This window comes from Musca vetustissima, unplaced genomic scaffold (assembly GCF_032173495.1).
Source record: "Musca vetustissima isolate MV318-11 ecotype Yass unplaced genomic scaffold, APGP_CSIRO_Mvet_v1 utg137057, whole genome shotgun sequence".
Taxonomy (NCBI): Eukaryota; Metazoa; Arthropoda; class Insecta; order Diptera; family Muscidae; genus Musca; species Musca vetustissima.
This window is the reverse complement of record NW_026887007.1, coordinates 17,618-83,169: the sequence shown is the minus strand read 5'-3', so window position 1 is coordinate 83,169 and position 65,552 is coordinate 17,618. Positions and strand designations below refer to the sequence as shown.

General features: G+C 33.8%; 3 protein-coding genes and 1 pseudogene across 29 annotated transcripts; 1 reads left to right on the top strand and 3 right to left on the bottom strand.

Annotated features, from left to right (window-relative positions):
• Positions 1–13: 13 nt before the first annotated feature.
• On the bottom strand, positions 14–2,668 carry LOC133334491 (cytochrome b5-related protein-like; annotated as a pseudogene).
• Positions 2,669–7,145: 4,477 nt separating this feature from the next.
• Positions 7,146–8,606, bottom strand: LOC133334489 (cytochrome b5-related protein-like). The gene is made up of 4 exons (XM_061542782.1): positions 8,539–8,606; positions 8,144–8,474; positions 7,700–8,082; positions 7,146–7,644 (listed from the first exon to the last, which is right to left on the bottom strand). The coding sequence occupies exons 1-4, from the start codon at positions 8,604–8,606 to the stop codon at positions 7,146–7,148; spliced, it is 1,281 nt and encodes a 426-aa protein (XP_061398766.1).
• Positions 8,607–13,442: 4,836 nt separating this feature from the next.
• On the top strand, positions 13,443–17,414 carry LOC133334495 (cytochrome b5-related protein-like). The gene is made up of 4 exons (XM_061542812.1): positions 13,443–13,525; positions 13,604–13,934; positions 16,457–16,839; positions 16,910–17,414. The coding sequence occupies exons 1-4, from the start codon at positions 13,443–13,445 to the stop codon at positions 17,412–17,414; spliced, it is 1,302 nt and encodes a 433-aa protein (XP_061398796.1).
• Positions 17,415–23,025: 5,611 nt separating this feature from the next.
• On the bottom strand, positions 23,026–50,435 carry LOC133334492 (myosin heavy chain, muscle). Of its 27 annotated transcripts, XM_061542810.1 has the most exons (18): positions 50,102–50,435; positions 49,351–49,494; positions 47,973–48,353; positions 47,829–47,892; positions 46,833–46,931; positions 44,400–44,503; positions 42,294–42,701; positions 41,326–41,496; positions 37,716–38,305; positions 37,443–37,560; positions 31,463–31,726; positions 29,421–29,630; positions 27,720–28,606; positions 27,076–27,154; positions 25,542–26,717; positions 24,538–25,443; positions 23,826–23,901; positions 23,026–23,198 (listed from the first exon to the last, which is right to left on the bottom strand). In XM_061542810.1, the coding sequence occupies exons 1-17, from the start codon at positions 50,303–50,305 to the stop codon at positions 23,854–23,856; spliced, it is 5,853 nt and encodes a 1,950-aa protein (XP_061398794.1). In that variant the 5' UTR covers positions 50,306–50,435; the 3' UTR covers positions 23,026–23,198; positions 23,826–23,853. The 27 variants fall into 27 exon arrangements, with proteins under 27 accessions (XP_061398794.1, XP_061398789.1, XP_061398787.1 ...); XM_061542805.1 differs by lacking the exons at positions 23,826–23,901; positions 27,076–27,154; positions 37,443–37,560; positions 44,400–44,503; positions 49,351–49,494 and adding exons at positions 27,444–27,522; positions 35,455–35,572; positions 46,187–46,290; positions 49,744–49,887; XM_061542803.1 differs by lacking the exons at positions 23,826–23,901; positions 37,443–37,560; positions 41,326–41,496; positions 44,400–44,503; positions 49,351–49,494 and adding exons at positions 35,945–36,062; positions 40,679–40,849; positions 46,187–46,290; positions 49,744–49,887.
• Positions 50,436–65,552: the final 15,117 nt, after the last annotated feature.

Below are 65,552 nucleotides of genomic sequence, written 5' to 3'. Positions count from 1 at the left end.
ATTCTTCAAGGGTTTTCAAAAATACTTCATTCAACTGTGGCAATATACCATGATCCAGAGTTGGGAATAAATGATGCAGACTATGTTCACCGAAATGTGTTAAGCACATAAATTGTGAACTTTTAATATCACCACGATCAATAATGGTATCCAATTGATAAAGGCCCCAGTCACGATTTTCACGCAAGGCATCACCATCATGGACGATTTCCGGGGTATGATGGGAGGCATTCAAACCAATTAAACCGAAAATAAAACTGGAGATGGCCAGAATGCGCAACCATTGAATCAGGACAGTTAAGGGTGATGCCTGGGAGACTACATGGGAAGGGAGGGAGATGGAAGGAAATTAGAAAAATATTATTGGAATATCCCAATCTAGTTTTACTTACCTCAAGATAAAATGAAATGGAAATATCATAGCATAGAACACGGGTTGTATTATAACCGATATAATACGCCGGCCCATTGAAGCAATGTGTGGATTTGGAATCCAACATAAAAATGGTTCGAACAGGGACATTTCCAAATCATGTAACGAATTGGTGTAGACATGATGTGACAGGGCATGTGAAATCCGCCATTCATTAAAATTCATCAGGGTCAAGTTGAAGGTATACATTTGCCAATTATCCCGTTGATGAAAGTAATTGTGGGCCGATATACTAACCCATGCCAAGGAGAGGGCTGCCGCCACCTCAAATACAATATTTGGTAAGAGGGCCGAGAGTACAATGAATACCAAGGTGGAGGAGAGAAGAATTAAATGGTAGAGCTGAAAACAAAAGACAGGCAGATTAATAAAGGGACAGACAGATTATGAAGGGAGCCTTTATAGACGAGATAAAGCGAGTCTGAAGGTAGTCTTTATAGACGAGCTGAAGGGAGTCTTTATAGACGAGCTGAAGCAGGGAGTCTTTATAGACGAGCTGAAGCAGGGAGTCTTTATAGACGAGCTGAAGGCCAGGGAGTCTTTATAGACGAGCTGAAGGCCAGGGAGTCTTTATAGACGAGCTGAAGGCCAGGGAGTCTTTATAGACGAGCTGAAGGCCAGGGAGTCTTTATAGACGAGCTGAAGGCCAGGGAGTCTTTATAGACGAGCTGAAGGCCAGGGAGTCTTTATAGACGAGCTGAAGGCCAGGGAGTCTTTATAGACGAGCTGAAGGCCAGGGAGTCTTTATAGACGAGCTGAAGGCCAGGGAGTCTTTATAGACGAGCTGAAGGCCAGGGAGTCTTTATAGACGAACTACAAAGGCCAAGGTGAAGCCACAAGAGCCTTTTATAGACGAGCTGAAGGCCAGGGAGTCTTTATAGACGAGCTGAAGGCCAGGGAGTCTTTATAGACGAGCTGAAGGCCAGGGAGTCTTTATAGACGAGCTGAAGGCCAGGGAGTCTTTATAGACGAGCTGAAGGCCAGGGAGTCTTTATAGACGAGCTGAAGCAGGGAGTCTTTATAGACGAGCTGAAGCAGGGAGTCTTTATAGACGAGCTGAAGCAGGGAGTCTTTATAGACGAGCTGAAGCAGGGAGTCTTTATAGACGAGCTGAAGCAGGTAGTCTTTATAGACGAGCTGAAGCAGGGAGTCTTTATAGACGAGCTGAAGCAGGGAGTCTTTATAGACGAGCTGAAGCAGGGAGTCTTTATAGACGAGCTGAAGCAGGGAGTCTTTATAGACGAGCTGAAGCAGGGAGTCTTTATAGACGAGCTGAAGCAGGGAGTCTTTATAGACGAGCTGAAGCAGGGAGTCTTTCTAGACGAGCTGAAGCAGGGAGTCTTTATAGACGAGCTGAAGCAGGGAGTCTTTCTAGACGAGCTGAAGCAGGGAGTCTTTATAGACGAGCTGAAGCAGGGAGTCTTTATAGACGAGCTGAAGCAGGGAGTCTTTATAGACTTGAGGGGAGTCTTTATAGACCAGGTGAGGGGAGTCTTTATAGACCAGCTGAGGGGAGTCTATATGGACGAGCTGAACGGGGACGAGATGAAGGGAGTCTATATATATGAGCTAAAGGTAGTCTTTATAGATAGAGACTTTAGAAGACTACCTCCAGCTATAAAGACTCCCCTCAACCTGTGTATATACAGGTCGCCTCTCATCCCGCCTATAATAGCCTTTCATTTTCTCTGTTTGTCATATTTGTTTTGTTTGCTTATTTGGAACTCACCCTTGTCTTTTCCTTTGGACTCTGATCAATATGTTTCATTTCTGCAGCAACGCGTTTCTTCAGCGTGCGATAAAAACCATTTTCGTGCAGGGTCAATGTATAATTTCTCGGCGCTTTGGCTTTACGTATAAAATATTTTTCCAATATAGCCTGGGGTACACCCTTTATATGATGAGTTTCAAATGATTCGGTAATATCCGTACCCCTAGTTTTTTCCAACCAAAAACTGCCACCCGGATGCTTCGATATGAAATCCGTAAAATCATATAAATTATCATAGATACGCCAAAGGCCTTCGGCATTATCATCATGCTGTTTACCCTTTAGCCAGCTATAATCGAAATTAAATTACATACATTTTAATATATATTTTTTCAGTGGTAACTAATTTTAGCTAGACAAAAAACTCACCTTTGATTGGTGACCAAAGGTTTATTCCGATAGCTGGGTGGTTTAACAGATATTGTAGAATTTTTCCATGATGCGAGTACTTTGGTAGCGGGCATTGTTTTTTGGTTGTTTATTTTTCTATATTTATTTAATCTCAAGACAGTCGATGCAGATTTTCGGCATTCGCCTAACTATTACAAAATAACACCCAAAACTATTGATGGTATATTTTTTGGTTTTTGAGCTTGATTATGTTTTTGAGGTCATAAAACAAGACTACGATTAAATTTAATCACACAACGCTGAGAGAAGCGTGTTGACCGGTTCGATATCTTTTAGTTTCCGTTCCGTATGTGTTTCTTCTTTGTTTACACTCGGGACACTGAGAGTTTCTTATTAAGCGACTAAGACAAACCCCCTGAAGTCTTAGTCGCTAATACTGAGCCAGAGTCAACTGAGCAGTCGGCGTCTCTGCGGAAAATAATATCGACCAGAGAGCTGTATAGAGCTATCGCAGAAAACCAGTTAAACTTAGACGGAGTTGTATAAAGAACATTTTTTATATTCTCAACAAATAATTGAAACTATTCGAAATCGCTTATGCCATGCACGATCATAAAATAATTAAATATTTTTATAATAGTTTTTCATTGATAACCTACCCCAGTGCCGGACGGCACGCTATCTTGTCTTCTCCTAGTACCGACTATGGCATACATTTTTATCTCTGTCGACATTGACGTGTGCGCCGACGTCTTTGTAAGCGTCAACTGATAAAAATTGTGTTTTGTTTTTAAACTGACTGTTGTTGTTGTTTTTATGTAGATTAATTTATAATCATCGAAATGTATACAGTAAGGGAGAAAAGTTAGTATACAATTAGTATAAGCCTTAGAAAATATTCTTTAAAAAATCCACGCCTCTTGAGAAGACCTTAGAAAATATTGGTTAAAAAATTCACGCCTCTGAGAAGACCTTAGAAAATATTCTTTAAAAAATCCACGCCTCTTGAGAAGACCATAGAAAATATTCTTTAAAAAATCAACGCCTCTTGAGAAGACCTTAGAAAATATTCTTTAAAAAATCCACGCCTCTTGAGAAGACCTTAGAAAATATTCTTTAAAAAATCCACGCCTCTTGAGAAGACCTTAGAAAATATTCCTTAAAAAATCCACGCCTCTTGAGAAGACCTTAGAAAATATTGTTTAAAAAATCCACACCTCTTGAGAAGACCTTAGAGAACTATTCTTTATAAAATCCACGCCTCTTGAGAAGACCTTAGAAAATATTGTTTAAAAAATCCACACCTCTTGAGAAGACCTTAGAAAATATTGTTTAAAAAATCCACACCTCTTGAGAAGACCTTAGAAAATATTCTTTAAAAAATCCACGCCTCTTGAGAAGACCTTAGAAAATATTCTTTAAAAAATCCACGCCTCTTGAGAAGACCTTAGAAAATATTCTTTAAAAAATCCACGCCTCTTGAGAAGACCTTAGAAAATATTCTTTAAAAAATCCACGCCTCTTGAGAAGACCTTAGAAAATATTCTTTAAAAAATCCACGCCTCTTGAGAAGACCTTAGAAAATATTCTTTAAAAAATCCACGCCTCTTGAGAAGACCTTAGAAAATATTCTTTAAAAAATCCACGCCTCTTGAGAAGACCTTAGAAAATATTCTTTAAAAAATCCACGCCTCTTGAGAAGGCCTTAGAAAATATTCTTTAAAAAATCCACGCCTGAAACAAGACCCTAGAAAATATTCTTTAAAAATCCACGCCTCTTGAGAAGACCTTAGAAAATATTCTTTAAAAAATCCACGCCTGAAACAAGACCCTAGAAAATATTCTTTAAAAATCCACGCCTCTTGAGAAGACCTTAGAAAATATTCTTTAAAAAATCCACGCCTGAAACAAGACCCTAGAAAATATTCTTTAAAAATCCACGCCTCTTGAGAAGACCTTAGAAAATATTCTTTAAAAAATCCACGCCTCTTGAGAAGACCTTAGAAAATATTCTTTAAAATAAACCACGCCTCTTGAGAAGACCTTAGAAAATATTCTTCTAAAAAATCCACGCCTCTTGAGAAGACCTTAGAAAATATTTTTTACAAAATCCACGCCTCTTGAGAAGACCTTAGAAAATATTCTTCTAAAAAATCCACGCCTCTTGAGAAGACCTTAGAAAATATTCTTTAAAAAATCCACGCCTCTTGAGAAGACCTTAGAAAATATTCTTTAAAAAATCCACGCCTGAAACAAGACCCTAGAAAATATTCTTTAAAAATCCACGCCTCTTGAGAAGACCTTAGAAAATATTCTTTAAAAAATCCACGCCTGAAACAAGACCCTAGAAAATATTCTTTAAAATTCCACGCCTCTTGAGAAGACCTTAGAAGATATTCTTTAAAAAATCCACGCCTCTTGAGAAGACCTTAGAAAATATTCTTTAAAATAAACCACGCCTCTTGAGAAGACCTTAGAAAATATTCTTCTAAAAAATCCACGCCTCTTGAGAAGACCTTAGAAAATATTTTTTACAAAATCCACGCCTCTTGAGAAGACCTTAGAAAATATTCTTCTAAAAAATCCACGCCTCTTGAGAAGACCTTAGAAAATATTCTTTAAACAATCCACGCCTGAAACAAGACCCTAGAAAATATTCTTTAAAAAATCCACGCCTCTTGAGAAGACCTTAGAAAATATTCTTTAAAAATCCACGCCTCTTGAGAAGACCTTAGAAAATATTCTTTAAAAAATCCACGCCTCTTGAGAAGACCTTAGAAAATATTCTTTAAAAAATCCACGCCTCTTGAGAAGACCTTAGAAAATATTCTTTAAAAAATCCACGCCTCTTGAGAAGACCTTAGAAAATATTCTTTAAAAAATCCACGCCTCTTGAGAAGACCTTAGAAAATATTCTTCTAAAAAATCCACGCCTCTTGAGAAGACCTTAGAAAATATTCTTTAAACAATCCACGCCTGAAACAAGACCCTAGAAAATATTCTTTAAAAATCCACGCCTCTTGAGAAGACCTTAGAAAATATTCTTTAAAAAATCCACGCCTCTTGAGAAGACCTTAGAAAATATTCTTTAAAAAATCCACGCCTCTTGAGAAGACCTTAGAAAATATTCTTCTAAAAAATCCACGCCTCTTGAGAAGACCTTAGAAAATATTCTTTAAACAATCCACGCCTGAAACAAGACCCTAGAAAATATTCTTCTAAAAAATCCACGCCTGAAACAAGACCCTAGAAAATATTCTTCTAAAAAATCCACGCCTCTTGAGAAGACCTTAGAAAATATTCTTTAAACAATCCACGCCTGAAACAAGACCCTAGAAAATATTCTTTAAAAATCCACGCCTCTTGAGAAGACCTTAGAAAATATTCTTTAAAAAATCCACGCCTCTTGAGAAGACCTTAGAAAATATTCTTTAAAAAATCCACGCCTCTTGAGAAGACCTTAGAAAATATTCTTCTAAAAAATCCACGCCTCTTGAGAAGACCTTAGAAAATATTCTTCTAAAAAATCCACGCCTCTTGAGAAGACCTTAGAAAATATTCTTTAAAAAATCCACGCCTCTTGAGAAGACCTTAGAAAATATTCTTTAAAAAATCCACGCCTCTTGAGAAGACCTTAGAAAATATTCTTTAAAATAAACCACGCCTCTTGAGAAGACCTTAGAAAATATTCTTCTAAAAAATCCACGCCTCTTGAGAAGACCTTAGAAAATATTCTTTAAAAAATCCACGCCTCTTGAGAAGACCTTAGAAAATATTCTTCTAAAAAATCCACGCCTCTTGAGAAGACCTTAGAAAATATTGCTTAAAATAAACCACGCCTCTTGAGAAGACCTTAGAAAATATTCTTCTAAAAAATCCACGCCTCTTGAGAAGACCTTAGAAAATATTCTTCTAAAAAATCCACGCCTCTTGAGAAGACCTTAGAAAATATTGCTTAAAATAAACCACGCCTCTTGAGAAGACCTTAGAAAATATTCTTTAAAAAATCCACGCCTCTTGAGAAGACCTTAGAAAATATTCTTCTAAAAAAATCCACGCCTCTTGAGAAGACCTTAGAGAACTATTCTTTAAAATAAACCACGCCTCTTGAGAAGACCTTAGAGAACTATTCTTTAAATAATCCACGCCTCTTGAGAAGACCTTAGAAAATATTCTTCTAAAAAAATCCACGCCTCTTGAGAAGACCTTAGAGAACTATTCTTTAAAATAAACCACGCCTCTTGAGAAGACCTTAGAAAATATTCTTCTAAAAAAATCCACGCCTCTTGAGAAGACCTTAGAAAATACTCTTTAAAATAAACCACGCCTCTTGAGAAGACCTTAAAAATATTCTTTAAAATAAACCACGCCTCTTGAGAAGACCTTAGAGAACTATTCTTTAAAATAAACCACGCCTCTTGAGAAGACCTTAGAGAACTATTCTTTAAAATAAACCACGCCTCTTGAGAAGACCTTAGTAAAATTTTCTTTAAAAAATCCACGCCTCTTGAGAAGTCTTAGAGAACTATTCTTTAAAAATTACTTTTATTTGGCCCTTGAAAAATTGTTTTATTTTCTAATGTCCAGTTTTCAAAATGTCCTCGCTTCCATTCTCAACAGCTGCCGATTCTGTTCCACTATATGTTTCAAAAATGAAAGTTCCCTTAGCTCACCTCCACTTCCTTTAAACTCCTCCAGAGTTTTCTCCAAAATTGGATACAATTGCGGTAGCATACCATGATCCAGTGTGGGAAAGAAGTGATGTAAAATATGATCCCCAAAATGGGTGAGGGTCCAAAAATGATTCCCCTTAATATCACTACGATCTGTGATCGTTTGCAATTGAAAAATGCCCCAATCCCGATCCGAACGCAATGCATCACCATCATGAAAATGACTAGGAATATGATGTGCTCCATTAAAACTTATGGAACTGAATATAAAACTTGCAAACATGATTATGCGTGACCACTTGAGTAGGACCTCGGCTGGAGATAATGCGGAGCATAACCACATTAGAGCTGGTAAGTTAAAACCAATAATGTCATGCCAATAGAGTTCATTTGTTGTTACTATGGATCGTACCGCTCTGAAATAGGGATTTTTGAAATATTTATTTTTCTATTTTTTTTTTCGTTCCCTACCTTTGTGCGAAGCTGGCAAAGAATAGTAAAGCATAGACCAAGGGTTGTAGCAGCAAGGATAAGAGGCGTCGTGGTTTTGATGCCACTTCCCTACTGGGTATCCAACAGAGAAATGGTTCGGGCAGAGCCATCTCCAAATCGTATAAAGAATTCGTATAGATGTGGTGTGACATGGCATGCGAAATACGCCAATCGGCAAAATTCATAAGCGTCAAATTAAAGCTATACATTTGCCAATTATCCCGCTGATGAAAATAATTATGGGCTGCCACTGCCTGCCACACTAAAAACAGACCGGTTAATACTTCCACCACAATATAATCCAAACGAGTAGAGATCAGGGCCAATAATAGACTAAACATCAACAGGGTTAGGTGGTAGAACTGAAAAAAATGATTTTTTAAAGAAGGCCGAGAGAGGGTGGGTGTTAAAAATCATCCTTACAGAAGTCCTTTTTCGTGGACCATAATCCATATCTTTCAAATGCTCCCCAACCCGGCCTTTCAACGTACGATAAAATCCATTTTCATCGAATGTCAAAACGTAATTCCGAGGCTTTGAAGCCTGGCGTATAAAATACTTCTTCAGCAAAGCTTCGGGAACACCCCTAATGTGATGAATTTCAAAAGCTTCGGTGATATCTAAACCCCGGGTTTGTTCCAACCAAAATCTACCGCCTGGATGGCGATCCATAAAATTGTGGAGATCATATAAATTATCATAAATACGCCATAGACCTTCGGCTTCATCATCCTGTCGCTTGCCTTCAAGCCATCTGGAAAGAACGTGAGAGGGGTTTATTTCAAATATTTAGAAATTCAATTTAAAATCCACACTACCTTGGTATGGTTGAGAAAATCCACTGACGATATGTTGGACTTTTGCGAGCTATTGCGGATTTTTGCATTCTTGATTTCATTTGTTGGTGGCTACGTTGTTATTTACACTTTGCAAGCTCTCATAGTAATGTCTGCTCGATGAAATATCCATAGCTGAACTCAAAATAATGTTTATGTAAATTATATGAATGTAATAATGACCTGGGTATGAGGGCACATGGTCGCATATTAACAGCAAACAGTAAAAACTTGCAAAAAGCACCGATTTATGGAGGGGTGGATTTTTATTTTCCAAGGATTTTTAAAAGAATTTTCTTAGAGCCTACTTTGAGGCGTGGATTTTTAAAAGAATTTTCTTAGAGCCTACTTTGAGGCGTGGATTTTTAAAAGGATTTTCTTAGGGCCTACTTTGAGCCGTGGATTTTTAAAAGAATTTTCTTAGGGCGTGGATTTGTAACCACTTTGAGGCGTGGATTTTTAAAAGAATTTTCTTAGGGCCTACTTTGAGGCGTGGATTTTTAAAAGGATTTTCTTAGGGCCTACTTTGAGGAGTGGATTTAAAAAAAAAAAAATTCTTAGGGCCTACTTTGAGGCGTGGATTTTTAAAAAAAAATTTCTTAGGGCCTACTTTGAGGCGTGGATTTTTAAAATAATTTTCTTAGGGCCTACTTTGAGGCATGGATTTTAAAAAGGATTTTCTAAGGGCCTACTTTGAGGCATGGATTTTTAAAATAATTTTCTTGGGGTCTACTTTGAGGCGTGGATTTTTAAAAGAATTTTCTTAAGGCCTACTTTGAGGCGTGGATTTTTAAAAGAATTTTGTTAAGGCCTACTTTCAGGCGTGGATTTTTAAAAAAAATTTGTTAAGGCCTACTTTCAGGCGTGGATTTTTAAAAGAATTTTCTTAGGGCCTACTTTGAGGCGTGGATTTTTAAAAGAATTTTCTTAGGGCCTACTTTGAGGCGTGGATTTTTAAAAGAATTTTCTTAGGGCCTACTTTGAGGCGTGGATTTTTAAAAGAATTTTCTTAGGGACTACTTTGAGGCGTGGATTTTTAAAAGTATTTTCTTAGGGCCTACTTTGAGGCGTGGATTTTTAAAAGAAGTTTCTTAGGGCCTACTTTGAGGCGTGGATTTTTAAAAGAAGTTTCTTAGGGCCTACTTTGAGGCGTGGATTTTTAAAAGAAGTTTCTTAGGGCCTACTTTGAGGCGTGGATTTTTAAAAGAAGTTTCTTAGGGCCTACTTTGAGGCGTGGATTTTTAAAAGAAGTTTCTTAGGGCCTACTTTGAGGCGTGGATTTTTAAAAGAAGTTTCTTAGGGCCTACTTTGAGGCGTGGATTTTTAAAAGAAGTTTCTTAGGGCCTACTTTGAGGCGTGGATTTTTAAAAGAAGTTTCTTAGGGCCTACTTTGAGGCGTGGATTTTTAAAAGAAGTTTCTTAGGGCCTACTTTGAGGCGTGGATTTTTAAAAGAAGTTTCTTAGGGCCTACTTTGAGGCGTGGATTTTTAAAAGAAGTTTCTTAGGGCCTACTTTGAGGCGTGGATTTTTAAAAGAAGTTTCTTAGGGCCTACTTTGAGGCGTGGATTTTTAAAAGAAGTTTCTTAGGGCCTACTTTGAGGCGTGGATTTTTAAAAGAATTCTCAAAGAAGGCCCCAACTTTGAGTATTTTAAAAAAATATTTTTAATGCCTACTTTGAGGCGTGGATTTTTAAAATAAGTTTCTTAGGGCCTACTTTGAGGCGTGGATTTTTAAAATAAGTTTCTTAGGGCCTACTTTGAGGCGTGGATTTTTAAAATAAGTTTCTTAGGGCCTACTTTGAGGCGTGGATTTTTAAAAGAATTCTCAAAGAAGGCCCCAACTTTGAGTATTTTAAAAAAATATTTTTAATGCCTACTTTGAGGCGTGGATTTTTAAAATAAGTTTCTTAGGGCCTACTTTGAGGCGTGGATTTTTAAAAGAATTCTCAAAGAAGGCCCCAACTTTGAGTATTTTAAAAAAATATTTTTAATGCCTACTTTGAGGCGTGGATTTTTAAAAGAATTTTCTTAGGGCCTACTTTGAGCCGTGGATTTTTAAAAGAATTTTCTTAGGGCCTACTTTGAGGCGTGGATTTTTAAAAGAATTTTCTTAGGGCCTACTTTGAGCCGTGGATTTTTAAAAGAATTTTCTTAGGGCCTACTTTGAGGCGTGGATTTTTAAAAGAATTTTCTTAGGGACTACTTTGAGGCGTGGATTTTTAAAAGTATTTTCTTAGGGCCTACTTTGAGGCGTGGATTTTTAAAAGAAGTTTCTTAGGGCCTACTTTGAGGCGTGGATTTTTAAAAGAAGTTTCTTAGGGCCTACTTTGAGGCGTGGATTTTTAAAAGAAGTTTCTTAGGGCCTACTTTGAGGCGTGGATTTTTAAAAGAAGTTTCTTAGGGCCTACTTTGAGGCGTGGATTTTTAAAAGAAGTTTCTTAGGGCCTACTTTGAGGCGTGGATTTTTAAAAGAAGTTTCTTAGGGCCTACTTTGAGGCGTGGATTTTTAAAAGAAGTTTCTTAGGGCCTACTTTGAGGCGTGGATTTTTAAAAGAATTCTCAAAGAAGGCCCCAACTTTGAGTATTTTAAAAAAATATTTTTAATGCCTACTTTGAGGCGTGGATTTTTAAAATAAGTTTCTTAGGGCCTACTTTGAGGCGTGGATTTTTAAAATAAGTTTCTTAGGGCCTACTTTGAGGCGTAGATTTTTAAAAGAATTCTCAAAGAAGGCCCCAACTTTGAGTATTTTAAAAAAATATTTTTAATGCCTACTTTGAGGCGTGGATTTTTAAAATAAGTTTCTTAGGGCCTACTTTGAGGCGTGGATTTTTAAAAGAATTCTCAAAGAAGGCCCCAACTTTGAGTATTTTAAAAAAATATTTTTGATGCCTACTTTGAGGCGTGGATTTTTAAAATAAGTTTCTTAGGGCCTACTTTGAGGCGTGGATTTTTAAAAGAATTCTCAAAGAAGGCCCCAACTTTGAGTATTTTAAAAAAATATTTTTAATGCCTACTTTGAGGCATGTATTTTTAAAAGAATATTTTTAAGGTAAACCTTTAGGCGTGGATTTTTTAAAGAATATTTTTAAGGTAAACCTTTAGGCGTGGATTTTTTAAAGAATATTTTCTAAGGTCTACTTTCAAGCGTGGATTTTTAAAAGAATAATTTTTAATGCCTACTTTGAGGCATGTATTTTTAAAAGAATATTTTTAAGGGAAACCTTTAGGCGTGGATTTTTTGAAGCATATTTTCTAAGGTCTACTTTCAGGCGTGGATTTTTAAAAGAATATTTTTAAGGGAAATCTTTAGGCGTGGATTTTTTAAAGCATATTTTCTAAGGTCTACTTTCAGGCGTGAATTTTTAAAAGAATAAATTTTATGCCTACTTTGAGGCATGTATTTTTAAAAGAATATTTTTAAGGTAAACCTTTAGGCGTGGATTTTTTAAAGAATATTTTCTAAGGTCTACTTTCAGGCATGGATTTTTTAAAGAATATTTTCTAAGGTCTACTTTCAGGCGTGGATTTTTTAAAGAATAATTTTTAATGCCTACTTTGAGGCATGTATTTTCAAAAGAATATTTTTAAGGTAAACCTTTAGGCGCGGATTTTTTAAAGAATATTTTCAAAGGTCTACTTTCAGGCGTGGATTTTTAAACGAATAATTTTTAAGGTCTACTTTGAGGCTTGGGTTTTTTATAGAATATTTTCTAGGGTCTTCTCAAGAGGCGTGGATTGTTTAAAGAATATTTTCTAAGGTTTTCTCAAGAGGCGTGGATTTTTTAAACAATATTTTCTAAGGTCTTCTCAAGAGGCGTGGATTTTTTAAAGAATATTTTCTAAGGTCTTCTCAAGAGGCGTGGATTTTTTAAAGAATATTTTCTAGGGTCTTCTTTCAAATGTGGATTTTTTCTAGAATATTTTCTAGGGTCTTCTTTCAGGCGTGGATTTTTTAAAGAATATTTTCTAGGGTCTTCTTTCAGGCGTGGATTTTTTAAAGAATATTTTCTAGGGTCTTCTTTCAAATGTGGATTTTTTCTAGAATATTTTCTAGGGTCTTCTTTCAGGCGTGGATTTTTTAAAGAATATTTTCTAGGGTCTTCTTTCAGGCGTGGATTTTTTAAAGAATATTTTCTAGGGTCTTCTTTCAGGCGTGGATTTTTTAAAGAATATTTTCTAGGGTCTTCTTTCAGGCGTGTGGTATATTGGTGAGTATAGCGTACCGCTTAGGGTGGTTCTGCCAGCATATTAACAAGTATTATTTACTTTTTAAGCCTATAATAATCATGTAAACAATTGCAATGTGGGCGATTCGAATACATTTTGAATTGTATTTTAAATGTTTTAATATTTATAGAAAACAAAAACCACAGTACACTCCAGATAATTGCAACACTTTTTTCAAAATTTATTTATTAGAAAAATATTCTTTAAAAAATCAACGTCTCTGGAGAAGCCTTATACAAATATTCTAAAAAAAAACATTATAAAATACCTATTTTTCATATTACATATATTCAGACCGTACTGTGTCATAAAATATATTGCGTTTTGTAACTGCATCTCTCCTTGTTAGAAGAATAACTATCGACTCTGTGGGTTTGATTGACATGTATTCTATTGCATGTATGTCGATTTATAGTCGAATGCATGTATTCTCTGTCGACATATAGACATACATATTTTTAAGTACGAGCCTTATTTGTTAGCAAAGTTAAATGTCAGCGAACAGATAAGATAATGCCCCCAAAGAAAAGATGAATTTCTATTATAAATAACATTTTTCAAGTTCACTGACAGTTTAGTTCAATATTCATAAGCGTTCGGAATAAGTCGGAATTAAAAACGGATTATTCGATATTCCATATTTGCAAAAACAAAAGAAATGGTGATTGAGGAATGGAAAAAATGTGGCATTGCCACAAAATTTCCCACCTATCGGAATTCGAAATTTGTCACCGTGGATAGGTATGGCAGGATGCTGAAAGTATAAATAAAAAGGACGCAGATTTTGAGTAGTGTGTCCTTTTTTGATTTTTCTTCCAGTTGGTTGAATGGCAAACGCCAAGACGATGAGGCCGAAGGTCTGTGGCGCATCAATGATGTTATTTATGATTTTACCGATTTCATTGATAAACATCCGGGTGGTTCATTTTGGATAAGAGAAACTCGTGGTACGGATATAACCGAAGCATTTGAGGCACATCATTTGACCACAGCTCCCAGTAAAATGATTGAAAAATATAAAGTTCGTGATGCTAACAAGCCGAGGATTTATACTCTGACAATGCATGAGAATGGGTTTTATAAAACCCTCAAACGGCGGGTCATGGAGAAATTGAAAACCATTGATAATACGCCGAAGGAGAGGAGTGATGTAAGTTTTTAAAATCTTTAAAAGAAAAAATGTAAAAAAGATAGACTGAGACCTCTTAAAGAATATCATGGCGGAGCATGAATTTTTGTAAAAAAAAATTAGGGATTTTTTAAATAATATTTTTCTAACGCTTTTCAAGAGGCCTATAAGTGGCGTGGATTTTTTAAAGAATATTTTATAGGGTCTTCTACAAGGCGTAGATTTTTTAAATAATATTTTTCAAAGGCTTCTCAAGAGGCGTGGATTTTTTAAACAATATTTTCTAAGGTCTTCTCTAGAGGCGTGGATTATTTTAAGAATATTTTCTAAGGGGTTCTCAAGAGGCTTGGATTTTTTAAAGAATATTTTCTAAGGTCTTCTCAAGAGGCGTGGATTTTTTAAAGAATATTTTTCTAAGGCTTCTCAATAGGCGTTGGTGTTTTAAAGAATATTTTTTAAGGTCTTCCCAGAGGCTTGGATTTTTTAAAGAATATTTTCTAAGGTCTTCTCAAGAGGCGTGGACTTTTTAAAGAATATTCTCTAAAGTCTTCTCAAGAAGCGTGGATTTTTTAAAGAATATTTTCTAAGGTCTTCTCAAGAGGCGTGGATTTTTTAAACAATATTTTCTAAGGTCTTCTCAAGAGGTGTGGATTTTTTAAAGAATATTTTCTAAGGTCTTCTCAAGAGGCGTGGATTTTTTAAACAATATTTTCTAAGGTCTTCTCGAGAGGCGTGGATTTTTTAAAGAATATTTTCTAAGGTCTTCTCAAGAGGCGCGGATTTTTTAAAGAATATTTTCTAAGGTCTTCTCAAGAGGCGTGGATTTTTTTAAAGAATATTTTTCTAAGGCTTCTCAGGAGGCGTGGATTTTTTTAAAGAATATTTTTCTAGAGAATATTTTCTAAGGTCTTCTCAGGTGGCGTGGATTTTTTAAAGAATATTTTTCTAAGGCTTCTCAGGAGGCGTGGATTTTTTAAAAAATATTTTTCTAAGGCTTCTCAGGAGGCGTGGATTTTTTAAAGAATATTTTTCTAAGGCTTCTCAGGAGGCGTGGATTTTTTAAAGAATATTTTTCTAAGGCTTCTCAAGAGGGGTGGATTTTTTAAAGAATATTTTTCTAAGGCTTCTCAGGAGGCGTGGATTTTTTAAAGAATATTTTCTAAGGTCTTCTCAAGAGGCGTGGATTTTTTAAAGAATATTTTCTAAGGTCTTCTCAAGAGGCGTGGATTTTTTTAAAGAATATTTTTCTAGAGAATATTTTCTAAGGTCTTCTCAGGTGGCGTGGATTTTTTAAAGAATATTTTTCTAAGGCTTCTCAGGAGGCGTGGATTTTTTAAAAAATATTTTTCTAAGGCTTCTCAGGAGGCGTGGATTTTTTAAAGAATATTTTTCTAAGGCTTCTCAGGAGGCGTGGATTTTTTAAAGAATATTTTCTAAGGTCTTCTCAAGAGGCGTGGCTTTTTTAAAGAATATTTTCTAAGGTCTTCTCAAGAGGCGTGGTTTATTTTAAAGAATATTTTTCTAAGGCTTCTCAGGAGGCGTGAATTTTTTAAAGAATATTTTTCTAAGGCTTCTCAGGAGGCGTGAATTTTTTAAAGAATATTTTCTAAGGTCTTCTCAAGAGGCGTGGTTTATTTTAAAAAATATTTTTCTAAGGCTTCTCAGGAGGCGTGAATTTTTTAAAGAATATTTTTCTAAGGCTTCTCAGGAGGCGTGAATTTTTTAAAGAATATTTTCTAAGGTCTTCTCAAGAGGCGTGGTTTATTTTAAAAAATATTTTTCTAAGGCTTCTCAGGAGGCGTGAATTTTTTAAAGAATATTTTATAGGGTCATATAAGAGGCGTAAATTTTTTAAAGAATATTTTTCAAAGGCTTTTCCAGAGGCGTGGATTTTTTTTATGGTCTTTTCAAGAGTCGTGGATTTTTTAAAGAATATTTTCTAAGGTCTTCCCAGAGGCGTGGATTTTTAAAAGAAAATTTTTCTAAAGTCCCCTCAAGAGGTGTGAATTTTTAATAATATTTTTCTAATGTCCTCTCAGAGGTGTGAATTTTGAAATAATATTTTTTCCTAACTTCTAAACCACCTGTTTAAAAATTTATTTGCTTTCGATCAATTGTACAAATTCCGTTCGGAAGCTTAAAGCGATTATCACCAGTACATAAATCTAGAATAGACATTTAATTTATTATTAACAAAAAAATAAATTTTACTATTATGGATCGCTGATAAGACTAGAGGTCTTCATAGAGGTTAATTTTAATTTTTTTTAGAAAGTAAACAAACAGATCTAATTATGGAAAATTGACATGCATTTGTCATGTGATTTAGAACGGGATTCAATATCTAGAGGGTTTTCCGATTTTATATATTTACGATTTCGGAAAAAAATTGAAGACTTCGTATTCAAATTTGCTATCCTTTAGATTGTGCTATACAATCTTAGGCGCATATTTGAAATATTGGTATAGCTTGGCGGGTGTCAAGAGAATATTGGAACTATTCTGTCATCAGAATGAATCAAAAATTGTTATTTTTCTTGCAGCTCATTCACTTGGGTTTACTTGTGTCGATTTTCATATTTGCCATTGCCAGTGCTCGACTTAATTCCTTATTGTGTTTAGCCCTGGCCGGCACCGCCCTGGTATGGACCATCATTACGGCACATAACTACTTTCATCGTCGTGATAATTGGCGTATGTACACCTTCAATTTGTGTATGCTGAACTTCTGTTCGTGGCGTGTATCGCATGCCATGTCACATCACATCTATCCGAATTCATATATGGACTTGGAGCTATCAATGTTCGAGCCCCTACTATGTTGGATACCAAATCCGCACATAAAAAGTTTACTAATGCGTTATGTATCCTGGATAACAGAACCATTTGCCTATACGATAGCTTTCTTTTTGCAAATGCTCACAAGGTGGGTAAAAATAAACTCATCGATTTTGAAAAAATTAAATAATTTTTTTTTTTTTTTAAATATCTTTCAGAATTGTTTATTCCCTGCGGAATACAAACATCATGTATTGGCATGATTTGATACCTTTGACAATACCCCTTACCATTTATTTGGGTTCAGATTGGCCCCTGTGGATGTGTCTGCGCCAATGGTTGTATATGACAGCAATTGCCAGTTTTGCTTTTTGTGTCATTGGGTTAAATGCTGCCCATCATGATCCGGAAATTTATCATGAAGGTGATACCAATCGTGAAGATCGTGATTGGGGCCTGTTTCAGGTGGATACGATTATTGATCGTGGTGATTTGAAGAAATCACAATTTTTAGTTTTAACCCATTTTGGTGATCATGCCCTGCATCATTTATTCCCCACTTTGGATCATGGTATATTGCCACAGTTGTATCCAATTTTATATCAAACGCTAGATGAGTTTAAGGGCGAGCTACGGGAGTGTAATCATATTGAACATATAATTGGTCAACATAAACAGTTGCTGAGAATTAAACCGAATTTGAAGGCACCAGGATCGAAGTAGATATGTGTAAATATTTTTTGTAAATTCATCTCATTTTATTTGTATATAAACAATTTAAGTGTAAATGGTTATGATTAATAATAATAAAAAATAATTAAAAAAATTGGACCTAAATAATATTAGAAGGCCTACGAAAATATTCTTTAAAAAATCCTCAGCTCAATGAAGGCCTACGAAAATATTCTTTAAAAAACCCTCAGCTCAATGAAGGCTTACGAAAATATTCTTTAAAAAAATTCACGCCTCTTGAGAAGGCCTTAGAAAATAATCTTTAAAAAATCCACGCCACTTGAGAAGACCTTAGAAAATATTCTTTAAAATAAACCACGCCTCTTGAGAAGACCTTAGAAAATATTCTTTAAAAAATCCACGACCTTAAAAAATATTCTTTAATAAAACCAACCACGCCTCTTGAGAAGGCCTTAAAAAATATTCTTTAATAAAACCAACCACGCCTCTTGAGAAGGCCTTAAAAAATATTCTTTAATAAAACCAACCACGCCTCTTGAGAAGGCCTTAAAAAATATTCTTTAATAAAACCAACCACGCCTCTTGAGAAGGCCTTAAAAAATATTCTTTAATAAAACCAACCACGCCTCTTGAGAAGGCCTTAAAAAATATTCTTTAATAAAACCAACCACGCCTCTTGAGAAGGCCTTAAAAAATATTCTTTAATAAAACCAACCACGCCTCTTGAGAAGGCCTTAAAAAATATTCTTTAATAAAACCAACCACGCCTCTTGAGAAGGCCTTAAAAAATATTCTTTAATAAAACCAACCACGCCTCTTGAGAAGGCCTTAAAAAATATTCTTTAATAAAACCAACCACGCCTCTTGAGAAGGCCTTAAAAAATATTCTTTAATAAAACCAACCACGCCTCTTGAGAAGGCCTTAAAAAATATTCTTTAATAAAACCAACCACGCCTCTTGAGAAGGCCTTAAAAAATATTCTTTAATAAAACCAACCACGCCTCTTGAGAAGGCCTTAAAAAATATTCTTTAATAAAACCAACCACGCCTCTTGAGAAGGCCTTAAAAAATATTCTTTAATAAAACCAACCACGCCTCTTGAGAAGGCCTTAAAAAATATTCTTTAATAAAACCAACCACGCCTCTTGAGAAGGCCTTAAAAAATATTCTTTAATAAAACCAACCACGCTTCTTGAGAAGGCCTTAAAAAATATTCTTTAATAAAACCAACCACGCCTCTTGAGAAGGCCTTAAAAAATATTCTTTAAAAAATCCACGCCTCTTGAGAAGGCCTTAGAAAATATTCTTTAAAATAAAACACGCCTCTTGAGAAGACCTTAGAAAATATTCTTTACAAAATCCATGCCTCTTGAGAAGACCTTAGAAAATATTCTTTACAAAATCCATGCCTCTTGAGAAGACCTTAGAAAATATTCTTTAAAAAATCCACGCCTCTTGAGAAGACCTTAGAAAATATTCTTTAAAAAATCCACGCCCCTTGAGAAGGCCTTAGAAACTATTCTTTAAAAAATACACGCCTCTTGAGACGAGCTTAGAAAATATTCTTTAAAAAGTCCACGCCTCCGGGAAGACATTAGAAAATATTCTTTAAAAAATCCACGCATCTTGAGAAGACCTTAGAAAATATTCTTTAAAAAATCCACGCCTCTTGAGAAGACCTTAGAAAATATTCTTTAAAAAATCCACGCCTCTTGGGAAGCCTTTGAGAAATATTCTTTAAAAAATCCACGCCTCTTGAGAAGACCTTAGAAAATATTCTTTAAAAAATCCACGCCTCTTGAGAAGACCTTTAAAAATTCTACGCCTCTTGGGAAGCCTTTGAGAAATATTCTTTAAAAAATCCACGCCTCTTGAGAAGACCTAGAAAAATATTCTTTGAAAAATCCACGCCTCATGAGCAGACCTTAAAAAATATTCTTTAAAAAATCCACGCCTCTTGAGAATACCTTCGAAAATATTATTTAAAATAAACCACACCTCTTGAGAAGACCTTCGAAAATATTCTTTAAAAAATCCACGCCTCTTGAGAAGACCTTCGAAAATATTCTTTAAAAAATCCACGCCTCTTGAGAAGCCTTAGAAAAATATTCTTTAAAAAATCCACGCCTCTGGGAAGACCTTAGACAATATTGTTTAAAAAATCCACGCCTCTGGAGAAGCCTAAGAAAAATATTTTTTAAAAAATCCACCCCTCTGGGAAGACCTTAGAAACATATTCTTTAAAAAATCCACGCCTCTTGAGAAGCCTTAGAAAAATATTCTCTAAAGAATCCACGCCTCATGAGAAGGCCTACGAAAATATTCTTTAAAAAATCCACGCCTCTTGAGATGGCCTACGAAAACATTCTTAAAAAAATCCACGCCTCTTGAGATGGCCTACGAAAATATTCTTTAAAAAATCCACGCCTCTTGAGATGGCCTACGAAAATATTCTTTAAAAAATCCACGCCTCTTGAGAAGCCTTAGAAAAATATTCTCTAAACAATCCACGCGTAATGAGAAGGCCTACGAAAATATTTTTTAAAAAATCCACGCCTCTTGAGATGGCCTTAGAAAATATTCTTTAAAAAATCTACGCCTCTTTGGAAGCCTTTGAGAAATATTCTTTAAAAAATCCACGCCTCTGGGAAGACCTTAGAAAATATTGTTTAAAAAATCCACGCCTCTGGGAAGACCTTAGAAAATATTGTTTAAAAAATCCACGCCTCCGGGAAGACCTTAGAAAATATTCTTTACAAAATCCACGCCTCTTGAGACGAGCTTAGAAAATATTCTTTAAAAAATCCACGTCTCTGGGAAGATCTTAGAAAAAAATGATTTAAAAAATCGAAGGCTCACGTAGGCCAAAGGAAAATTAATTTAAAAACTCCACGCCTCACGTACTTACTTAGCTGGCTTGTTACAGAACGGTTGTTCCATAAGCCGAGCTTAAAAAAGATTTCCAAGCGCGTCGGTCTTGTGCGCATCTATACCAGTTTGAAATACCATGTTCCAAGATGTTTTTTCTACTTGGTCTTTCGATCTAATTCGTGGGCTTCCCCTTCTACGGGAACCATCAGTAGGCTCACTTTTATATGCCTTTTGAGCTGGGACATTCTCATTCATTCGCACAACATGACCTAGCCACCGTAGTCACTGCAGCTAAATACGACTGACTATGTCGATGTCCGCGTATAAATTGTAAAGCTCGTGGTTCATTTGACGCCGATATTCACCGTCGACGCAGATTGGCCCGTATATCTTTCGGAGAATTTTTCTTTCAAACACCCCAAGAGCTGCCTCATCTGCTTGCGCAAGTACCCATGCTTCAGATCCATATAATAGCACGGGTTGTATCAGCGTCTTGTAAAGTGTGAGTTTGGTCTGGCGGTAGGTGGCCTTGATTCTAAACTGCTTACTTCGACCATAGTAGCATCTGTTGGCCATCACAATGCTTCTCCGAATTTCAAAACTGATGTTATTCGTTTAATTTATGGCTGTACCAAGGTATATAAAATCTTTAACTACCTCGAAGCAGTAGTTCTCAAGTTCCACAGTTGGTCCGAGTCTACTAGACGTCTTGCACGTTGATACCATCAGCTTGGTCTTCTCGCTGTTTGTTGCCAGACCCATTTTGGCAGACTCCTTCTCAACTTTTTCAAAGGTGGATGTTACCGCTCGCAATGTTCGACCCATTATATAGATGTCATCGGCGTAGGCGAGTAACATGTGTTGTTTGGTGTACGGAGTGTCATTTCTGTTCACCTTTGAGTCTCGTATGACCTTTTCCAGCAGGATGTTAAATAGATCACACGACAAACTGTCACCTTGTCTGAATCGTCGTTCGGTATTGAAGGCCTCCGATAGGGCATTTCCTACTTTAACTGCTGACCTTGTGCCATTTAAAGTTATCCTGTTATTAATTTTGCAGGAATGCCGAACGTAGACATGGTTTTAAACACCTCTGAACGGATAGGGCTGTCGAATGCTGCTTTATAGTCGACAAATATGGTACATTGTACGTGTCGATGTGTTTTTCGTGGTCTTTTCCAGGATTTGGCGCAGAGTGAAAATCTGGTCGATGGTGGATTTGCCAGGTCTGAAGCCGCATTAGTATGGTCCAATAATGTCATTGACCATTGGCTTCAGTCGTTCACACAGCACACTGGATAGCATTTTATATGCGATAGGAAGGAGACTTATTCCTCTATAGTTGGAACATATCGTCTTGTCTCCGTTGTTGTGCACGGGACACAGAATGCTGAGGTTCCAATCATTGGGCATGCATTCCTCTAGCCAAATTGTTCTAATCAGCTGGTGCATGCTCCTGACCAGCATCTGGCCACCAGTCTTGAATAGTTCGACTGGTAACCCATCGGTTCCTGCAGCTTTATTGTTCTACGCCTCACGTAGACCTTGGAAAAAATATTTTAAAAAATCCATGCCTCTTATAGATCCTGAAACAATTTATTAACAAAATCCACGCCATATAAAAGCCTTGAATAAATTGTTTAAAAAATCTACGCCTCATATAGATCTTGGAAATTTGTATTTATTATCCCTACACTACACGCCAAGTGAATGAGAATTATGTCTTGTTACTAATACTGTGGTGATGGCATTGGATGTGCATATCCAGCATTTTTTCTCTCTTAGGAAACCCAAGGAAGATTTTTCTCTTTATTACTGAACCCGAATATCAGCCCTTTGTTTATTTTTTGTGTTGAAGTATGGTGAGTATGGGAGCCTTTGTGGTGAGTACTGAAGTGAGAGGTGATTGGAAAATAAAAAAATGTATTTTTGTTGGTATTGTTTTTTTTTATTGCACGATTTTTTTATTATTATTTGTTCTTAGACAGTGTGTAGTGTTTTGTTGTTGTTGCTTGGGTATTTTCAACATTCATCATGGATGACATTTGGTTCGTATTATATTATTATTAACATATATCTATATATATAGTACATAAATATATAAATACAAATACAAGTGTTAGCAAAGGTAAATAATATTTTTTTTAAACTAAACACATATATAAGTTTATCCTCCTCCTACTGGTGTAGTTTTTTTTTCGTGGAGGAGGAGGTAATAATAACCAATTGGTTGGTGTTAGAACAAACAAAAATTGTTGTTTTTGATAAGCTGACGGGGCTTGAGCCAGTTTATCAAAAAATTAAAAAATTAATTAGCTATACAAATATGTGTGTGTATGTGTGTCGTTTTTACAACAATATGAGTAAAGGTTGTCGTTTGTTTTTTTTTTTGTTTTGGATTTTCATTTGGGCTGAAATCGAGTTTTATTTTAGTTCGCATAATGTCTTCTCCAATCCGAAAGTGAATTATGAACGCCTACACAAGATTTATGAATGCTTGTCCTTAAATTTAAGTATTTTGTTCATTGTTTTCATGTAATTGCTGAATATGTAGTATATATGTATGTGTTTTTTAATATTTTATGTTTTCTTTTTTAGTTTTTTCTTTTTTGGTTAATGTTAATATAATTGTGTCTAAAACAGAACTCCTCCCGCTTGAACGAACATCATAATTTAATATAATTTTTTTTTGGTATTTTTCAAAAACTTTTTTTAAAATTGTTTTTATTTTCTTTCTTTCTTTTTTTTTTAATTAGAAAAACAAAAAAGTAGTTGTAAAATATTTATAAATTAAAGTAAAATAAAATAATTTATGAAATAGTATTAATAAATAATAAATTAAAATGTTTTAATGGCATTTAGAAATCGTTTTCTGGAGCAAGGTCGAATCTTGGTGGGAAAGCCATACCGTCCAATTGTGGCCGCACGGACATAGCACGGGGCTGAAAGGTTGAAGAAAAGAGAAAAAAAATATTATTAAAATATTGTTTATAATAAATAAATTAAATATAAGCATGCATTATCAGGCATAAATTAGATGATCGAAGGACCAAAAATTATGAAAACAACAATCCATTTGATGACCACATTGAGAGAGAGAGAGAGGCTAAAACAAAACAATCCAGGTAAGAGACAATATGAGAGAGATGAATTATGAGGGTATATATGAGAGACTCCCACAGGAGAGCCCACAATTCATTATTGATGAGATGAGCGAGAGAGAGGGAGAACAAACAATTGTCAAAACGGGGGGAGATATGTTGCTGTTTTATCAGTCACAATATCAAGAGAGAATGTCAAGTTTTCTCTTTTTTTTCTTGATTTTAAGAACAAATTATGTGTGTGCTTTGGGAAAAACAAAGAGAGAGAGAGAGTAAAAATATTTCACTCTCATTCTTGGGAGAGTAATGAAAAAATAAAATAAATAGGGGGAATGAAGACCAAGTCAATGAGATTTGTAATTGTGCGGGGAAACACATCAAATTGGAGAAAGTGAGAGAATTTTCTCAGCTCCAAATGAGTATGAGAGACAAAAAGAGAGTGTGTGTCATTCCGAGATACCAACTTACAAATGTAATGAAAGTTGTTGTTCTTTATTCACTGATCCAGCACACTTTTGCCGCGGCCACCTTTAGACAATCCCGGCTATATATATATTTTTTTGTTGTAGAGTAGTAGTAGTATACACACACATACATATACATATTATATAGTAGTAGTATAAGAGTAGAAAGTAATAACAAAGAGAGAAAAAAATAATAATAATTATAATTTTTTATTATAAAAAAAAAAAACTTATGAGCGGAGGAGAAATGTTCGTGGTAGATTTGTTTTAAGCGATGAACCCTTTTTTTTCTGAGCTTCGTTTGTTTTTTAAGTGGGGCTGAGACTGAAAAAAGCTGTTGGTGGTATATATAAAAAAGAGATTTCGATGGTCTGGTCGATTGATATTTTTTTGGTTCGCATTTCTCCCGCTATGGAGTGGATGTTGTGGATCAGAAACGCTTAAAGCTTAGACTTATGAGCTAGTTGATTTTTTATTATTTTTTTTTTTTTTGAATCAGTTGTGGCGGATATTTTGCTATTTTTTTGGTTTTTTAGATTTATCTGAATCTCAAATAGTGGACCATGTTTTGTTGTTGTTGTTCTTGTGGTGGAGTGCCATAGTTGATTTGTTGTGATTTAAAGCTAAGAAATTGAAAGATTTATGAATTAAGAAGCAAGCTCTGATCGTATCGTATCGTCCATTCTAGGCATCTAGATTGGCTACGTTTAACTTACCGCGGGGCTGGCACCACGACCAACGGAACCGGCACGTCCCTTGGCACGGAATTTGCTAATGGCTTGTTCAGCCAAATCGGCGCGTTCTTCAGCTTCTTCCAATTCTTGTTGGGCCTTGCGGAATTTGGCCAAGTTGAGGGCGGCAATTTCTTCGGCTTCTTCGATTTGCCTCTTGTATGTCTTGATCTTTTGTTGGAGCTTGTCAACCAAGTCTTGCATACGTTCGTGGTTCTTGCGGTCTTCTTCGGATTGGAAGCTCAATTCCTTAATGCGGCGTTCAGATTTGCGGAGATTCTTCTGGGCATCAGCGTGTCTTCTTTGTTCACCATCCAATTCGTTCTCCAATTCGCGGACGCGTTGTTCCAATTTTTGGATAGCCTTCTTGCCACCCTTGAGGGCGTTGGCTTCGGCTTCATCCAAACGGACTTGCAATTCCTTGATTTGTTGTTCCAAGGCCTTTCTCAATTTCTCTTGAGTTTGGGCGTGATCTTGTTCGGCACGGAGTTCATCAGCCAAACGGGCGGCATCAACCATAGCCTTCTTGGCCTTCTCTTCGGAGTTCTTGGCTTCGTTCAACAATTCATCCAAATCGGAGTGGAGTGTTTGGAGTTCGGATTCCAATTTCCTCTTGGCAGCGGAGATGGAAGCGTTTTGGGCGGAAACTTCGTTGAGTTGTTCATGGGCATCGGCCAATTCTTGTTCGGCTTGGCGACGGCCACGGTCGGCTTGTTCGAGGAGGGTGCGGGATTCTTCCAATTCGTTTTGGAGGGCATTGGCACGACGTTCGGAGATACCCAATTGTTCGCGGGCATCGTCGCGGGCTCTTTGTTCTTCTTCGAGGGCGGTTTGGACATCCTTGAGTTGTTGTTGGTAGCGCTTAATGTTCTTTTGGGCCTCGGCGTTAGCCTAACGAGAGAAGAGGGAGAAATAAATCAAGTGTGAGTAAAGGCGAAAATAGAGAGAACGAAGTGAGGAGGTAGGTTCGTTTTTTGTTTACTACATACCTTGTTGGCGTGATCCAAAGCAATTTCCAATTCGTTGATGTCGGCTTCCAACTTCTTCTTCATGCGAAGGGCCTCAGCCTTACCCTTGGCTTCGGCTTCGAGGGAAGCTTGCATGGAGTCGAGGGCACGTTGGTGGTTCTTGCGGGTGTTTTCGAATTCTTCTTCCTTCTCTTGGATGCGGCGATCGATTTCTTGACGAACTTGAGACAATTCCAATTGAGCGCGCAATACCTTGTTTTCTTCTTGTTCCAAAGCGGCTTCAGCTTCTTCCAAGGCAGCTTGGAGTTCATCCTTTTCGGCTTCCAAGCGTTTGCGGGCCTTTTCGATTTCGTGGATGTTGCGGCCACCTTCACCGATTTGGTCGAGCAAGTCCTTGACTTCATCGGCGAGATTCTTGTTTTCACGACGGACGGCTTCCAATTGTTCTTGGCCTTCTTCGTAGGCACCCTTGAGACGGAACAATTCGGTGGAGTAGTTGCGGCATTCCTTTTGGGAGGCATCCAATTCAGCAGCCAAATCATCGACCTTGAGTTTCCATTCGCCAATGATCTTGTCGAAGGCCTTCTGTTTCTTTTCGGCGGCGTTGGCAATAGCGTTGGCACGGTCGACTTCCAATTGCAAATCTTCGACTTCGGTGGACAAGCGTTGCTTGGTCTTCTCGAGGCCAATGCATTTCTGGTTGAGGGATTCGATGGTTTCTTCGGCTTCAGCCAAACGAGCTTGCAACTTCCTCTTGGCTTCTTCCAATTCTTCGGAGCGGGCAACACCGTCAGATTCATACTTGCTGCGCCACAATTGAGCTTCGGCGTTGGCCTTGCTGAGTTGACGTTGCAAATCAGCCTTGCCTTCGGCTTCTTCTTCTACTTGTTCGCGGAAGTTGTCCAAGTCGTGTTCCAAGTTGCGGAACTTGCCCAAAAGGGTGGCGCGTTCGCGGGATTCTTCATCGGCCAAGCGCTTGGTATCTTCCAATTGGGTGGTGAGGGAGATCTTGATCTTGGACAATTGGGAAACTTGGGATTCGGCTTCTTCCAATTGGCGCAAGAGGTCGGAGTTCTCAATGGACAACTTCTTCTTGGCGGCATCGAAATCGTTGAGGGTTCTGTTGGTTTCATCCAATTTGGATTGGACTTCGTTGAGGGTGTGTTGCAATTGCTTGGCAATCTTTTCTTGGGCGGCCTGGGGAGAGCATGAGAGAAATTTCGATTAGAGAGAGTTCATTGAGAGAGGGAGGAGAGTAATGTGTGTGCATTTTGTATTATGTACAGTTAGTGTCTGTGGCGGACTAGGGCAGGGGGTTAGGAGTAGTTTTTTATACATTTGGATTAATGCGGCATTTTCTTTTTTGTTCCCAAAATTTAGGGTTAGGTTTTCTTTATACAAGTTTACTTGGGGGGAACCAGGTCCCTGAGAATTTCATTTAAGCTCTGCTACGGTATTTTTTACAAAGGCAAGGTCCAGAGAGATCCGAACCAACTACAGCATTTATATTTTTACAGCGAATTTGAAATATTTTTTTTGAAAATTTTTGTAATACCTTCTCGTTGGCGAGGTGATCGCAGCCAGCACGGAGATCGTTCAATTGGGCATAGTATTCGTTCTTCTCCTTTTCGGACCTAAATAGATATGAGTGGAATGTGTTGTTGTTTTAGTTAAGTGGTTAAATGTGGTTAAAGGATAAGGTTTCTATAAAAAATGTATCTCAGTTCCGAAGAGTTGCTGCTTTGCTGCTGTTGCTGGTTACCCATATTGAAGAAGAATTCGTTGAGAATCGTTAAATATTTTTTTGCCGTTTTGAGGTTATGTTTTGTGTGTATGTGTGTATTTAAAAGGGGGAAATTTTTTTGTATGGAAGAGAGAGTGTGTGTGTGCGGGGCAGTTTCTTTTTTTTTGGTATTGCTTTACCTTTTCACGACCAAGTTGATCGCAAGCGGTACGAGTTTGGTTCAACTCATTGTGGCAAGTCTGGCGATCGTGTTCAGCCCTAGGTTTTGTTTAGAGAATTAAATTTTAATTAAAAAAATAAATTTGCAAGAGAGACACATAGAGAATGAGAGAACAACACAAAACACCAACACCGACAAAATGGTCACCATATTTCCTGGGTACACAGCGCAACCTTCCTTGCTGAACTACAAAAATAATCATGATCACATATCCCACCCTTTCCCCCATACTTACTTGGCCTTCATCTTGTTCAATTGATCAACTTGTTCGGCCATCTCGGCAATAGCATCGTTGTGCTTCTTGCGCAAGTTAGCCAAGGTAGATTCGTGTTGGATGTTGGCTTCTTCCAAATCGCGACGCAATTTGCTGAGCTCAGCTTCACGCTTCTTGTTGAGTTCAATTTGGGCGGAAGTGGCACCACCAGCTTCCTCCAAGCGTTCACCCAATTCTTCCAATTCGCGGGCCAAATCAGCACGTTGTTTCTCAGCCTTGGCGCGAGCTTGACGTTCGGCTTCGATTTCTTCTTCCAATTCTTCGATGCGGGCTTGCAATTCCTTGATTTGACGGTTGTTCTTGTTGACGCAGACTTGTTCATCGTCCAATTTGCCGCTGAGGGCAGCCAATTCCTTGTCCTTGCGTTGGATGGTCTGTTCCAATTCCTTCTTGTTGCGTTCCAAGTCGGAGACGGCTTCTTGGGTGAGCTTCAAGTCACCTTCAACCTTGCGCTTAGACTTCTCGATGTCACCGCGCAATTTCTTCTCACGTTCCAAGGAATCTTCCAATTCGTCCAAGGTTTGTTCGAGCTTAGCCTTAACCTTGTTCAAGTGGTTGATCTTGTCTTCGGCAGCTTGCAATTCTTCGCCGGTCTTTTGGTTGGCTTCACCTTGCATCTTCTTCTCCTTGTTCAACTTGTTGATGAGTTCGTCCTGGTGGGCGATTTCATCGTTCAAGTTGCGGATTTGATGATCCTTGGTGGATTTGTCTTGTTCAGCCTTTTGGATGTTCAATTCCAAGTCTTCAATGTCCTTCTTGAGGCCAGAGATTTCTTGGTCAGCCTTCTTCTTCTGTTGGAACAATTGGTTGCGGGCATCTTCCTCTTGGGTCAAGCGATCTTGAATGTCCTGTAGAGAGGAAAAACAAGAGTGGGGTGGTGAGAAATTGTTGGAGAGAAAATGGTGGGGGTTTTCGGACTTTTTATGAAGAGCCATACAATTGGGCGCCATTTTCTTTCATTTGGGATTTATATTTTCTTTTGCAGTGAAAATGTTGGGCGCCACGATTTTTTTTGTGATGCCAAGAAATTTAAAATATTTTTTTTTCGTGCAAATGTTGGGCGCCATTTTCATTTTTTCAATGGGAAGCTATGGGAATCTGTTCGATTCGATATTTTTTTATGGAAATTTAATTTTTTTGGGATAATGAAAGGAGGTGATCTAAATTTTCAGTTTTTAGTATTCCTTTTTTTTGCCCTGAAAATGTTGGGCGCCACTATGAATTATTCGCTGTGAGCTATAATTATAATTCCTAAAGGTAGAACTTTTTGAGAGAATTTTAAAATCCTAGAGAATCGTTTTCTATTTCTTTTTTTATTCTTCTGAAAACGTTGGGCGCCATTTTGAATTATTTCACAATTGCTGGGCACCATTTTTCATTTATTTGGTAATTTTGAAGGATTTTAATTTATTTAAGGGGTTGGAATGGCATTTGAAAAAAAATTATTTGAAAACTATTGGGCGCCATTTTCTATTTCAATTGGGAAGGATTCTAAAATTTCTTAAAATTTTAATTTTAGTTTTTTTTCTCTGGACTTCCTTTTACAAGGAAGAACCGAAGAATTTTCACTATTTGTTGTTCCTTTACGTTGGGCGCCATTTTGGCTCTTCATTTCAGTTTTTTTTATTTTTTTCTTTCTTTTTTCGAATTTTTTATACTTACACGCAATTGATTTTCGAGGTCGTTCTTTTGGGCTTGCAATTTGGAGCAACGTTCTTGGAAGTCTTGCAATTGACCCTTTTCACCGGACAAGGAGTCCAACAAGGCAGTCTTTTCAGCCAACAATTTAGCATTGAGGGCTTCCAATTCCTTGCGTACTTTAACTTCAGCGGCATGGGCATCTTCAGCCTTCTTGGCCTTCTCTTCTAGACGCTGTAAATCAGAATTGGAGGATGATGATGGATTAGTTACGGGTGCTGGTTCGGCGGCTGGAGCTGCTGGGCTTTCTTCATTGCTGGGTGGAGGAGGAGCTGCAGCTTCAGCTGCTGGTGCTGCTGCTTCGGCTGGGGTTTCTTCGGCTTTTGGTTCACCACCCTCACCAGCAGGAGCTTGAACTTCCTCAGTGCCTCCTGGGGTGGTTGAGGCATCACCTTTATCGGATTTTTTGGATTTTTTCACTTTTTTATCTTCAGCCATGGTTGAGAATTATTTATTTGATTTGATTTATTTTCAATTAAATTATTTTTAATTTTTATTTTGAATTGGCAGTTATTCGTAAAAAATCGTATTGATCGTAACACCCTTAGGGTTTTATGTTTTGGGAGAACCGTTTAGCTACTGGTCAACAACTGGAATGCTTGTTGTAGCCACACTTCTCGTTCGAGCGAATATGAAATTCTAAATTGCCAATTTCAAATTTCGAAAATTAGCAACACCCCAACTATGTGGCAGCGGCAATGAGCAATAACTCAAGAAAAAATTGGGTGGCCATCGATGGATGATGGAGGTACACAAACATTTGTTATGCCTCATCATGGCAGAGGTATGCCACTCATAGCTTATGGGGAATCGGGGGGTTCGGTGTTGGCAATTTGGCTTTTGATTCAATGTTATTATCGTGCTAAACGATCGATATGGCACAGGTGTGTTTCGATATATATAGAGGGGAAAAAAGCGTTGGTGTTTTTGTGGGCCCTCATATATCTAATTTATGAGTTTTCAATTATGTTATTAATAATTTTCGAAAACCCAAACACCACCAACATCGTAATGTTGCATGTGGTTGCCATTACTCATGGCAAATATGACAGATCAAAAGGCTCATTTTGGCCAATAAATAATAATTTGAGTGAGTGCGTATGTTGCGGAATAATTGAGTGCCGTACTGAGTGAGTTCCTTGGCGGCGGAACACTTGTTCACTTCGATAATTAATTAAAAATAGAGTGCATGATCTTTTTTGTTTTTTATTTGCTGGCTGGTCCCGCTTATACAAATTTAGAAAATTATTGGTAATCACAGGGTGTAAATCTTTTTTTGCAGAACAGCAGCCGCATCTGATCTAATCTGAGGCTATGCTAAACATTTCCGCAACTCATTAATTACACAGACAACAAGTTGGCTGAGGATGGTGAGCAGGGGGCATGAGGTTATGCTCTGCTAAATTCCAGATGCAAATCAATTCATCAAGCATGGCCGATGAATAAATATGACCCATATTCGGTAAGGTGGGCGGAATATTTTCGAACAATTTTTTTTTGCTTCGAGAAAAATTACTATTTTTTGCTATTTTTAAATTTGGGAAAATAAATCAATAACAACAAAATTTAGTCATCAGCAATGCGGATCCAAAAAAAGAAAGAAAAATCCGCAATGTAAAAGAAAGGTAATGATGACGTTAATTTCGAAAATGTGGAGGTGGAGATGGGCTATAAAAAGCCAATTTTTTTCATTGGCTTTTGATAATTGGATGTTATTAAACAGCAACAGCTGCTTAACAAGATTGGTGTATATATACATTCAAATAAATATATATACGACACGAAAAATATTTGAAATATGCCAATGACACAACATTTTCACCTGTTGAGTGAAAATAAATTTTATAAAAAAAAAATCTAGACACACTCAAAATGTAGCAGAAGAATTTTTTTCTGCTAAGGAAACCCGAAACCTTTGCGCATTGCTCCTCCAACAGCAACAATAGAAGAACACCATCAGCTAAAAATACAAAAAAAAATATTTCAAGATTTTTTCGTATACTTACAGCAATTTCATCTTCAATACGAGATACATTGAGCAAAGGCTTGACCTTTTGCCACAATTTGTACCATGGCCAGGTACGCAATTGCAAGTATTTGCGCAAGTTGCGTTGGACAACCTTGAGGGCGACACGTTGTTCTTGCAACTTCTTGAAACCTTTACGGGCCAAGTAACCACGAGCCCAGGCTTGCATCCAGGACATAATTTTGCCCAAACGTTCATCACGGAATTCTTCCATTTGACCCAAGACACCGGCACGGAAGAAGACCTGTTGGTTTTTTTATCAAAGTATGCAAAAGAAATTGGGGGGCAACGGGGTAGGGTGTACCCAGTGTGGGGGAGAGGAGAAAAAAAGTAATATGTTAACATCGTTTTCTTTTGCTAAGTGCATAATTTGCAGGGCACAAAACAAACAAAGCCACATGTTTGGAGCTAGGGGGATTTTTATAAGGTTCGACAATTGAAAAATTGTCAATTTTTCTTTGGCTTGAATTTTTTTCCAATTCTTTTTTCACATTTTCCAACAAATTCCATTGTTCTACCTTTATTTACCATTTTGCTAACGTTGGGCGCCATTTTCATATCTAAGTTTTTTGCAGATTTTTTCCAAAGCAATGAATTGTTCTTTTGGAATGCTATTTCATCATTCGAATAAATAAAACAATTGGGCGCCATTTGTATCAGAAAATCTATTAGGGCAAGATTTTCATTGTGAAATTCCGCTGAGAAGTCTAAAAACCGACAAAACTCTCTGGGAGAATTTTTCAGGTTTTCCCATATAGAAGTTAGGAAACTTTTGGGCGCCAGAAGGGAAATCTCATGCCCAATGAAATATGTTACAGTGATATTGGGCGCCATTTAAAATCAGGAGGAGAATTTTTTTTTAAATTTCTCAAAGTGGAAATATTGAGAAGCCGTTGGGCGCCATTCCTATTAAAAAAATCATTAGGGAGGGCAAAGGTATGTTGACATTTTCGAAGACTTTCCAAAAAGTATGGAATCAATTGACCATCAATTTAGAAGTGGAACCTTAAGCCCAATTAAAGACGGGACAGTGATATTGGGCGGCATCTCTCTTCAATCCTTATAAATCCCTTTTGAGGTGAATTGAGAATCAGTTGGACGGAATTTTTCATTAAGATTGAATGATTTTCGGATATCATTAAAGTTGGCACAATAATGTTGGGCGCCATTTAGGATTTGTTTTTTTGTGATTTACTGGAGAAATATTCGAATTAGGATCATATTAATGAATTGATTGGTCACCACATCGAGAATAAGTAGTATATGTGAGGAATTGCGCTATTTTATGAGGATAATTGTGAGGTTGAATGGTTTTCCCATACAAATGTTGGGTGCCATTTGGGATTACTGGCGATTTAAAGGGCATTTTCGAAGTTAGAAATTATTGGGTGCCATTTTATCAGTTGGATTATGTATTGGAGCTGGTTTTTTGGAATTCAGTATTTTTTTTTGAAAATTTAATAAAAAAAAGAAAAACGTTGGGCGCCATTTGTGATTTTTGGAATATTTTCGAATATTTAACAAGTTTTTTTTTGAACTGATTGGGCGCCATATTTGCGGTTAGCTGGTATAATATTTTTTTTTTTTTTGAAAATTTAATAAAAAAAAAACGTTGGGCGCCATTTCGATTTTTACAATTTTTCGAATATTTTCGAATTTAGAAATAGTTTCTTAATTAATTGGGCGCCATATTATCCGTTAGCTGGTATAATAGGGAAATATTGGTGGAGTTTTTTTTGGAATTTTGGATTTGAAAAAAAAAAATTATATGTGATTTTTTTTTTGAAATTTTATGTTTTGAAACAAATATATAATTTTGTACTATTTTTTTGGAAATGTAAATATTTATATGTTTGTTTCGGATTTTTTTTATTAAAATTTTGAAAAAAGAATTATTTTTAAATTTTATAACTTTTTTAAAATTTTATCATTTTTTTGAAATTTGTAAATTTCTATATTTTGTATTTGTTGTGAAAAATATTGCATAGTTTTTAAATTCCAATTAATCCCAAGGATTTGAAATTCCGTGGCAATTTAAAAACCATAACAATTGGGCGCCATTTTTTAATTTTCGTATTTTTATGCAGGAAAGTGGTATTTAAAAAATTTTAAAAATTATTTTATGATTCTTGGAAGAAATTGGGCACCATTTGCATTTAATTTTTAATGGAAAATTATTATTTTGAAATTTGAAAAAAAAAAATTATTTTGAAATTTTTTTTTAATTTTTTAATGTTTTTTTTTTTTCTTTTCAGAAATTTCCCGTTTTGTGTTCTTTTTCGAAACATGTGGCTTGTGTTTTTTTGTAAAGCGCATAATTCTTCAAAAACACATTTTTTCTAGACAATTTTGGAGGGTTATACGAGAGAAAGAGATCAAACAAAAAAGCTACAGTAAGGATGGTTAGTATTACGTTTTTTTTTAAAGAAATGTTAAAATAGACAGTAAAGACTACAAACAAATACAAAAACAATAAACGATAAAAAATATTAGTATTTTTTTTTTAAATGAAATTAGGCCACTGTATTTCCCCTTGGTTCCCAGTTTGCAGAACCAAGAGTAACCAGTTTTTGTGAATGTGTGATTTGGTTGTTTAGAACACAGATATGTATGAGTGTGTGCGTGTGTATGTGTATTTTTGTATACCTTTGTTTTACCAAGACGATATTGATCGGCTGGCAAATCAATGTGTTCAATAATGAGCTGAGTTGCCTTGACGTCTTTGTCGACGCCCTTCAATTTATTGGGGCACATGATCTGATAGCTGTAGTGGTGTTTGCGATCATGTGGACCCACGCAAATGCATGAATGAAAAAAACATTTTTTATGAATAAAAAAAAAGAAAATCGTGCATAAAAGAAAATTAAATAAAAAATAAATAATAGTAAATAAAAATAAAAATTAAAATAAAATCAAATCACTACTTGAAAACAACATTCCAAAATAAAAATCAGAAACTACTACCCATTTGGAGGTCCTGATTTACAAGGATTTGCATTCAAATGGGTTTATTTTCTAAAAAGCCACAGAGGGGGTTTTGGGGGGCTAGGCAGAGAATTTGCACCGTTTCAGGGGTGTTTGGTTTTGGCTTAGGCCAGGATATCAGCAGAATAATAAAATAAAAATAATAAAGAGAACAACATTCAAACAAATGTGCGTCAGTGTGTGTTTTTGTGCTGAAGAATTTCATTATTTTGTTGTAGCAGAAATTCTTGTAAATTGGTTTTGATGCATGCCTTAGTGTTACCAAAACGGTATTGATCACTGTCCAATTCAGTGGATTCAACCAAAATCTTGGAAGCCTTCTTGGGGCAGTCCAAGCCCTTGATGGCTCTGGGGGCAAGGATTTGGTAACTGTTCACGAGTATAGAGAGAGAACAGTTGGTCAGGCAGACAGGCAGGCAGGTGTGTGTGTGTGTGTATGGATGTAATTTTTTGCCATTATCAGTTCAAAGGGGGTTTGGCAAAAAAAAATTCGTGTGTGTAAATGAAAGGATTAACAAAACAAAAATTTAATAAAAACATTTTCTACTAATAAAAAAATATATAAATAAAAAATAATTTCAAATTCTACGACTACAAAAAAGAGAAAAAAACTATTGAGGGTTCATGTGGGTGTGGGTACAAGGTCCAATGGTTTCCTCCTTCATGGGGATTTGGTATGGACAATATATTTTTGGGTGGGGGTTTGTCCTGTTTTTTCTACTTTTAAAGAGAGTTTTTTCGGACAGAATACATTTGTGTGAGTGTGTGTGTGAAAGAGTCCTTTCCCCTTTTGGGGTTTTTGGGACAATGTGGGTGGGTGTGTGTAAAGATCCTTGTTGTTCCAAGTTCAAAGGGAGTTTTTCTTTTGCAAGAATCTTTTTTTGGGGGGTTAGAAACAAAAGTTCTAGATTTTGTGTTTTTGTTGAAAGCTTTCAAGCTTTTTTCTTTGAGTGTATTTAAAAAAAAAAGAGAGTTGGAGAGACATGCCTTGGTGTTACCGAGACGATAAAGATCGGCATCCAATTCAGTGGATTCAATAAGGATCTTGGAGGCCTTCTTGGGATCTTCAAGGCCCTTGATACCCTTGGGGTTCAAAATTTGATAACTGTTGTGTGATAGCAGGGGGTGGATTTTTTTTTTGTGTGTGTGATGGGGGAGAGAGAGGGGAATAACAATACAAAATTTAATATAAAATAAATAAATAAAAATTCTAAATAATAATCAAAAAAAAATTCACCTAACACATGCACAACTTTTTTCGAAAAAAATCTCAGGCAGAGCGTGAAGAGAGAGAGAAAGAAAAATAGAGCAAGAAATCTGGGAATTTCCATTCAAAGAGGGGTAACCATTATTTCTTTAATGGTTTTTGGGGGTTTTACATTTCCATAGAAAATGTTTTCTTGAGAGAGAGGGAAATTTTCTCTTTTGGGGTTTTGGAGCATAAGAAGAAGAATAATAAAATTGTTTTTATCCATGCCTTGGTATGACCAATACGATACATATCAGGATCAAGTGGTGTCGATTCGAGAATTGTTTGAGATTGCTTTTTAATATCCGCAATGCCAACAATACCACCGGGATTAATAATTTGATACCTAAATTGTGAGAGAGGGAGAAAGAGAGACATAACACCATGAAGACCACATGTGATAAGAGAGAGAGAGAGTGTGTGTGATGTTCTCCTGTGTGTCTTCAGTGTTTGGAATGTAATGAAAAAAATTCTCAGAGAGGGGTTAAGGAGAGAGATATGTATGGAAGAGAGGGAGAGAGAGAGCGAAAAAATTCTCTCTTGGCTGTCATGTGTGTTTATGGATGGCTGGATAGCACAATCTATGTGGAATGTATGAGGGAATAAATACTGGGTGAGAGTGATAATCACTGGGATTTAAACTCCCAAGAGAGAGAGAGAGAGAGAGACAGACCATAATATGAGAGAAAGTCTCTGGGACCACGTCTCCAAAAAAAAATCTCATTAGAACAACAAGATAAATAATCACAAGATTTTTTTCGGTGTATTTGATAGGTCAAAGAGAGAGAGAGTAATGTGGAATGGTAGAATGGGAGAGAAATAATATCGAAAATTAAGTCTCCAAAAATTTTTTTATAAAAAAAATCATATGGGGAAGAAAGAATAATTTAAGAGAGGTAGTGGAAAATTTCTCTCTCCATAAATTCATTTCGAAGAGAGCATTTTTTTTCAATTTTCTCTCATGAAAAAATAATCTACTGTGCCAACTACTGTGCATTGGCATAACACATTTGAGGTGCCATTGAAAAAATGCATTACGAGGAGAGAGAGAGAGGGGTGTTTTCTCAGGTGATTTTTTTTTGTTGCATATGGCTGAGTGATTTGGTGCATGTGTATAAAAATATAATGTCTATATAAATAAAGTGTATTATACAATAAATAATAAATAAAAATACAAAAACAACTACAATAAAAAACACTACACTAGACTACAGGAAAAAAATCAATTCTAACTAATACTCCCAGGCTCTCTCTTCACAAAAGAAACAAAGTGAAGTGGGTGAGTAGTTGGTGAGAGTGCCAAAGAGCGAGAGAGAGAGCCCACAACAGGGAGTAAACAAAAAACAGTTTTACATTTAAAAAAAATAAATTATTAAACAATTACTATGAATTAATTATTGAGAGTACCCAAACAGCTACAATTTACAACAATTTACTCAGAGACTCAACAAAAGAGACACATGAAGAGAAAACATGTATACACAAGAGAGATAGTGAGAGTGAGACAGACCAAGGCAACACACAAGAGTTTGAAAAACTCTTACATTACTTTTTTTGTTTTGTTTTGGTATACGGGGAAACGAAATAGAACTACTACAAAAATTGTGGGGGTCAGGAGAGGGGACTACCACTACTCCAAAATGGATACTACATAAAGGTAGGGTGGAGGGGTGGAACACTGGGTGGCAACATAGAACATATGTTGTAAAAATAATATCTTGCGTGCCTTGGTATGACCAATACGATACATATCGGGATCCAAACCGACAGATTCCAAACATTTGGCAGCAGCGTTCTTGGGACTCTTTTCTTGGGTCATAATGGCGGGAGCCAAGATCATGTAACTGTTTTTGTTATTTTTTGGTAATTATAGAAATAAAAAATAAAAAATATTTTTTTCAGTACCGAACTCAATACCTATTATAGGCCCTAACATTGTAAAAAAAATTCTAAAATTTTTTCCAAGTTTTTTGACTATTTTTTTCCCACCCATACTTACCGTTGCTTGAAATCAGCGTATACCATTCTGTTGGGGAAACCTTTACGGCAAATACGGATACCTTCAAGTACACCGTTACAGGTCAATTGATGCATAACCAAGTGAGCATCTACAACACCGGGCTGTTTCATTTCATTGGGAATGATACAACGGACGAAATGAGGTTGGGTCGAACGCAAGGTGGTCATCAAGCTGTTCAATTGTTCCTTGTAACCGGAAGATACGGTAGCGAAGCCACCACCCTTCTTACCACGACCGCCCTTAGCTTGTTCACCGCCACCAGATTGACCGGGGTGATCAGCGAAGATTTCTACCAACAAGGCGTTCTTGGACTTCTTGAATTGATCGACAACAGTGTCGTTCAAGGGATCCTTGTTCTTTTCCAACCAACCGGTGATGTTGTATGATACTACACCAGCATAATGGCCAATGGCGAAGTGAGCGGCTTGTTGACCGGGCTTTGGTGGTTTAGGCTTCTGGAAGGGAGCTGATTTGCCCAAGTGAGTGTTGGTCAATTTTTCGGCAAAGGTTTGATCGGTGGCCTTGGGGAACATAGATTCTTCTTCAAGGATGGACAAGATACCCATGGGCTGTTTTTTTTTCGAAGAGAGAAAAGTGAGAGAGAGAGAGAAAATTGTGATGAGTAAAGGTTATGGATTTTTGGGGGAGATTTTTTGGGGTTAATAGGTTTTTTTTTCTTTTTTTCGACGAGCCATAAAAAACATTTATTTTGATTAGGGGGTTTAGTACAATAATTTGTTCATAGATAACTTACCTGGGGTTAGCAGAATTATTAAGCATATTTTTTAGAGAGAGATAGAGCGAGAGAGTTTTGTGAGCTTTATTTGCGGAATATTTTTTTGGGGGGGTTAATGGAAAAAATATAACGATTTTTTTTTGCTAATAGTAATACAATTAATGAAGAGAGTAACGGTATATAAACACAACAATAAATGAAGAGAGTAACAGTGTGAGTGTCAAACAAAGAGAGTAACGATATGTTGTATTACAAACAAAGAGAGTAACGTTATGAATTGTAAACAACGAATGGGGAATGGTTAGAGAGAGAGATCAACAAAATGGCGAGTTAAATAGGTGAGAGAGATGAGAGAAAATGTGGTTTTAATGATTTAGGAATTTATATTTTCTTAAATGAGAGATGGAGAGAGAGAATGTTAGTGATATTAGTTTCTGAGAGATTTTTTTATTCAGAGACTATTTTTTAGGATGGTGAAGAAATTGTTGCTATTTTGTGAGATTTTTTTCTGTGTTATTTTTGTAATGAGAGAGAGAATTTTTATGAATTTTTTTTTTTAATAATGAGAGAATACATGATTTTACTTCGTTGTTGTTTTGGCATTTTCATTTATACAGCGGCGTTCTCTTGGACTACAAAATGTAGTGAGAGAAATATTTTAGAAAGAAGAGAGCGAGAGAGTTATTTTGTTATATTCCATATGTAGTTAAGAGAGAGTAGTTTTTTAGAAGAGAGCTATTTGTTTACTTTTTTATACAGATCAAGAGATTAAAATCCATCAAAGAGAGAGAGCGAGAAAGTTAATTTGTTATCATTTATCTACTTTACAAGTTAAGAAATAAAGAGAACGACAATTGGAATTATTTGGTTATTTTCTTGGCTACCATTGTAGTTAAGAGAGTAATAGAGAGAGCTACTTTTTTTAAAGAGAGCAAAAGAGAGTTATTGGAATTAATATTCCTTTAGAAGATATTTTTTAGAAGCAGTTTACAGAACAATTTTTTTTGGAAAGAAGAAAGAGAGAAATTTTTTTAAAAATATTTTTTTTCAAAAAATATTTTTTTAAAAAATTTTTTCCAAAAAAATATTTTTTTAAGAAATTTTTTTTTTTGAAAAAAATATTTTTCAAAGAAATAATTTTTTCAATAAAAAAATATTTTTTAAAGAAAAAAATTTAAAAAAAAAAATATTTTTTAGAAAATGTTTCTTCAAAAAATTTCCCAATACTTTTCTTCCCAAAAAAATTTGCTAAGTATAAGTTATTTTTTTGGCTGGATTAGAGTTGTCGATTTTTTTTGGCTACGTTGTTGTTTTTTTTTCTTCAAGATGTTAGCAGAGTGTGTATTTTTTTTGTGGGTGTTTCTGTACCTTTTCAATCAAATCAATACACAATTGCAAATCCATGCCAAAATCAATGAAAGTCCATTCGATGCCTTCGCGTTGGTATTCTTCTTGTTCCAAAACGAACATGTGATGATTGAAGAATTGTTGCAATTTTTCGTTAGTGAAATTGATACACAATTGTTCGAAACCGTTATACTGTCCAGAGTAGTTTGAAATAAACAGATTTCGAATTGGTTAGACATAAATGTGTGCTGGGTGGGGGAATTTTTGGAAATAATGATGATTGGTGATAGATGATGAGAGGGTGATTTGAGGTTAGTGATATTTTTTTTTTGGGGGGGGAGGTGGTGGGGTTTGCCTTGCTTCAGTTTAATTTTGGGTTTGAAGGCAAACTAGAGAGTGGGAGGAAATGTCTTTCATTCCTTTGTTTTGTGGGTGGGGTGGTGTATGGGGGTCTTTTTTGGTTTTTGGTTCGGTTCCACTTGATTTGCATTTTATAAAAATGTTTTTTTGACCAAAACAAGTGAACCTTTCAAATGTGGGAGACAGAGAGAGAGAGAGAGTGTTGTTGTGTATTTGTGGTTGAGAGACAGAGACAGCCAATTCGTATAATTGGTTTGAAGCCATACCAAACAAAAAAAGAAAATTTGGTGTTTTGTGGGGTTTTGTTTTCTTTTTTGTTTGGTTATGGCTGGGGAAGCAAAAAATGTGGAAAACATTCCCAGGGATGTTGTAGTTGGATCCCTTGTCAAATTTTGGTTTGATGCAACATTCCATATATCAAAAAATCTTGTGGCCCGTTCGTTTTTCTTTTGTTAGACATTTTTTCTTCTTTTTTTTCTATTTTTCTTTGGGGACAAACCTTTTCAATCAAATCAATACAGGCCAACAAGTCCATACCGAAATCAATGAAGGCCCAGTCAATACCTTCCTTCTTGTATTCTTCTTGTTCCAAGACGAACATGTGATGGTTAAAGAACTGTTGCAACTTCTCATTGGTGAAGTTGATACACAATTGTTCGAAACCGTTGTACTATATATGGAGGGGGGAAAATGTGCAGAGGGAGGAGGATTGTGTGAACATAAATTGGGCGCCAAACATAACCAGGTGGATAATCATATTGATACAAGTGTGGGTGTGTATGTGTGAATGTTCGAGGGTGGTTGGGTGTGTTTTTTTGGGTAATACAAAAAATATTGTGTGGATCCCCAAATTGGGATCTCAGGTGGTGCATATAAAAACAAAACAGATGATATGGGGACAGTGCTCTGAATGGAGAATTTTTTTTTAGGCGGGACACATAATTTTCTTACCCTTGAGACTCATTTTTTCTATACATTTTTCAGACTTGAAGCTGACATAGAAATATATTTATAAGGGAAGTTGGTTGGTGCTGCCTAAAAATAATCAATTTTTGTGCACAGAAGACAAGACAAGACATATAAAGGGAATATTTTTCAGGTGAAAAGAAAACCAAGACCATTTCTATTTGGCCGGCAAATAAGCACCTTTTCAATCAAGTCAATACAGGCCAACAAGTCCATACCGAAATCGATAAAGTCCCAGTTGATACCTTCCTTTTTGTATTCTTCTTGTTCCAAGACGAACATGTGATGGTTAAAGAACTGTTGCAACTTCTCATTGGTGAAGTTGATACACAATTGTTCGAAGCCGTTGTACTAAAGAGATTTTAACGGGGGATGGGGGGTCATTTTTTGAAGTTCATTTTTTCACAGAGAGATTTTTTTGTTTTGAGTGAATTTTTTTTGGAAGTTTGAAAATTGTTTCGTTTGTCTTGTTTTTGTTTTTTTCTATTCCCAACAATTTTTTTTTTGGTAAGGTGGTGGTGTTAGTGAGTTTGTGTGTGATCTTGAATAGTGGTGGATTTTTTGAAAAGACTTGCAAGGTGCGCCGAACTTCAACAGAAGTTACCTTGCAGAAAAAGAAATATTTTTTCGGTATTTTTTTTATGGAAATATTTTGGTGATTTTTTATAGAAAAATATTTTTTTTATAAATTTTCAAAAAAAATATATATTTTTATAAATTTTTTTTAAAAAAATATTTTTTAAATTTTTTATAAAAAAATTTTTTACATATTTTTTATAAAAAAAATATTTTTAATTTTTTATAAAAAATATTTTTAATTTTTTATAAAAAATATTTTTAATTTTTTATAAAAAATATTTTAAATTTTTTATAAAAAAATATTTTTTTTTCATTTTTTATAAAAAATATTTTCAAATATTTTGAAAAAATATTTTTCAATATTTTCAAAAAAATTCAATATTTTTTCCAAAATATTTCCCAAAAAAAAATATCGAAAAAAAAAAATATTTCCATCTTCTATCCCAGTCTTTGCAAAATATGTCCCCCCTCATTCAAGTGATGATAACATGATAATATGTATGTATGTGATGTGTGTGTGTGTGTGTGCCGGATCCAGTGATCCATCTATTGGCACACTGAAAACTTACGTCGAAAATTTCAAAACCAGCAATATCCAATACACCGATGAAATGTTGACGTTTTTGCTTGGTGTCCAAAGTTTCGTTACACTTCTTGACCAACCATTTGAACAGACGATCGAATACACCCTTGCAGAGAGCACCAATGGAGTTGGTGACTTGTTGGACGTTACGGCCCTGGGTGACGAATTCGTTACCGACCTTAATGCGGGGCTTCAACAAGTTCTTGTACAATTCAGCGCAATCGCAACCGAACAATTTGGCGACACGGCCACCTTCTTCTTCACCATCTTGTTCAGCCTGTTCTTCGCGACCACGTTGCTTGAACTTCATGCCACCCATGTGCATGACAGCGGCGGTGATCTTGTAGACATCTTCCTTTTCTTGTTTGGTGAAGCCCAAGATATCGAAGGCTTGCTGTTGTTTTCAGGGGAGGAGGAGAGTAAAAAAACAAATGGTTTGCGTTAATTATTTGATGTTTGCGGTTGTGGTGGTTTTGTTTTGAGTGGGGTAGTGGGTTATTGTTTGCAATTTTTTCTTTTGGGTAGTTTTTTTTTTGTAAGCATTTGTTGTTTTAGGGTGTTGTTTAGAGCTTTGGTTTTGAATTTGTTTTTTTTTTTTCTTTTACGTTTTTAGTTTTGGGTTAGAACCAAGCATTCAAAAAAGGTTACGTTTTTTGGGTTAATTTACATTTTTTTCGAAAAAACCAAAATTTTGAGATTTTTTAAATTCTTAAATAATATATTTTTTTGAAATTTTAAATTTTTTCAAAATTTTAAATTTTTTTTATAATTTTTAAAGAATATTTTTTTTTGGTAAAGTGATTTTTGATGTTTTTAAAACGATTTTTTATATTTCCAATTTTTTTTTAAATATTAAATTTTTTTAAAAAACAGTATGTCTTTCAAAATGTTGAAGATTTTTATAGTTTTAAAGAATATGATTTTCAAAATTTTCATTTTTTTTTCAAAAATTATGATTTCCAAAATTTTGAAAATTTTTATAGATTTTTTTTAATTTTTTTTCGAAATTTTGATTTTTTGTTAAATTTTTATGCGAGCTAAATTGAAATTAATTTTATTTTTTTTTTTTTATTTTTTTTTTTGAAAAATTTTGAATATTTTTTAGCTCGCATATATTTTTTTTAGTATTTTTTCTTATTTTCTATATTAGTCAAAATTTTATTTTCAAGCAGTTTTTTTATTAGTCAATTTTCTAGTTTTTTGTTTTTTAATTTTAATTTTTTTTAAATTAGTCACTGATTTTGTTCCCTAATTTTTATTGGATACATTCCTGGGTCTAACAAAAAAACACAATCAAAAATAAATTTGAAATATTTCGAAATCCGTTTTGAAGGATTTTTCTGACACCATTCCGGGAGTTTTTTTAATAACATATCAGTTAACTATTCCGGAATTTAAAAATGAACACAAATAGATGATTTAAGAGAGAGAGAGAGGGAGGGAGAAAACGAGAATACGTGTTGGAATTACAGAGAGGGAGAGTGGGATATTTGTGTGTGTTTGTTTGGGAGCTGATTTGAGAGCAACATGCAGTTTGTTTGCTCTCTATTTTTTTTAAAGCTGGGTATAAGTGTCTGTTTTTGTGGAGTGGAGAGAGAGGGAGGGAGTGATAGAGAGTACGTAGGTTTGTGATGAGAGTTCATGCCTTTAACCTTAACACATTCTCTTAGTCACCGTCTCAATGCTATAACTAGACTCTCATTTTGGTAATTTTTTTTTTGGTCTAGTCAGGGTAAAAAAAAAACTAAAATAAAAAAATCATTAACACAAACGAAAATGAGTGTCTTAAAAAAATCACAAAATTTCTCCACAGAGAGGGAGAGAGAGAGAGAGTATTTTTTTAAGACACACACACATACAATACACAAAAAAAAAAAAAAAAAAAAAAAAAAAAATAAAGAGAAACACATATATATTTTTTTCTTTCAATCCAAAGTGTAAACTGTAAGGAGGAGAGAGAGAGGTAGTGTGTGTGTGTGTTGTTTTGAAAGAGAAGTCAAAATTCTGTTTCCTTTTTTTGCTGGGATAGTGGGAGTTGGTGTAAAAAGTCTGATGTTGTGTTGGTGTTTTTCTTTTCATCTGTTAAACTTACATCGGTAAGAGAGAATTCTTCACCGTCATCCATGTTGGGTACAGTTACTTTACCCTGGGATACGTTATAGTAATCGTAAATGTTGTCCGACAAGAAGCACATTTCTGAGAAGGTCAAAAAATTTATAACGATTTAGAAATGTGGTTCAAAAATAAAAAAAATCTGGTTGACACATATATCCCAGTACCTCAGGAGTACAGAGAGGGTATACGATCGGGCGAGAGAGCACAACGAAGTAATGAGAATATTTTTTCGTTTTCATTTGATTTGAATTGGTTTTTGTGTTTTGGTATTGGTGGAGTGGTGTGTTGGATTGGTTTTGGACTTGGTTGGAGTTGTGTGTGTGGGTTTTAAGTTATCGAGGTTGAAGGTTCTTTGAGAGAGAACCAGGAGCAGGCTTTATTTCTCATTTGTTGAATCCCTGTCGACAAAAAACCAAGCATAACCCGGTGCTGTAGATGTTGGTAAGAATTTTTCATTACTCTTGAGAGACTTTTGTTTGTTGGCAAAGAGCCCTGCTCCTAGCCCAGGTATCTTTTGGGTGGGGAGAGCGAGAGAGAGAATATATATTTACAAAATATAAATGGGGTTTTTTCCATAACCTTTAAGAGTTTGGGCATTGGTTGGTGGCAAGAGAGATAGAGAAGAGAGAGAGCATCCAGTGTTTCTCTTTTTTCAAATCAAACAAAACAGAGTAAGAGAGAGAGAGAGATAGAAATTCCGGAATAACATTTTGTTTTTTTTTTTGGATTTGGAAAGTTATTCATATTTACAATAGTTTAATTTAAATAAAAAAATAATTGTAAAAAAAAACATATTTACCAAAAAAGTTTTTTAATTACACATTTTTTTGTTTACAAATTTGTTCAGAGGTTTTTTTTTTTTGAGAGAGAGAGGGAAATAAATTGGCTGCCAGGTGGGGTTTTTTGTTTGTTCTCAGCAAAAGAAGTAATAGAAGAGACATTCCTTGGGAGAGAATAGAGAGAGAGAAAAAAGAGAAGTTTCTGGTTTTTAAAAATTTTTACACAAAGAGAGAGAGAGGGTCATAGATATGACAAATATACAAATCTGGGATTTGGAGCCAGCTCTTTGTTCATAGAGAAAAAGAGAGCAAGAGCGAGAGTCTGAGAGAGTGAAACAAACTATGTGCAATTTTTTTCGGTATAGGGTGTGATGATAACCAACAAACAAATGCCCAACTTACATCGGTTAATTCAAATTCTTCACCATCATTGACACCGGGTATCCTGGTTTTACCCTGACAAATGCCTGGATAATCACCAATGTGGGGTGACAGATATGTCATCTCTTTTTTTGTTGTTGTTTTGTTTTCAAATAAAATATTACAACAAAAAAATAAATAAAATATTCAAATAAGAAATAAAAAAAATAATAAAATCGAGACCTAGATAAAGGACGTGGTTTATTATGAAATTTATAGAAGAGAGAGCGAGAGAGAGAAGTTCCTAAATTTGTACCTAAATTTGTTTTCAATGGTCGCCTTTTTTCTACATTCAAATTGAAGTCCCAGAAAAAAAGAACGAAGGACCATTATGACTTGTTAGGAACTACGAAACAGAGAAAGAGAGAAAAAGTTCTTAAAGTTGTTCCTAAATTTGTACCTAAAATTGTTCCTAAAATTTCTTTTCCTTGTTTTTAAAGTTAGAGGTTAAATTTTTTTAGCGCTTTGTTGTTGATTTTTTAGCTTTTTTTAGAAGAAGCCTCTGCTTATTTGTTTTTAGTATTGAATTAATAAATATTTAGAAAAAAAAGGAATGGACAATTACATCGGTAAGGATGAATTCCTCAGCATCATCGATACTGGCAACAGTAACCTTGCCCTGAGAGACAATATGGTAATCGTAGATGTTGTTGGACAACAAACAGACATCTGTATAACAGTTACCGAGTAACAGAGTGAGTGGGGGAGAGGGAGAAAAAATTGAATGGATATTTGATTAATAAAAAAATGTTCAATGAAAAAAAAGAGAGTGAGAGAGAAAGAGATAGATTTTGTTTTCCATCAAGAAGAGAGGCCAAAAATTCGTAGACGTTATTTCTTTTAGTAAAATAGAGAAAGAAGTAATGAAGAGTTAAAAATGAGAGAGATGAGAACTAGAAAACAATTTTTCCTACGTTTTTATTTCAATGTAAAAGAGAGAGAGAGAGCGAGAATGAACGATCGAATTTAAAATAAAAGTGAGAGTTTGGCCAACCAAGGCTAATTTTTGTTATGATGTGTGTAAATGTGTAGAGAGAGAGAGAGTGTGATAAAAAAGAGTAAAGTGAGAGAGAGTGATGTAGTAATGAAATGAAAAGAGAGAGTGAAAGGCAACACATCCAAGACAATTTTCCATAGAATATGTCACAGAGAATGAAATGAAAACAAATGATAATGATAATTATGATAGATGAGAGACATCGTTGTTATACCTTTAACACCGGGAACGGAGCCAGACATGATCTGGTAGAAAATGTGGTAGGAACGTTCCAAGGATTGTTGGGAGATGACACGGGCCTTTTCCAACAAGTCTGTAAGAGAAGAGAAAACATTGTAATAAGTATAAAATAAAGACAGAGAGAGAGGGAGAGAGAGTAACAAAATGGGGTGGGAATGTAACGGAGTATATTTCTATCACAAAGATCAGTAACAGGGTGACTCAAATAAAATAATATTTTAATTTTGTAGCTTTGGAACTGAAAGCATTATTAAAAATGGAATTACATTAAAAGCTTTTGTTTTTTAGAGCTTTTATTTAAAAATTCTAATTTAATAAAACTTTTTTTATTGGATTTGAAATTTAATTGATTTTCTTAGAAAGCTTTCATTTGAATTAAAAATTTAATAGAGCTTTGATCTGTAAGCTTTCATAAGCTTTAATTTATTGTTATTAAATATTTGAGTTACCCTTTCTTTCTTAGTTTTTTTATTAATTATATTTATTTCTTGTGTAAATCATTACAAAAAAATTTCACATGTAAATTTTTATTTCATGAAAGAAAAATTTCATATGAAATAAATTTATAAAAAACTATTTAAAATGAAATAATTAAAAAATATTTTTCTTTCATAAAAAATTGCATTCACATGAAATAGTTTTTTCTTCCATGTCACACCCAAAAATTGTTTCATATGAAAGTGCAAGAAAGTTTTTTGGCACAAAAAACCCAAAATTTGAATCAAGAAATTTTTCTTTCATGAAAGAAAAATTTCATATGAAAGTTTCAGGTGAAAGTAAAATTATCAAAAGTATTTTTTGTGCAAAATAAACAATAAAAAAATAGTTTTCTTTTATAAAAAATTTCTCTTTCACATGAAAGTTTCCATGAAAGAAATTTTTTTCCAAAAAAAAAAGTTTCATGTGAATTTTTTTTTGATTCCCCATTAAGTTTTTTTTCATTAAGTTGATTTCATTTCAAAATACTTACAAGTTTCAATATCAGCACCAGCCAATTTACCGGTGGGACCGAAGTGAATACGGATGAATTTACCCTAGGTATCATAAGAGAGAAAAAAATTTTATAAGTCCCAAAAATTCTCTTCAAGTATTGAATTTTTTTCAAAGTACTTACGAAACGAGAAGAGTTATCGTTACGGACGGTCTTGGCGTTACCGAAGGCTTCAAGAACAGGATTGGTTTGTACGACCTGATCTTCCAAGGAGCCCTTGTTCTTTTGGGATTCATCCTTCTTGGTGGAGGCACCGACGGTGGCGAAGTAGGCAATTACCTTCTTCGTGTTTTCAGTCTTACCAGCACCAGACTCACCGGTAATCAACATAGATTGATTGACGTGGTTGGTCAACATGTCGACGTAGGCACCATCAGAAATGGCGAAAATATGGGGTGGCACTTCATTACGGCGCTTGCCACGGTACATCTTAGCGCAACGGTTGGTATATACGGGGTAACGCTTGTAAGGATTGATGGCAACGCAGAAAAGACCAGAGTAGGTCTGGAGATTTTTGCGTGTAGACAAAATTGCGGTTGGGGAGGAGAAAAAATTGATCCATTAGTTAAGTTTGAAAAATCAGGTGCGTTAGGTAAGGGTTTTGGGGGGAGAAGGAAAACTAACTACTGAAATATTTTGGTTTTTTTGAGGGGTGGGTGAACTACATTTGACAGGTCTTTAGCTGTTTTTTTTTGTCGTTCATTGGGGGTAGAGAAGTGTTTTTTAGATGATTTTTGTTTTTTTTTTGGGGGTGAAAAGAAAATCCAGTTCAGTTTTTTTGATTTTATTGGATTTTCGTATTTTGACGATATATTGTTGTGGGTGTAGGGGGTGGTGTTGGTGGGTTTGTGATCGTGTAACGGTAGGGGGTTTTCGAATCACATCCATTTTGCTGGTGGTGTTTTGGCGGTGTGTGTGTTTCTTCATAAATGTCTAGGTCTAGATGCAGATGTTTTCGGCCAGTTTTTGTTCTTGTTGACTGGTTTTTGGAGCTTTAAGCTTTGTTGTTAAAGCTTTCTTAAAGCTTGCCAGGTGTTAAAACATAAATGAGTGAGACAAGACTGTTGGGGTTAGGAGGAGGGGGATAAAATGAGGTTTTCTTTTTTGGAATATGATAAGGCAGCTTTTTTCTCCTAGGATTTATTTTCAAAAGCTTTTAAGGTCCCAATTGGGTTCGAACTCAAACGCCAAGAGGGGGCGATAAAAGCCATGGAAATAGATGTCCACAGGAGAAAAACTATTTTTTTTTTAAAGGCAGCTATTAATGGCGGATTTTTTCAATATTTTTTTTTAATTTTTTTTTCTAAAAGCTTTGAAGGCTGCATTTTTATGATTTTCCAAAAAAATGGTTGATTTTTTATGGTTAGTAAATTACCAAAATATCAATAGGTTAGGTTTACTTTTTTTCAAAAAAATTTGGAAGGATATGAAGGTATTGGACTTTCAACACAAAAGCTTTACTAAGCTTTTACATCAAAAAGCTTGCTGGCCGCATACTTACATAGATCAATTTGTTGTAGTACCGCTGTCTCAAGTTATGGAGTACAGAGGCATCGTTAAGGTATGTCAAGTTGGACATATCCTCAGCTTTTTCGTATTTGGGAGGGTTGACTTGTTGAAGTTGGTCTTTCTTGAAGTCTTTGCTCTGTTAGGAGGCATTTTTTTTATATGGTCGAGAGACAGAGACGGGGGTACGTAGTATAACCCACAGTAAAATTTTTGACAAAAACCCCACGCGTAATTTTTTTCATTCGTTCGTTTCGAAGATGGGTCAATTTTGTTTTATTTTTTTTTTCAAATGGGGGTCAGTAGATAGTTGTCAGAGAGTTTGAGAGAGAGAGAGAGAGCAAAAAGAAAGAGTTGTGATTAGTATGGTCTGTTGTTGGACACTTACGTAGATCAGCTTGTGATAATAACGCTGTCTCAAATTGTGCAAGACACAAGGTGTGTTCAAGACAGTCATATCAGCCATATCTTCGATTTTTTCGTATTTTGGAGGATTGGTTTTCTCCACAAGATGGGCTTTAAAATCTTTTGTCTAAGTTTGTTTGGTAAATAAATTAAATATTAAAAATTTACTCTTTAGAAAACAACAAAGTTTGAAAATATTCCCAAAAAATTAAATTTTTGAAGAATGTTCTAAAACTTTTTTTAATTAGCAAAATTTAAAATTTAAAAAAAAATTTTCAAAAAATAAATGATTTTTTTAAATCCCATTTTTTTCGCGCGAATTGGTTATACGATTATATTACCTCACCGCCGGGCAAGCCTACGGTGACAATATCACCCTTGGTGGCCTTGATTTCACCAAGGAGATAACCCTCCTTCTCATCGGGAACCCAGCAATTCTTCTTGGAATCATAGGGTTTCGATTGATCGATACGTCTTTGTTCCAAGGAGACGAACAAGTATGGGGTGGGATCCTCATCTTCCTGGCTGGCAATTGGACGGGGCATCTTGATTTAAAGTTTCGCAGTTAAGTTTAACGTAAAAAAAGAAAATTGAAGCTCGTTTTTTGTGAGAGTTAGGGCTAGAGCTCTTGTTTTTTGGTTGAAAAGTAAAACTTTTCTAGATTTTTTGTTTTTATTTGGAACTAAAAAATATTTTGTTCAAAAAATATCTCGTCGTCTCAGCCCAAATGCTTCCCTGTAAAGAGAGAGAGAGAAAAAAAATAATTTTTGGTTAGTTTTGTTGTTGAAAAAAATAAATATAAATATTTTGGAGAGAGAGAATAGACTGTGGAGAGAGGGGGAAATACAAAAATAACAATATATATAAAAATTGATATAAGGCAAATTTTCCGATTTTTTTATGTTTTAACGTAACGTAAAACACGCGACGTGTTTGGGGGGTTTAATTTTTTTATAATAAAAAATTAATTAAAAATTAATTTAATTTTTTTTTGATATTTTTTTATAAAAAAATTAACTTAATTTTTTTTTTGATATTTTTTTATAAAAAAAAAAAAATAATTTAAAAAAATGTTTTAAGTGAAAGTTATTTTATAATTAATTTAATAATAAATGTTTTTTATTTTTTTTTTAATTTTTTTCTATTCAAATATTTTTTTCTAACATTTTTTATTTAATTTTTTAAGTAGAAAATTTTTACGATATTAAAATTGAATTTTTAAAAATATTGAAATATTTTACGATATTTTTCAATTTTTTTTTTATTATTTTTCCGATGTATTTAAATTTTAGAGGTTAAGGTTATTGAATTATTTAAATTTTTCATTATATCGTAAAATGTTCAAATAATGTATTTTTTACGATATATTTTTCATTATATCGTAAAATTTTCAAATAATGTATTTTTTACTATATAATTTTTTATTAAATTTATTTTTTACGATATATTAATTTTTTTATTAAATTTTCAAAGTTTTAAAAAATATTTTAAATATTTTACGATATATTTAGTTTTTCTATTAAAAGCTATACATTTTTTTACGATTTTTGGAATTTTACGATATATTGAATTTTTTTTAATTTATTTTATATATAAATTGTTAAATTTAAACCAAAAAAATATTTACGATATATTTATCGATATCAATTTTAATTTTTATAAAAATTTTCAATATATCGTATTTTTCCAAAAAAAATAAATATTTTACGATATATTTAATTTATTATTTATTTTTAGATATTTTTATTTTTACGATATTTTTAAAGTGTGATTTTCATTTTAAAATATTTTACGATATTTTTTAATAATTTTTACGATAATTGTATCCATTGTTTATATAAAATGTAAAAAGATTTTTACGATATATTGGTAAATTAATTTTTTTGTTATATATAAACATGTTAAATTATATATCGTAAATATTTTTTTTATTAATTTTGGTAATTTAATTTGATTAATAAATACAAATTTAAAAATATATATCGTAAATTTGTGTTTTGTGTTTTTTATTTTTTTAATTTAAATTATTATTTAAACTTTTTTTATTTGTTTTTTTTTTGTAAAATTAATATCGTAAATTTTTGGTTTTATTATTTTCCATTTTTTTAATTTTTTTCTTTAAACTTTTTTATTTGTTTTTTTTTTGTAAAATTAATATTATAAATTTTTGGTTTTATTATTTTCCAAAATTTTTTTTAGATTTTAATTTTTATATTTTTTATTTATAAAAAATGTATGCCTTATATCTCATTTATATATACTATTATTTTTTTTAATATATTCTTATTGGATTTTTTTTCAATTTTTCTGTTCTGTTTAATTTTTTCAATATTTTTTCAGCTTCAAAATAAAAAAAATCTGTATTATTTTGTGTGATACATAACGATGACCTAATTATTTTTCTATGGATTACAGCAACAACGCAACATTCCTATGTTCATCACAAAAAAATAAATAAACTGAAGAAGAAGAAGCCACAAACTATATTCGAAAACATTTTTTTCGTTTCGAAATTCCATATAAGTAAATCTCGCTATAAAGAAAACTCAAAAATTTGTGTTTTTTTCTAGTGTGAAAATGGTAATTGGATAGGTTTCCCATCACACACACACACAATCGCCAAAAAGAAAGCTTTACTCTTTCGAAAATTTTCTCAAAAAAACAAAAAAAAAAATATTTTGAAAATTCTGTGCCACGCACATCGAAATCTATGATCATATAAACAAATCATTGGAATGTTGAAATAATGGCCGGCAGCATACCATCACACTACACCCCACCCAACACACAGGCGTATGAGTCTACATGGGTGTGAGTGTGTGTTGTCATAAACAAGGAATTGATCGGCCAACAACCACTACCACCCATCAACGGTGAAGCAACAGCAGCCACAGCCGCAGCACATCGCCCATCTGGGCATGTAATTGTATACTACAGGTGTATGCGTGTGTGTGTGAGTGTAGGCCAAAAGGTGTGGGTTGTGTAGGCTATATATAGCACAGACACAAACACATATAGAGAGACGAATAAAAAAAAATTGACACCGTTTGGGGGCTGAAGCGGAATTTTTGTGGGTGGAAGAACGCAGAACTATAATCAAAACAATTTTTTTTTTCAAAAAAAATTTTTTTTTTTTTTTTTTAATTTTTATATTAAACAAAAACTAAATCAAAAAAAAAAATTTAATTTATTTTTTTTTAAATTTATTTTATAAAAATATTTTTTTTAATTTATTTTTTTTTTCAAAATTTTTATTATGTAAATATTTGTCTGAAATTCTTTTCTTATTACTTTCCATTCACTATAGCTTTTTGTATTTTTTTTTCTATTAACCCACTTACTTTTAATTTGAATTTTTATTAAAAGTTTTTTTTTCAAATCAAATTTCGTTAAAAGTTTTTTTTTGTCAAAGGACACTTGACAAATGCTTCGGTTTTAATTCGAATCACAAGAAATTAGAATCGTTTAAGAAATCGTATTGGCAAAGAAACACATCCGCGTCAGGAATTGATCTAGAACGTCCGAGTTGCGACAACGCAATGAATGAAAATTCCCAAAAAACGCTTCTAAAAAAAATTTTCAAATTTTGGCTGACTGGCTGGCATACACATACACCTAGGAGTAAATAAATACATATATGTATATGCATATATACATGTGAGAGCACACACACATATACATATATGTGCGCTGTGTGTGATGATTTTTTTATGTAAACATGGCCAACACACACACACGGCGAGATAGTCAGATTTTTTTTTGAGTTTATTTTTAACACATTTCGAAATGATTTCGAAATTTGGTTTTTTTGATTTTGTGATCGTTCGTGCTCTTTTCGTTGGTGGCGTCTGAAGCTTTTTTGGATTTGTTTTGTCTGTCTCTTTCTCACCAATGGCAAGAAAAATCAATATCGAAAGCTTTTAGTTTTGAAATGTATTTTTATATAGGAAATTGGTAGTAGTTTTTTTTGAGATTTGTGTGTTTGTTTTTCAAAATTCTATTTTGGCCCTATTCCAAGCGATTTTGTGGCTACAGTTTTGAAAAGCAAAATTTTGTATTTTTCGAAAAAAACCGGTAAAAAATATTTTGTTTGTTTTTTTCGAATTTCAAAAAAATTCCAAAATCCTATTTATAACACAATTTTGTTTATTTTGATTTCAAAATCGTATATAGTTGCTATAATTTTTTGTGAAAAATTCAAAATTTTCAATTTTTGATGAATTTTAGAAGGGGGTTGAAAAGTCACAGATTTTGAAAAAAATAGACCAATATTTACTTTTTTAATTTTTTTAAATAAAAAAAGCAAAACAAAGCATGCTACGAAATTTCAATAATTTTTTAAAACATTTTTTTTTTGAAAAAAAAAAAATATTTTTTTTCAATTTTTGTATTCATATTCTTTCGAATATTTTTTTTATTAGCATTTTTAAGCATTTTATGTCAAATTTTTTGAAAAGCATTTATTTTTTGCGAAATTCAATTTTTTCAAAAAATGCGTTTTTAGGGTTAGGCCTCAGACTTTTCAGCTCATGCCTAAATGCTTTCAATTTTGATAAAAATTGCAAATTTATCTGATTTAGGCATATTATTGCAATTTTAATTAGAATTATAGTCAATTTTCTTTGAAAAATCTGATTTTTTCGAAGAACCAGAATTTTTCCGCCTTGCCCAAAATTCATCAAAAATTAAAAATTCAAATTCTTTTTCGCATGATTTAATGCAACTAAATGCTGTGGTGAAATCAAAATTTGAAAATTTTGATTCGAAAATGGTTTTTCGTTTTTTGGTGAAAATCAATATTTTTGAAAAAATGAAAAATTTAATTTTTTTGTTTTTTTTTCTTTGATAAAACGTTGAATATTGTAGATAATTTTGAATACATATATTTATTTTTTAAAATTCATGTTGTAGAATATTAAAGAAAAAATATTTTTTATTCAATTTTAAATATTAATTTTTTTCAAATAGCAAATTTGCGTATAAGCCTATGCATAGCGTATTTTTTTAAGAAATATAGCAAATTACTTTAATTAATTTTCATTTTTTTTATTTTTTTAAATTAATTTAAATTTATTTAAAAAATATTTTTAATTAAAAATATTTTTTTAACACTATTTCAAATTAATTTAATAAATAAAAAAATAATTTTAAGATTTTTTTTTTTTTCAAAAAAATTAATTTTTTTTCAAATTAATTTAAAATGAGTAAAGCAATATTTTGTTTTTATTGCAATTATCATTATTCATATTTATTATTTTCAATATTTTATTTTTTTGGATTTTAAGCTTTTTTCAATTTTTTTTTTATTTTGCATAATTTTCGAAATTTTTGCCAAAGCAACGCAAGCAAAAAAATATTCAACGTTTTATTTTTTTTAATTTTTCATTTTTTCTTTTTTTTTTTTATTTTCGAAAGCTTTTCCTGCTTCAGCAGTGTGTACAAGAAGCTTTTTTTTTGGTAGAAGCTATTACATAATTTGAAAATTTCGAAAAAATAACTTCAGGTCAGCTGAAGTTTCTTTCTTGTTTCAAAATATCATATTTTTCGGTCTTTTTCAGTTCCTTTAAATTAAAATTTTCTTTTCTCTTTTTTTCAAATTATTGAGTTTTTTTGAGGTTATAACTTCATTTTTTGGCCACTCTAAGTTTCTTTTTTTTTGGTTTCTAGGTTATGTTGAACTCATGTTGCTTAAGTAATCCAATGTTGGTAATCCATGGGGCTTAAGTAATCCATAGCCATATTCTTTCTTTGTTGTTGGTAGAAGAAGAATAGAAGACAGGATTTTCTTTTTTAATGTCTTTTTAAAGTTTTCACTTTTTTTTCTTGATTTTTTAGTCTTTAAAATTGTTTTTATGTCCTTTAGGACAAAGTTTTCTTTTTTAAATATTTTTTCACACACACTCAATTTGTTCATGCACCACAATTAATACAGATTTTTTTTTGAAATATTGTCTATTCAAAACCACAAAAAATAGTGATCCGTAAAAAATATCACCGTTTTTCTTTCTTTTTTTTTTTTTTTTGAATATCCAGAACAGAATAACCAGTAGAGAACAAAAAATTGTTTTTCTTAAATCCAATATCCACAGTCAGTGAAAAAAATCCAACATCAGGTGTTGCACTTACGCGTTCGAAAGCCGTTCTGACCCACACAGCCGGTAGTGTTCCTTTTTATATGAGGCAATTTGATACCGTGCTTGTTGAGACACGAACTCTCCTCTGCAGTCGTTCGGGCGAACGTATTTTTTGACCATGTGTCCCCATACCCCGCCCCTTTGGTTGGTTTTGTTGTGTGTGGGCATTTCACTCCCCCTGGGATATCATAGAGCAGATTTTGGTTTTCATTACTCCCCCCCCCAATTACCAGAATTGGTCTCTTGATGATCGAAACATACATATACGCATTGCCTCACATATATGTGGAATACATATACAAACATATGGAAACAACAGACGACCCATATGGTGTATTGGTGTGCGTGTCAAAAGGCAGCGTATGTCCAATGACTCAGTTAGCCGTGATCAGCAGTGGTTGTTTTGATCATTGCCTTGGTGTGTGGGAGAGAAAGTCTCACACAGAAGAGACCTAGAGAGAGAGAGAAAGTTTATATCCTAATATAGGTGAGCTATGATGCAATAATTTGCGTTTAGTATAAAGTTTAATATAGAGTGGGGAAATAAGGATATGTTTTCAATTCACACACACACACGCATACACTCATTTCAACGGAGAGAGAGAAAAAACTGATAATAGTTCTCAAAAAGTTAAGAAGTTCTCCTAAAATGCGCAATGCACTGTGCGCATCATAAGTTTTGCAAATAAATATCTCACGCATTTTAAACAAAGAGAGCGAGAGAGAGACAGACAGAGAGAGAGCATAACATTTATACTATTAATTTAGAAACGACAGCTCTCTCCGTAAAGGTGTGGGTGAAAATTTAAAACCTGTGCTCTTCGATACGATTTTTTAGGCATTCTGGGGATTTAGATAACAAGAAAAGAAAATAGATTTTTGGGATACCTTTCAAGGATTTTTTTGGCATAAAAATTAAATTAATGAATTAAAAAATATATATTATTTTATAAATATATTAAAAAAAATAAAAAATATTATAAAAAATCTCATATAAATTTTAATTTTTTTCTGAAAAAAAAAAAAAATTAAATTAAATATGCATGCTCATTTGTATATGTGTGAGTGTTTTTTTTTTGTTCTTTGACATATTGCAATGTGCTCAGAAGGAATTTGTCAGTTTCTTGTTATTGTTGCCATGTGTATTAAGTTTGGCATTGACTGCGTTGGTCTAGTCATTATACAAAAAAAAAAAAAAAATAATAAAAAAATAACAACAACAAGAGATAATGCTAAAAATTTGGCCAACACCAGAATGAGCTCCCACACCAACACACACACACACACACACATATACATATATACAAGAACAATGCTTGGCATTTTATCTCAAGACAGAACAAAATATTATCACCACCCTCCCTTCTGCTCCGTAAAAAAGGGGAAGAGAATATAAATAATAACAACAAAAACAATAGATGATCAGAAAAAAAATATAGTGGGTGATGTTGAATATTGCATACATATACATATATGTATCAACAGCTATATATGTATATACACACATAATTATACATATATAAAAATTATATACCTCTGTATATAAATAAAACAAAGTACATGGCACTTTTGACCGTGTTCACTTTCTTAATGCTGGGGTCACTGAGAAGAGCGTCTGTGTTTGAGAGAGAGAGAGAGAGCCTGAGAGCATGGCAAGGAAGAAGTTAGTATTTCAAAAATTTCTTAGATCTCTCAGGCGGCTATCATCATCAACAAGGTGTTCTAAGGCAATAGTGTTGTTATTGTTTTGGCAACGCATAGCCAGCACACCCATACATTAACACTGCAATCTTTTTTTTATTTATTTGATACTTTTTTGTTTTTTTTTTTTCCTTCTTAGTATTATCTCATACTATATATACATACTTAGCTATGTATATATTTATGTATGTATATCATTTTATATAGCAGTGATATTTACGTATGCATTTATTGCATAAACTTGGCATCACTTTACCAAGAAATATAATTGCATTTTTTTGGTAGGGGGAGGGGAATATTTGAGCCGTTAGTAACTAGAGTGCGACGCCTGTTAATTATTTGCTTTTCGTTTTATTTGTTGTTCAGTTGTATTTCAAACAATCAATAAAAAAGTTTCTCGTGCTTTCTATTATTTTTGTTTTATTTAAAATATCTATTTATTTTTATTTTAAAAGTGGTTTCCTCAACAAAAACAGCTGATTTTTTATTTACAAAAGATTTCGGATTGTGTGGAAGTGAAAAGTTTTTTATTGTAATTTTTCTTAAAAAAAATAATGTATTAAATTATAATTTTAATAAAAAAATATTTGCAAATTAACAAAAAACAAAATGTTTTATTTTATAATAATTCCGAATTTGGAGATCCACAAATCAACATCTTCCTCGTTTCTTTGGGCTCGAAAGTATCCAAATCGCCAAAAATAACATGCAAAATATTTTTTTTTAATTTGTTATTGAGAAAACATGTATTTGATACATTTTTTCAAGATGTTTTATAAAGTTCTCTTCTTAAGATGTGCGATAGAGAACTTGTTTTTTTTCTGTTTTGTAATATTGTGTTATGGTAAATGGTCTGCTAGCAGGTTGTTCATTTGGGAAAATGAAAACCCAAATTGGAAAATTGATCTAGTAACATCAACGTATCGAAAAGTAAGAGAGGGCCTTTGTATAGTAGCGATATACAAATCATTAATATTCTGGAATGAAGTTTCAATATATAATAAAAATTGAATAATAATTCAACAGGAATCCAAAAAACGAAAATTATCGACACTTCCGAGTACCAAAAAAGTGGTCACATACCCCCCATCAAAAAATGGACATTAAAAAATTGCGACAAACATTTAGTCACTTCGATGGGAAAATGTTTCTAATACCTTAAAAGTGATTTCACACACACATTTTAAATATGTTAATATAAATTTTAAAATTATAACTGCTTCATGCCTTCTTGGTATGACTTATACTGACCTAAACAGATCAAATAGAACTAATAATTTGTCATTTTTTAAAACTTCTAAATAAAAGATCAGCGTTACTTCCCAAAAACAAGTTGGGAATATGATGATCTTTGACGAAAATATGTCAATACAATTCTGAGTACGCCTAATTGACTGATATTTATCATTTCGGTTGTAAAAATTAATACGAAACTTATTTGTAGAACTTATAGTCAAAATAAAGCATGCAAAAACATTTTGAGTCTCCACACAAGCTATGTCAAAAGAGATTTGCAATATTTTTCATAAAAAATATATTTTTTAAAGTGTATTCTTCAATATCGATCTTAAGAGTTCTTCGAAGCGTATGATTGCTGTCATTAATGATACGCTATATGTTAAGTTGTTGCCAATATTCTCTTAGATGTTTAGAATCCTTGAAATGAATTAAAATATTGCGAGACTTATTGTTTAATCACGGTTTTTTTCTTTTTGGAATAAATTACCGAAGTTCAAATAACAATGACGATTTTGTGCATGGTATAGTAATATAAAATAACATCGGAAAGAAAAACTATATGTCACCCGAAACCTCAATTCAGAATGTAAAGAAACAGTTTCAATTCATATTTAGTTTACTTTATTTACTGCTATTGCCTTCAACACATATAAATAATTCCTTTAGTTTGCAATTAACCTTTGTATTACTTGTATTACTCTTATTAAAATGTCAAGCACTTGCAGTTACCTTGCATTATTATACCTTGATTTTTTAATACATTTTCTAAAAACCAGTATATAAAAGTCTGTCCCAAGACTATATAATTAAATTTTATATTGCCTCAAGTATTTTTTCAATTGTAAGTACATCATAGCGTATGAACGACTTCACAACGTATTCGGTACATTTACATTTATTAATTAATATATTTGGAGCTTTGTGGCGTATGATATTTGTCGTAATGTATACGCTATATATATTTGTCGTTCATTAATTGATATACTTAACCCTACAGTCAATAACCGGGTACATTTGTACCTTTTTTTGAATAAAAATGCTATAAAATTTTTAATACTGGAGATATTTGGATCAAATTTTGAGGAATAATTCTTGAGGTATTTTCACACATAATCGAAGAAAAAAAGTTATTACCTACGTAGATCAATAACCGTGATACATTTGTACCCATCCAGAAATAGCGTTGTAATGCATTAAAATATTGGACTATCGTTCGGTATTTTTTTTTATTAGTCTATACGGATCTGATCTTTATGTAGGTCATCAATATTATATTCGTGGAAGTCAGAAACTACCCTGGTTTTCCCTTGGTATACAGGGACAAAAACAATGATTATTGTCCGTAATTATCCAATTATTCTTCATATTGGGCCTGAAACTTTTTCTATAATCGAATTAGTCTGATTTATTACAATCCAAAATTGACGTACATATATAAACTATAATTAAATAACGTTTTAAAGTATTAAAAAGTGTTAAAAATGCGCCAAAAACAATCTCTAAACTCATAAAATGTGAATAATTGGCAATAATAATTGTTTTAGTCCCTGTATACCAAAGGAAAACCAAGGTAGTTTCTGATTTCTACGAGTCGCCCTGATGGCCCCATGTTGTCTAAGGTCACAAAAATTTGCAGAGGCGTTGAGGAACACCTAAATAAGATCCCAATAAAAAAAATAACTATAAAAGCTTCACCCATTCGAAAACTATAACGAATTTACTATGATTGTTTTAGATAGATTATCATTTAAGCATGGATTTAAATACAGTATTTTTCGGTTAATTGACCCTACGGTTAATTGGTTTCCACGCTTAATTGAACCAGATGGTGGGGCAAAAAATATTTCAGAGGAAAAGACATGTAAATTTTCTCGGATAATTAAACCCTGTTGATTGATTTTCCCGCTTAATTGGTTCAAAATTCATGTCATCAAAAATAAATTCCTTCTACTTTTCACCGGTTAATTACATAATAATAATTGAAATAATTTGTGAAGAAGACTAGGTGACATCTCTACTAATTCAAAAGATATGTTTATGGCTAAGGAATAACTGCGAAAAGGCGTAATTTGTATTTGACATTGGATTTTTTTTTAACCTTTAGTAGTTCCAATTATATGTAATTGAACAAACTAATCAATTAAGCGGGTTCGGATAATTGGTTCCTCGGTTAATTGAACAAAAATTTTTGCAAAATTTGATGTGCAATTAACCGAAAAATACTGTATATATTATTTTAATGTATATATAAATTTGGGTTCCTAGATGTATAGATCCGTATAGACTAATTTAAAACAAAAAACCTCACGATAGTCCAATTTTTTAATGAGTTACAGAGCTATCTTTGGATGGGTACAAATGTACCACGGTTATTGATCTACGTATACTTTTTTGGTTATTGACCGTAGGGTTAATAAATTGTCAGGCACGATACCAAGATTTTTAAATTAATTTCCTAAATAACAAAATTTAAAATTGACTCTCAAGGCTATATAATAAAATAAATTCTTTAATACCTTGCAATTATTGTCTTCATTGTAAGTACATCATAGCGTATGAGCGACTTCACAACGACATATGACGTATACGACATACATTTTAAAATCGACATAATTATATTATAAACAAGATGAGAAAAATTTCCAAGTTTATGACAAATTTTCTTTAATTTTCGAAAACGTTATATATAGCACTATAGCCAAATTATTTTATATTCTTAAAATTTTGTATGGCAAAGTTTAAAAGTAATTTCTGTAGAACAATTGTTATTAAAACTAACAATAAAGTTATTGTCAATATTCAAAAATTATAAAAATGGAATCATTGAAATCGAAATTTTGTCATCAATAATTGGGGTCAGGATTTAGGGGTGGAAAAATTCCTATGGGGGATGAAAGACCTTGGTGAGTATATGAAAAACCCAGAAGGAATAAAAAATTCGAAATACGAGTTAGTCAATGTTCAGAGACATCATTTTTTGCTGTTGACGCTATTATACATGAAGAGCTAGCAAAATATCTTGATTCCTAGCCATTGCCCTTATAACACCATTCCTTTTATGTGTATTTCGTCCTTAATTTATTGAATCGTACTCCGAACTTATCCCAAGATGTGATTTTTCATCCTCGCAAGGTTCTACAAAAATGTTGTTCATATGATTTTAGGTGGGGTTCTCAATTTTAGCCGTGTTATGCTTCAGGATTCGTCCGAATTATTTAGTAAAACATATCTACTTACACCAAATAAGCCAATAAACATGTTTCAAGGAAAAAATAATTGGGTTTCTAAATTTTTGAAGTAAGCACAACATAAGTATGAATAACGTTCATAAAATGTAAATGAATAAATGACACTTTGGAACGCATGTGTATTATCATTATTTATACGCTGTGGCTCTTCTCTTCTGAAAACAAGAATTATTGATTTATATAATTTTAAATGGTTATTTATACTCTTTCGAGTCGAGCTTGATGATCTAAGTTTTGCAATGAAAAGGAAAGCCAGGAGAAGGCAAAATTCAAATAACAAAAATTAATTTCAGCCGAGCACGGCTAGGGCTCGAACCTAGGTCCTCAGAGCAACACAAATGTTGCCAAGACCGCTTAACGTTCTGAGCCATCAACACTTCCAAAAACGGTTGCGCAAAAACATGTGTATACCAGGAAGCAATTGTAGGTGTGTGGATTAATTATCCATCTCTACAACAAAAATCTGCTTTGAAAAGGACTGTTCCTAGAATGAAGACAAATGTCGAACTTTGACAAAATTTGAATTTAATTCGCATATGCAAGTTTCGCATCAGGGCGGAATAAATACAAGTTATCAACGTACGACATTTGTAAAGCCACATAGCCCAATATGCCTGATGAGCCGCTTAACCAACGGCGAAACGCGTCGCATAATGGTGGGTACGTAGGTTCTTCTCCTGGCTTTCCTTTTCATTGCAAAACTTAGATCATCAAGCTCGACTCGAAAGAGTATAAATAACCACTTAAAATTACTTTCAAATAATCATTGCCCTTACAAGGCAAAATTCAAATAACAAAGATTTATATAATTAATTTATTCGATGCATGATAAATATCACAGGTCTTTCTCTTGAATTTTTCTATTGGTAATTCAAAAAGTCATTAGGAGTTGTAAAACAATTTTTAACAGATTTTCTAAAATCAAATGATCAAAATGTCTACATTTTTATCAGATTTCAAAATCGAAAAGTCTACCCTGGCTACGTTTCTCTAGACCAATAGACGCTGTCGTAATATCATAGAATTCCTAGTCTACGATTAAATCCGAACAAGCATATTCTGGATGACATGTATATAAAATTGGTGAACAATAATTCCTAAAAATTAAAGGTCTGTCTCTATATATATGTTTATGTACACCAGTAGGCCTATTCTGTAACTTTTTAACAACAGTCGACATTGTTTATTTTACAACAATTTCATTTGTTTGTTTTGTTGTTTTTACAATAAAAAAAAGAAAATTAAACAATATCGAATATTGTTAAAAGTTACAGAATTGGCCTACAGAGGGCTGTATTTAAAAAAATATTTTATTTAGGACTCTTTGACTAAATATCAACGATATTTTGTGAGGTCGTCCATTGAGTTTCAATTTGTAGTGAGGAATTTCATTTTCGGGTTGGTAGTAAAAAACGTCTATAGAATATTTTCAAGATAGTTTAGCATTTTGTTGGGGTAAATGCCGTTTTTGAAGCACTAATCACTGTCGTGATTTTTATACCCTCCACCATAGTATGGAGGGTATATTAATATATATATATATATTTTTCCGTTTGTAACTCATCGAAATAATCATTTCCGACCCTATAAAGTATATATATTGTTTTATAATGAATATATATTCTGTCCGTCTGTTGTAATCACTCTAGCGTCTAAACGAGTTGAGATAGATCGCCAAAATTTTGCCGTCTTTTGTCTGCAGGCAGGTCAAGTTCGATATATCGGTCCACGTTTAGGCATAGCTCCCATATAAGGGTGCCCCCCCCCCAATTTTCCGTATTTTGAGGTTCTTGAGCGCGTTTTTCAACCGAATTCGCTGAAATTTGGTATATTGAGATGCTATTGGGTGCCATTTTTTCTGGTTCATTTTTTCTGGTAGCCCCCATATAGCGTTACTCTCTAATTTTCAGTATTTTGGGGGTTTTGATCGTAGTTTTCAAACGAATTGGCTGTAATTTAATAGCAAATATCTCCACTAAAAATTATAAATATAGGTAAATTTTTCCTGGTAGCTCCCATATAAGGGTACCCCCCAAATGTCGGTATATTAGGGTTCTTGAGCACGTTTTTCAACCGAATTTGCTGAAATTTGGTACATTTGGTTCTTGTTGGGTGCCAAGTATCTCCACCAAAAATTATAAATATAGGTCCAATTTTTCTGGTAGCCCCCATATAAGGGTACCCCCAATTTTCGCTATTTTGAGGTTCTTGAGGACGTTTTTCAACCGAATTCGCTGAAATTTGGTATTTTGTAGTCGTATATGGTAACAAATTTCCCTACAAAAAATTATTAATATGCACTACCCTTTTGGGATAGTCCCCATATATCCCCATTTTTTTATATTAAAATATTTATGCAATTTGTTCCGCGTTTTGGGTTTGGTTCTAAGACTCTGTTGTAATCATATCACCTGCGGAGGATATCGAGATAAAAAACTAGAACGTAAGGTTCGATAATGAACTATATATGAACTATAACCCCTATTTAGACCTAGCCCCTGTGTGGGAGCTACCCGAAGGAGTGGACCGATATTCCCCATCTTCGAACTTGAACTAAGTTTGGAAGAAATCAAAATTTTCTGAAACAAATTTGGTCCAAACATGGGGTCTAGAACCATTTTAACCCTGTCAAAGTGAATACAACCTCTTTATCCATAAAGCTGAGAGTATAATTGTCCATTACAAATTTCTGAAATTTGTTTTATAGTTTACATTTACATTTATATCTATGGTGGAGGGTATCTAAAGTTCGACCCGGCCGAACTTAACGCTTTTTCACTTGTTTATTTTTTAACTCGTTTTCTGTCCATGTGTCGTATGATTATTATTTATATCTAAACAAATTCAATATGAATATACGCCTTGAATATTATGACGTTTTGGTCCATTTGGCCAAAAGCTGGACATAATAGATTTACATTTAATATTGAGTGCACTTGCAATAGAAATGACAAATTCATTTAAAAATTATTACAAAAATTCTAAAAACAAAATTCAATCAAATACAAAATTGCAATTAATTACACACATCATTGAATTCATTAAAATTATCTATCAACAAATTGGCAATAGAATTTGTCTGTTACAATATTTCGTTTTTTGCATTTTTTTTATAAAAATGTATCAACATTTTTGTTGCTCTTGAAATTGTCAGAATTTTTAAGAAATGTTTTTTTTGTGGTTTACATTATACATTTGTAAATATGTCTCGGCATGTATTGATGTGTGTTCATATTTATGCAAACTACACACATCATAAAATGAATTTGCCACATATCACAAGAAAATATCATCATCATCATATTAAGAAACTATGTATGAATAAACAATACTCACACATATTACATATAAGTATATTTTTAATATATATGTATGTGTGTTTATGGGTATATGTGTCGATCTTGTGTCATACAATGACCACAATATTGTCAACAATAGCAAAAAAGTGCCACATAATTAAGTCAGAACCT

Coding starts and splice junctions, on each gene's coding strand:
- LOC133334489 (XM_061542782.1), bottom strand. CDS start 8,606: ATGCAAAAATCCGCAATAGCTCGCAAAAGTCCAACATATCGTCAGTGG. Junction 8,475..8,538: donor ATTTTCTCAACCATACCAAG/GTAGTGTGGATT, acceptor CGTTCTTTCCAG/ATGGCTTGAAGGCAAGCGAC. Junction 7,645..7,699: donor TTTGCCAGCTTCGCACAAAG/GTAGGGAACGAA, acceptor TCCCTATTTCAG/AGCGGTACGATCCATAGTAA.
- LOC133334492 (XM_061542805.1), bottom strand. CDS start 50,305: ATGCCCCGTCCAATTGCCAGCCAGGAAGATGAGGATCCCACCCCATAC. Junction 46,291..46,832: donor CTCCGTTCCCGGTGTTAAAG/GTATAACAACGA, acceptor ACTGTTATACAG/ATGTCTGTTTGTTGTCCAAC. Junction 23,199..24,537: donor GTCGTGGTGCCAGCCCCGCG/GTAAGTTAAACG, acceptor TCAACCTTTCAG/CCCCGTGCTATGTCCGTGCG.
- LOC133334495 (XM_061542812.1), top strand. CDS start 13,443: ATGGTGATTGAGGAATGGAAAAAATGTGGCATTGCCACAAAATTTCCC. Junction 13,526..13,603: donor AAATTTGTCACCGTGGATAG/GTATGGCAGGAT, acceptor TTTTTCTTCCAG/TTGGTTGAATGGCAAACGCC. Junction 16,840..16,909: donor TTTTTGCAAATGCTCACAAG/GTGGGTAAAAAT, acceptor AATATCTTTCAG/AATTGTTTATTCCCTGCGGA.